This window comes from Crassostrea angulata, chromosome 4 (genome assembly GCF_025612915.1).
Source record: "Crassostrea angulata isolate pt1a10 chromosome 4, ASM2561291v2, whole genome shotgun sequence".
NCBI lineage: Eukaryota > Metazoa > Mollusca > Bivalvia > Ostreida > Ostreidae > Magallana > Magallana angulata.
The window spans coordinates 18,035,616-18,104,424 of NC_069114.1; the positions used below are offsets into that span (position 1 = coordinate 18,035,616).

Below are 68,809 nucleotides of genomic sequence, written 5' to 3' on the forward strand. Positions count from 1 at the left end.
TTTTAGGGGCCAGTCCCTTTTTCTTGATATTAAATGAAAGGTTATTTAATTCTAAACAAATTTTGTTCAACAAGTGTTTAGATATTCGTTACCGTTCTGGAGATATATGAGAAAAAAGGTTTTAGAGCCGATCCCATAACTCCTTATAGGGGCCGTTTAACGAAATTTTGACGGTTGCATTTTGTTGAGAACATTATTTTGAACAACTTTTCTTCGGTATTGCATTCCAAAATATTTTTCCTTTCTGAGATATGGGTGATCAAAATTTGGGACTTTTGGCCCCTAAAAACCCTTAATTACGTAACACATGATAAAATCATTACATTGCTTGAATACATTACTTTAAGATAAACACATTTGTTTCTATAACATTTCACAAAATATCTCGCAGTAAAGGGCTAGAGATTTAAGAATTTAGAGCCTTTTGGTCCCCTAATTTTAGGGGCCAGCCCCTTTTTCTTGAAATCAAATAAAAGGTCATTTAATTCTACACAAATTTTGTTCAAAAAGTGTTTAGAAATTCGTTACTGTTTTGGAGATTTATGAGAAAGAAGGTTTTAGGGGCCGGTCCCCTATTTCCTTTTAGGGGGCGTTAACGAAATTTTGAGGGTTGCATTTTGTTGAGAACATCATTTTGAACAACTTTTCTTCTGTATTGCATTACAAAATATTTTTCCTTTCTGAGATATGGGTGATCGAAATTTTGGACTTTTGGCCCCTAAAAACCCTTAATTACGTAACACATCATAAAATCATTACATTGCTTGAATACATAACTTTGAGATAAACATATTTGCTTCTATAATCTATTACAAAATAGCCCTCGGTAAAGAGTAATGGGTAAAAGACTTTAGAGCCCTTTAGGTCCCTTATATTAGGGGCCAGCCCCTTTTTCTTGGTATCAAATAAAAGGTTATTTGATTATAAAGACATTTTGTTCAAGAAGTGTTCAGAAATTCGTTACCATTCTTGAGATATCTGAGACAGAATGTTTTAGGGGCCGGTCCCTTATCTCCTTATTGGGGCCGCTGAACCAAATTTGTTAGGTTACATGTTGTTAAGTACATCATTTTGAGCATCTTTTCTTTTATACTGCATTTCAAAATATTTTTCCTTTTTGAGATATAGGTGATCAAAGTTTTGGACTTTTGACCCCTAAAAATCCCTAATTACGTAACATATGAGAAAATCGTTATACTGCTTGGCTTTATAACTGTAAGATAAACATATTTGCTTCTATAATTTATTACAAAATATCCCTCGGTAAAGAGTTATGGGTAAAAGACTTTAGAGCCTTCTAGGTCCTTAATTTGAGGGGCCAGCCCCTTTTTCTTGATATCAGCAGAAAGGTCTTGTAAATATAAACTTTTTTTATATTACATGTTTTAACAAAATATTTTCCAGAAAAGAGATAAAGAGAGAAAAGCACAAAAAATCACGACGCTTTTTAAAGGTCAATTTTCGAGCCATAGCGAGCTTTGGCGCCAGTAGTGCTAAACATACAAAACAACAATCATGCAAAACTTCAATCTTTCCTTTACCTACCGTAAAAATTTGAGCTTAATATCTCTGATAATTTAGGAGAACAAGAAAAGACAAAATACCCATATAAAAATTAGAAAAATCTCAATATCTCAAAAACGGATGTGACGTCATCAATACAAAAAATTTCCAATCAAGTTCAGACCATTATCTATCACATCCTAAAATTTGATTAAAATCGGCCGAGCCGTTTCTGAGAAATCGCGTGCACAAAAAAAGGCAGAAAAATAATAATAATAATAGGGAAAAAGAAACAGAGCAATAACAATAAGGTCTTCCGTTGGAAACGGAAGACCTTAAAAAGTGAAAAAGAAACAATAGAATAATAGTAGGGTCTTCCGCTGAAGACGGAAGACCCTAATTATTTACGAAGAAATTCAGATATGAATAAATCGAAAAAAATAAAGATATATGTCCTTGTAAAGTTCTCATACAATGGCATTCTGAGGTTCAAAGTTCCTTCCAGCCAAACTGCGCAAACCGGGGAAACCACGCTTTTTGTTCAGTATGGCATCCATAAACAAACACGAAATATGCATTATATGAAAATATTATCAGGAAACGAATCAAAAACAAAAACCCCTCAAAATTAGCGATTTAAAGATACCGTTTGCAAAAGACTGCAAGAGCAAAAAATGCAAAAGGTGTTTTGTTTTTTTTGTGGACATTTATATGAATACACCTCAAGGTGATATTTTAATTTGGCCGATGTTTTATTCATATCGCCCAAACCGAAGACGGGTAATCCTCGAGGAGTCAGTTTGTCGCCGAAGTCAGCGAGTGTCAAACATCCTTCGCCAGCAGTAGGATTGAGATTAGTAAAAAAAGAAGAAGCAATTATGGAAATAAAGCCAATAGTCTTCGATTTCTTGTAAAACAACATTTCTGAAAGACAGTTTCATTGTCATTCTTGTGTCATTTGTTTATGATGTCTGCATAATCAGAATGGAAAGGATGTTTTAGAAAGGACACAAATTGCAGCACTCATAAATTACTTTTATTTTAGCATCACTTCGGGGTGTCCATTTAAACGCTAATTATCTATTTACAAGTAACGCGAGAAGGAAAACGTTATATTTATTTCGGCTACAGCTTCGCATTCAGTTTCGCCTTGTTTCTTTAAAATTTCATAACGTTTCCAAATTACATATGTAATTGCTATTTTGGTCATGGGTTTACCAATACATGATAAACGCATGCGCAAACACGTGCACAATCTACACATCTACAAGAAGGTTGTTGCAAGTCACTGCACACATATTTGTGGAATGTGATGATATATAGATACATCAGATAGTAACCAAATTTAGAATTTTATTTTGATTTTTGTTGGTGTTGCCGTTTGATTTGTATCAGATCTTGTAAGATCAAGTTGCTTAGATCACACGCCAACAAAATAATGCCGGTGTTCATTGTTTTAATACATGTTTCGCATACTTATTGCAAAATAAGAATACATTGCTACAGCACTTTTTTCATACCCATTGCGTTTGATATTATGTCAATTCAAATAGCATATATGGTTTTACTACAATATAAAGATTAATGTTCCAATACCTATTCCATACAAAATATTTGTCAATGCAAAAAAAAATGATTTATTTTTAAATTCAAAAATACTCGTTTTTGTTTGGAAATGAAAGGCCAATCTCACAGCTGCTATTTTTGCATAGAAACTCTATATATCTGACAGAATGTAAAGTCAACAATTTCAGTTAAAGCTGGTGTTTTTAAAGACTAGTTTAGTATTGTGCATTTGACCAGTTTTATTAATTGGTGAAGAATTTTCTTAATAATAATAAATTATGTTTAAGTTAACAAAGACTATTTTACAAAAACTGTAATTGAAAACTTTATTTGATATCTATAGTCGATCTAATATATATTGTAAAACTGTGGCAAAAGTAGTATTTATTAACAGTTAACACAAAAATTCAAGAAACCTTACCTTGTGGTTTAAACCGATTCAACGTGTACATGTACATCGCAAAGTGCTGCATAGGTAACCTGATCAAACATTTGATGTAAACAGAGTCATTTTGATAATCAACAAAAAGCTTTTTTGTAGGACTGAAAGAAACAGATGATCTTGGTTGAGTTATGTAAAATCTACAATGCAACTTTGCCGATAGCCTTTTAAATATAACCGAACGGTTACTGAATATTAAATATTATGCGAACTTATATATCTGGTTATCGATAAATAGACCGAATCATTAAATTGACGAATGTATTCTCTTGTGGTTGAAAAGCTGCTGTCTTTTTAACACAGTCTAATCGCAATTGAAATCTCCTATGTTATGCACGTTATTGTGTTAACACCCAGCGTCAAGGCTCTTGTAATACAAACACCAAGCGCGGATCTAGAGGGGGTCGGGGGGATCCCCCGGAAAATTCAAATTTAAACTTAATTTAAAAATTCACATAGTAAAATGACCGAAAATAGCCCTTGGACCCCCCCCCCCCACCCCGGGCAAACAAAATTATTCCTCGGAACCTACCTCCTAACACCCCCTTCCACTGAATACTTGGGGGGGGGGGGGGGGGGGGGGGGCAGGTATACTTTACACTTTTCACTTCAATTTCATTATTTATTTCCTTATTTTGAATTCAAATTTTACCTGGTCACAGAAAAGTGAGTTCAGATGCAACAGTAATTTCACTAGCTGCAGGTCTGTAGCTCCCGGTCTGAAAATTTGGAAGATCCCACTCCCTGGGTCGTGTATCAGGTTTTTTCAGACCGGGAGCTACATGTACGTACCTGCTGCTATAATTTTACTTGAACCTGCATAGGCGTCGGAACCGGGGGGTAGCCCCCCCCCCCCCCCCCACTTTTTTTGCAAATGTAGACCTAACCATTAGGCACATAGCATTATAGAGGGTTTAGCCCCCCACTTTTTATCGCCGGAAGTATAGTTGTTCATAAATTAACCTTGTAAGATTGATAAGGTTGGAGTATTAGGCCTACCCCCCCCCCCCCCTGAACGGATTAGGAATATCCAGATTTGGGGGGAAAAAAATTTGGGTAGGGAAAAACAATTTTGAATAGGCATAATCACCCCCCCCCCCACCCCCCACGGATTAGGATTTTCATGATTTTGGTAAATATTTTTTCGAAATATTTCTGAGGATAAGTCTAGCCCCCCCCCCCCCCCCCCCCCCCACACTTTCAATTTGCTTCCGACGCCATGCAGTGACCTGGATAAAAACATGTTGATGAGGTTGATACAGAAGACATGCACAAATAGGTGAAATCTAATTTAAATTAGAATTCCATCCGCTCCTCGATTTTCGTTGATTTCACAACAACGTATTGAAAACTGGGGAATGTAAATGTATGAAACTTGTAATTTTAATAAGATTAACAAAAGTGAGAGGAAAAGTTGTATTAGACGTTCAATCATAAAAAATAGTAATTTCGCTTGAGCCTTAAAACATGTACATGTGTTTACTAAAGTCTGTTCCAAGTTTTGCTTCCATCAATTTTTGATGATTTTTAATAAAAATACACATACTGGTGAAAGAAATACAATTGAAATCGATGAATGGGAATATATCCAAGATATCTTCATTGAACAGTAATCCCTTTTCACTCATAAAATTTCACAGGAACGAAAATAATTTTCTTGCGGAGATTTGTAATGGAAAATGTTTACATCTTTTCTCCATTCGGAATACACTCGGAATACATCGCGCAATTTTTTAACATTATCATCCGAGCTTATTTAAAATAGCTGATGCAATGCAAAATCTCCGTAGACTTTCAATTTTTGGATGTGTATTGAAACCTGAAGCGGTAGAGGGGGCGTTTCAAAACAGATAATCTGGACATTTTTCATATTAGTGGATGAACGTAGTTTGAGCACAAAGGTATTTACTATTATTGAAATATCAAGCAAAAAGTGGTGGAGGCAAAAACTCGGGACAGAGTATAGTTACTGTATCAAACCGAGCAGAATAGATCGATCCTGTTGAGACTGGTATAGAGAACAGGAACATCCTATGCATGGAGAGAGAGAGAGAGAGAGAGAGAGAGAGAGAGAGAGAGTTCAATATAATTGACATTCAAAGAAACAACGACAAGTTCACTCACTATTGACTCTAGGACAACACATGCAATAGAAATCATTATCGCAGTAACTCTTTGTCTCATTTGTTTAGAATGGACTTTTAAAAAGCCAGACTTTCCAAACATGATCATAACGATTAGATGCACATACCATAGGGAAACATTTTGCATGTGTTTTGTAAAGCACCATAGATGAATGGAATATAAGACAATGACCTGCAATCACAACACACATGCATATTATTTTACCAAGTCACATGTATTGTTTACGTCACTTTTATAAAATTACACATATTTGAAAGAAAATTACAAGTGAAATCGGCGAAAGGGAAAATATCCAAGATATCATTTTTTACTTGAAAAAAAAATCACAGGAACGAAAACATATTTCTTTCGGAAACTTTTGATGAAAAATGTTAACATCCTCTCAATTTCAGAAGTCACTGTGAAAATCTCCCACGATTTTTCAACGTTATCATCCGGGTACTTTCGTGTCTGTTGCAATTCGAAATCCCCGTACATTGCTTTACTAGTATTTTCGGTGTATTGAAACCTGAAAAGTGTTAGGGGTGTGTTTCAATGGAAAACTCTTGGAAGTATTTATTTATACTTTTTAAATTAATGAACGTCGTTTAAACTCTGAGGTTTTTATTTTTATAAATATTGAGTAATTTTAAGGAAATTGTGAAACGAGAGTATTTTGGGACATAGTAACATAATCTATGGTATGAAAGAGGCCTAATTTTCCCTCTACTTGACATGCATCTAACGAATGTTGCTTCTTACAGCGGATTTAAAGTCAGTCAAATGGACACAACTCCTGCAAGAATAACAGGCACGGATTCCTTTTTTCAGATAGTCCATTTCCTGCGTTAAAAGCCACAAGGCATTATTGTTATAAAACCTTTTAAAACTGATTATATGCATGCCAACTAGATTAAAATCCATACATATGCTTCAGCGTTATTTAATTTAGAACAGCAGTCAGCAAAATTTGTCATGTGCATTTTAGGGGGCAAATAAAGTGAAACAGATTTGATCCCACTCTCTATTGCATGTACAATTATATGCCCCTTTGAACCCATAAAGAAGTGAACACCATTAAAAGTTAGTAACTAACCAACCCAGTTGATTCATTCTATTATCCTTTTAAGGTAAAATGGGCAGCATTTGCACTTCGAAATTTTTTTTATGATGGAATTATAATTATCTACTAAAATGACAAAAAACGATTATAATTTTTGTAAGTATGTTAGTCATATTTTTTTTTGAACGCAATGAATAGCCTCTGATTTGACCATCACATTTCAGTTAATGTTGCTCTATATGGATTATGTACTCGATATGTGAACAAGTATGGGGTGGGCGTAAAGTATCTATATGCTCAATGGTATAAATTATATATTATAGGTGGAAGTTAATGTATTGCTGGTATTTATTTTGTACTCTCTCTCTCTCTCTCTCTCTCTCTCTCTCTCTCTCTCTCTCTCTCTCTCTCTCTCTCTCTCTCTAATAAAAATGTATCTTGTCACGAGAGCATCAAACCAAAGGTGAGGATTATCATAAACCATTATTGTTTATTGTTTCCCAAAAAAAAGTTAAAGCTACTTTCATATAGGTTTCCCCTTACAATTAACACCTACTTTGTCCGGTATGGTCTATGGTTGATTGCAGATCAAGATTGTCTACATGTATGATGATCGCTCACTCCACGGTCGACCATCACTGTCCACGTGACCAAGATCATAGCCACCCATTGTTCTGAGCAGTTTTCGAGGACAGCAGAGGATATTGACCTATGCAAGGTTTAAATGAAAAGGTTCCCTCCTGGGAGATTTGCCTTTGTTTTAAATTCTTATCAAATCAAAAGGTACATGTATGTAGAAATTTAATTACATACGCACTATATGCTTGTCTTGTTATGCCGTTTGATGATTTTGCGTTTAACAGTCTGACCAAAAAGCAAACTGAAGGGGGGGGGGGGGGCTATTTTCATTATCGCGATTTGACAGCCATTTTGTCTTCCCTTCGTTTTCTAGTCTTGTTTATTTTATTTTCATTTTGAAATGGTCTTCTTAGAATTGGTAATTATGCTGGATTTTGTGAAACATATTTGAAAGTGATACATCTAAAGTTTACTTGCAACAACCCATGAGCTGATAAGAAAAAAAACTTTCTAACGGTGGAGGGGGCTTTTTTGTTTGCCGGAAACATCAATGACTTAATATCGGTAAATTAATATGAATGTAGGTTTGAATTTTTCCGGGGGGGGGGGGATCCCAATGACACTCTAATATAGATCCGTGACAGATTTCACGCTTTTTAAAAGGGGAATCCTCATCATGTTGAAAAACTGCCTCCCTTAAACAAAATTAATTTAATCTTAAAGTTTAGAGTAAGACAATATCTTGAAAACTGTTTTTTTCATTTTTTGTTTCAAAGAGGCATATTTTTAATAAATCTGACGTTTGGAAAAATCATTAACACCTTCTAAAAATGATTTGTTAAATTTCTTCAGTTTAATTCATGTCTAGATTAGCCTAGTTAAAACGCAGTTAGAATATATTTTTTTATACTTTCATGTTAAATACTGAAATCTGATTGGTTTAGACGCAGTTGGTAATCCGTTGAATTACCCTCAGCGTTAGCAACATACTTGGCAACGAGGTAACACAACGAATTGTTACATGCGCGTAAATTATGCGCGTACGGTTCGCCGTAGAATTCACTTCATTTCTATTTAAAAGCAGTAAAATTTTCTTTAAAATTGAGACATTCAGTATAATAAAATAAATAGTGCGTGTTTGGGAGGGTAACTGTTGAAATTGACACCCCTCGAAAACCATTGTCAACCTCCGCTTCGAGTCGGTTGACAATGGTTGTCTCGGGGTGTCAATATCAACAGTTACCCTCCCAAACAGGCACTATTTATATAATAACATGTTCTTGAATTTTCGACTGGGTTCGAATCCCGAAAAAGTTGAATTTTTAAAAACATATTTCTTTTTATCGCATGGAAAGGTAATATATATATATATATATATATATATATATATATATATATATATATATATATATATATATATATATATATATATATAAGATAATTTAAAAATGTCAGAATAAAATTATTTAAACTATTGTTTATGCAATATTTTGCATGCGTGCCTTTTTTCTCATCATTACTGTGTGAAGTCCCTGTTATAAATTTGATATTGTTTTGAACAATAGATTTTAATCAATGTACACAGTCTGCATCAATGTGGAAACCTTTCTATGAAATAACCGGGTATGTTGATATAAATGAGACATGTACCACTGTCGTGTATCCGCGCCGGTAGTGACATGTTTGGATAACGTGAAAATGGCGTATCCATTGCAAAAACAATGAGTGTTGTGTTCTTTTATCTATCGACAATGAGGTAAATATTAATTAAAACAATCGTAACAGTCGTTCATATTTTTCTTACGGTTTTGCAGTTGAAAAGAGCGAGTGTTATTTTTGTTCATCGTAAATAAAAACGACTTATTTTTAGGAATATCAATCGTTAACGTGCCATTTTAACGCTAAATCCAAGATCTATTTCGAGATAACGTAGATAATATAACACATTCTAAAAATCTGAAGCAGCCAAAATTAATTTGAAAGATTACTCTAACCAAATGAAATCACTTCAATATATTTTTAATACACTAATATGTATAGAAATAGCAATAACTTCATGCACCTGCTAAATAAAAAGTACGGTTTGGATTAAGGAATTATTCCGGTTTGGATGATAAAATATAAATTGTGCAAATGGTACGGTTTAAATAATTTTAAGATATAGCATTTTTTATATTTCAGACAAAAATGAAACAGCTTGCCTTTTATCGGTGTGCAACTGTGGGTCTGCTAAGTCATATTTACTCTGTTGTTAAAAATAGTTGGTCCAAAAATCCAAGTGATGACGAGACCTGAGTAAACGTCGCCATTTTAATTTTTTAATCATAATTTCCACCAGAAAATCAAAACGATAAACATGTATCTATGTATATTACTGATCAAGAAGTTTTGTTGATTTTTTTCAATGAACAAACTAAAATAATAAAATTGATTACACAATATACCGGTATTTTACATTCCGCTGATTTCATTTCCAATGTATATTGCTAATCTGTTCATAATTTTGTACATGCATGTTAGTTAAAATCCATAACCAATATTTAGTTCTTTTGTATTGCAATTACAAATCATGGGAGCTAATGCTTACGAAGAGGACATAAGCACCTAAGTACAGTGCATGCGTAGAAAGTGAACGAATAAATAATTTACAACATTATAATTTAGTTTATTGAATTCTTTCTTTGGTGACTCATGCGGGAAATTAAGGTGGCGATTCTGCAGAAAAATACAAAACTAGCGTTGGTATTAAACATGAAAGTATAATAATAAAAATTTCATCGTTAAAAATTTGCCAAAGCACGGTTTTAAGGCTGTTGCAATCTAAAAAGTTGTTTGGAGACGTTACAATTATTAATTGAAAAAATTAGACAAGTGTATATAAATAGTAATAAATACAGGTTTTTGGCATATGTGATACAGATGACATCACACAGCTTGCATCGGCCTCCGTGGCTGATACAGGTTATCAGCCCTAGGGCTCATACGAATCCTAGTATCACACCCCTTGCAGAACTCGTCTGCCTTTTTCGTACTGGCATTTGTACATGTTTACAGACTAACTATTAAAGTGCAGTTGAAAACTTCAAATGCTAGCAAATGTTTTGGAGCAGTTAACTTTTAAAGCCTGAGGAAATTCCAGTTCAGTAGCTATATGTTTATTAAAACAATTAAATCATATATTTTTATATAATATATGTACATGTACATACTACTTTCACATGATATTAAAATCAATTTGTTCAAGTTCATTTTAAAGAAAAAATTATTACTAAGTATGTGATAAATATGATAATATATACCCCTTTTCCATATCACAGCCTGCATCAGCCCTTCACCAATATCAACCCTCGGGCCTACGGCCCTCGGGCTGATATTGGAGTTGGTATAATTCTGTCTTTTGACTGATCTCTTTTGATTTTTTTCCCCCAGACATCGTTTACATCATATAAAGTTAGCCTCATGACTTGATCAAAACTGTCGTAAACACATGTTTATATTTGTGTCGTAAAGATTTTGGTAAGGCTGAATCTTTCTAAATTAATATCGATTGAATGATTATGCAACAGACTTAACATATATGTACATGTAAAACACTCTGTGTGCATTTTTTATAATTAAGCCAAGCTATTTTGAGCTTGTATCGTGTAAAATTGAAATTCAAATAACGGTATATAAAGTTTTGTTGACTTAGATATGCAAGTCTTTCAACGTGTATGTTTATTTCTTTAAACAATGTGAATTCAAAGGTCAAATGACACACGACGATCTCCATGATATTAAAAGCATGCTTTGCAGTGAGGGCATGTACATCGCACAGTACCGATGCAATATCCCCTTCGCGAAAATATAATTAAAAGAACAGTTTAAACTCTTATATATTAACCACATCCAAACCGTATCAGATGCGCATCCAAACCGTTCCTATTTGGAAAAACAAGGTCATCCAAACATGTTCCGTTGTTCACAATTAATCGACATAAACTGCTTGTTTACATAATTTTCACATAAACTTCGTAGAAATTTAAAGATTGAAAATGCTTTTAAATAGATTTGACGATCTCATTAATGTAAAAGTAAACAATGTAAGCGTTAAATAACACGAAAACTTATCAAGAAACGAACGGTGCCGCCATTTTCACGTTATCCAAACATGTCACTACCGGCGCGGATACACGACAGTGTGTACAAGTTGTTAAAGGCCAAAAAAAAACAACAATTATAAAAGTTTGAATCGGCGATGAAGCAATAACTTAATAAAATATGTACGGATAAATGTGTGCTACCTTTTCTTATCTAGACTTAGCTTTTAATATTTAGATGCTATAGACACATGGGATGGTTATAATTAAAACTCTGACGGTTTTGAAGATCCAGAATAAGATTTATTCAGGATATTTTAAACCCGCTGGAAAGAAGAAGTCAAACTGATGTGTTAACATTCAAATACAGAATACATGGTTATCTTTCTAACCGTATTTGGTGGTTGCCGTGTTCGATAGAAATGCGCGTAAAATGTTTGGGGAGGGGGGTGCCTACAAACGGAACATACCCGCATTGAATCTAGTCGTCTACATTGTACGTAATGTGTCTACATTTAATTAGATATGGCTCTGAAGCGATACGGATATCTAAAGGTCCTTTCCCCGAAAGGGAATAAACCCGCTTGTTTGCAACACCTTCTTTTATATAATTATTCAGATTGCCTTTCTTTATCTTTACATGTAGAAGAAATCCCTTATTTCCATCCCACCCTGCCATCTTCTACATTTGAGAATAAAAATGTAAACATTTCTTGAACTGGCTTGTTTCTGCATAAAACTGTTGTCTAAAGAACAGCTGTAGAACTGCACAGCTGCAGACATATTTTAAAGATTTAAAAATCTGAAAAAGTAGTAGAGGTGTTATTTAGTGTCCTCTCTAAAACCATTTGTTGAGAAAAAGGTTGAATTTTGCACATTAATGTAGAAACTTTAAAATAGGTACCCTGTTTTTATCAGTCAGCATGGGATCTATTTTTTTTAACAAGAAAATTCCAGGCCATACTTAGAACTCCCGTGTCTATGGAGGCACATTGACGTTATATTTTGTTTTAAAAAGGGTCAAATCAAATATACAAGTATAAATTAAATCAAATTCTTTTTTGGAAGTAGGGTAAGGGTCCAAAAAATTAATTACCTTGAATAAAAATATATTTTTCAATGAAAATATAACTTCAATGTACCTTCATAGACAAAGACAAAAATATCTCGTGCAAATTAATGGTTTTTGAGACTCATTTTATCCTCATTTGAGACAAAGTTACAACTTAAATGAGCAAGCTCTGGCCTTTTTCTCAACAAATGGTTGTAGATTGGACACTAATGACCTCCTTTTATGTTTTTTCAGATTTTTGAATCTTAGATTTATGTCTGTAGGTGCGCAGTTCTGTGATTTAAAAATGCATTGTTCTGCCCTTGTATGTGTAATTTGCATACAAAACAACACGTTGAACGTCATATTTATTGCTTTTGTATCTTTTGACAACAGTTTTAGTAAGTTTTGGACTGAAACAAGCTAGTTCAAGAAATGTTTGCGTTTATCAATGTAAAAGATGGCCGCACACCCCCCTTAAGGAATGCCTTGTAACGGAAAGACAATATCAACTGATCATTGCAACTCGAGTCTTCTACGGTAAGTTTTATAGCTTAAGTTTAGTTATAATCAGACTCGTAGCATCAGGTGGGGAGGTTGAGATGGTGCAGGGGGCAATCCCCTCCTCACTTTTTTAAAAACAATTTTTTCTCTTGATTAAATGCATATTTAACTCCCCTCTTTGCCACTTGCATTAGGATATTGATAATCAGAGAAGTTACATGTAGGTTGTGGGGTTTTTTTTTCATTTTTTTTTTTTGGTTTGCTTGTAAAGATTCGGAGGAGAGACCCCCCCCCCAATCACTTTCAAAACTGATGTTACGTGCCTGATAATTTTCCGAAAAAACATATTTATTGAAATTTAATGCAGAGCAGACATGTAGTAAATGTACTTTTATTTGCTCAGTTTAGGTATGTTTGAACTTTCAATAGTAAAAAACCATCAAAAATTGTCAAACTTAAAACAGTGTCAAATTATATAAATTTTGTGCTAAAAATAGATGTTTTGGTTTATTTCGTATGAAAGTGCAGGGGATTACTGTAGATTCATTTTCATTCATTCACACTTTATTTCCTCCTTAAGGAGATAATGATGATGCATACAATTTATTAATTTTTAGAAAACAACAAATAATAAGGGAAAGGGTGAATAGAAAAGAAAAGATGGCTAACATAAACACATATATACATAAAATATACATGATTGTAACTGCACTATTGTTCACATAAAGATTGTCAGAACTGGAAGTTATGAGCTCACACTACACTTGAACGGAGGGCTCTGAAAAATAAAAGCGAGATTTTAAAACCCGCGAGGGTTCCCACTCGCGATTTTACGCAGAAATTATTTCCTCGCGTTTAAATAGGAATCTACAGTGGGTATATCCTCGAAATATTTGTTTTGTCTTAGTAAAAAGTCATGTAAAATCTCAGAATGTTCAGGGAGATTAAATTATTTAATAAAGAGTTTAGTATTACATGTTCTTTAGAGGGAGATGGTCAGGGGGATTGAGAACCTTGGGAAACAAAATCATCTCACAGCCCGCCTCTACCCCCGGGGTGGAGGATTTTGGATCTGTGCATACATTACATTCAGTGTTTAAAATGAATTTAAAAAGTTATCTATTAGTAGGGCGAAATATTGTTCATGATCAATGATATTTATTACATATAATAATTTACATGTAATTTGATTCCATATAGCTTCCAAATCTATATTGGGTATATAAAATTAATACATTAACGGATCTAGATGGGGTTATTGACCCCCCCCCCCAACCACCACCGCAAATCAAATTATTCCCACTGACCCTGGACCACCCCACCCCCCCCCCCCCCCACCCCCCGAAAAAATCTGCACGTGCAATATAAATCGTAAAAGACTTCCTCCCCAGCCTCGAAAAAAATAATAAATTTCGATTATTTGCATATTGCATTCCTGATACAATTATCTAAACCATTTAAAAAGCGTCAATTCCAATGAAATCTAACGAAACGGCGATTAAACTTGAATGAATAAAAAATCCAATGTTTTAATCAAATCTATTTAACTTCATATTTACATCCTTTTACCTCTTTTGCAATATCTGTAGTATTTAATGTACATGTTTGTTGATCCAATTCGATTACTTGCTCATTGCTAAATTATAATAAATAATGAACTTACGTTTTGAGCTGTTTTATTCTCTGGAAAAAAACCTGTACATCTACAAAAAAGTCATGAAAATCTACATTTACCACCATTCCCTCTAGTTACTTATAACCATATACATGTATATATCTTTAGTTTTATCGGTATGGTTTGGATCCCTATATACCATACATTGTGCTAGAATGATGCTGTTTGTTCAAATCGTGGATGGTAAATACATGTATATCTCATTATTTCATTCACTTAGTTATTGCACAATGTCCGTGTCCTTTAAAAAAAAATCATTCTTTGAAATAAAAATTTGATTTCAAGAGAAATCAAGATTTCTTAAGTATCAAACAATTTTGTAAAGATTATTATCGGATATATTGTTTCACTTATGATTAAAGTTTGGAAAATGATTTTTTTTTTCACGACAGACGTTATCTAGTCTGTCATAAATTTGTTCTATGTGTGCTGTGCAATTAATTGAAAAAGAAATTCGCCATGAAACGATTAACATTTTCAAATATGGGGATTTTTATTAAATAGAAATGAAAATAAACTTAATTTGAATAAAATTGATGTTAAAAAAGTATCGGCAAATAAAGTTCTTACTATTAAAAAATATCGCCTTTACGTACAATGGTGGAATAAATGCATACTAATCAAGTTAAATAATATCTAATATTACATGTAGTCTGACTCAAAGTACATGTATACAAAAAACTTGATTTGATTAAAGATTAGGATATTCACTGTAGAAAGCTTTTTTTTAAAATAGTATTTACATCTAATGTCAGATCCACTTTTCCACTCTATTATATAATAACCCCAAAATACCTTCAAATCGTTTAACAAAGTATTATTATATAATATAATAGAAAATCCTCCTTTATATTCATGTAGTTTCATTTCTTTAAAATTTAAGGTCAGACGACTGGTTCCTCGAAAAATCATAATCATTTTTCAAATTTTCAACGGCCTGATAATATACAAAATAATTGTTTTAATTCATCATCATTTTTAAAATGGTGAACATTTTACACACACATATGCCAATATTTTTATATCAGCAATTCAAGTGTATTTTACATAAGATTGTACAGGAAATTGCATACACTGTATTTTGCACAAATGCCTTTGGACTATTTGTTTGCTGTTGTGGACACTACATTGCATTTCAGTCGCTGTTTTTAAAGTCGAAACACAAAGAACCGCAGTGTATTGATTGTTTTTGATTTGTCTTTTGATGAGCCTTTTCATTTGGTCTTGCCCCCTCCGATCAGATAAGTTATGCGCATACTTTAATTGTGCTATAATATATTCAGTGGCTTTATACCACAAGCCAAGAAGCCGTTTGGAATCGAAAGTAAAAGTTCGAGGAATGAGGCCATGTCATTCTTTTTTAATAAAATCGATCTTTTTGGAGACAGAAACACTTCGTTTATACGCGACTTCCGGGATGCATAACATTTCGATCTTTTTCTAAACACCTGTGCGGAAAAATAGACACATTGAATTTTTTAAACGGGTGTATTATTATGAAGAAAACATGTCAGAGTCCTAGCCCCGGTGGTAAACACGATGCGCTTTTTCTTCAGAAAAACGTCATCCGCGATGAACGAAAAATGAATCCCATTTGGTAGGTAAAACAGGTATACCATTTGGGCATTTAACCACCAAATGGGACTAGTACTCAAACCACCAAATGGGGGGTTGTGCCCAACCTGATAAATGGATAAATCACTCTTCCCCTACATTTAACGGGTTATTGATAGAAATTCAGAGGCCTGTGCTTTACAAAATGGTTTGAAGATATATTTAAATAGTAGCGCATTTCCTGTGCAATACCCAAAATGACCCTTGAATGTGCTAACGTTAGTCATTAGGGTGTTCAGTGTATTGGATGATTCATAAAATATATCAATATTGTACTACATGGTTATGATCGTCTAGCTCTCTCAGAAAATATGTCATTTTATTTTTACCAAGTTCATAATTTTATAAAAAGCAGTAAAGGATTTTATAATGTAACTTAACACCAATAATAAACACTGTGCTAAATGTTTTTACTGTATAGTTTAAGAAGTCTCTAAAACTCTGAAGACTGACTCAAGTCTATTTTCTTTGCCTGTCCACTTTTTGTATACAAAGCCAGGGACGACGAGTTTAACACCATTCACTGTCAGCGTTGACTTTTTCAATTTCCATATATAGTCTCAAAAATCGAATATGACTAGGTGTTTTAGCCATACACGCCGATACCTTTGTTATACATTGGCTATGCGCAGCAGGCATGTTGTAAAAAACCACAGAAAATATTACAACTGCACGATTCCATTACAAATATCGATTTGACAATGTATCTGAGAAAAAAGAAACATGTTTACACTTTTTTACAGCATTTAATTCCTACAAAATTTTGCAGATAAAATCTATAAATTCCTTTCCGTTATAACCAAGAAGGGATGTCATTATGATAGAACTGTTCATCTCATCTCAACAAAAAGAGTGCTTATTAATAGTTAAAATAACACTTTGTTATTTGATTAGCTCATACATGTACTATAATGCTTTAAATTGACCATAATAAGATTAATGTGATACTTGTTTGTTGCCTTAATCCACATACTAGGATTCACTTCAAGATAGACAGACTTAATAGATCCACGCAGATAAAATCATCAGTTCACTTATGTTATGATACTTGTGAAGTCCACTAGTACATATATATTTCTGTTTGGCAATTTAGACTATTTTTTTGCAAAGCAATCATTCCTGTTCCAAATTTTCTCCATGAGGTACTGATATATATGGACCAGACAGTTTTTTGCTGCGCGAGTCCAATTCCAATTTGCATCTTTCATAATATTGAACATTTCTTGTTGAATGCATGCTCAAAGGATATCAAAAAACTGTAATAATTTTGCAGTGGATCTTTTGTAATATCAAGATCTAGCTCAGATACATCAGCACAGGTTCTTCCCATCACAAACTCTACAATATTTTCATTGAGGTCACCTTTTATATATCTTATAGAATAGTCAACCTTCTGTTCATCGTTGCCTGTGTTGGACATGAGGTTCTCGATCCATCGGAGGTTGTGAATCAAAATATAGTCTGACATGGCTCTGTTCTTTTCTTCAACAATTCCAACAAGGTCCATCGCTTCTTTCTTTTTATTTTCTAAGTCTGATTTGTTCTTGCACAATTGTGATTTTTTTTCGTCCAGGCTGTCTTTTAATGAATTTTCTTTCTCTTCTTTGATTTCATTTACTTCTTTCACAATGGCATCATAATGATTTTGAAGCTTTAAAACCTCATTCTTATAAAATGCTTTGTTGTCCTCCATATGTTTAGCTGTTGCCTCTATTTTGTTGTCTAATTGCCCTATAATCTCCTTTGTGATTTTCAACAGATACTCTTTAAGCTCCCGTCTTCTTAGACTGGCTGATATGGCTATTGTATCCCACTTATGATCCATATGGTCCAATTTGACACACTTGGAACAAATAAGCTTTCCACAATCCTCGCATATCATGTCTATTGTTAAATCATGTTTTTTACACATTGGAATGTGCTCTTCATGAGATCTTGTTTGGTTTCCAGAAGAACTGGTCGCCATGTTCTTTTTAGAAATCAATAACTAATGACGTACCGCGCATTTTGTTGAAATGCATGTAAACAGATAGCTTGTTTTATTAAAGGGACAGACTTGTAAATACTTGAAAAAGCATGCTACAGGATTCAACGAAAATACATCATTTTTTGACAGTCATCTTTTGTCGCACAAAGTAAAATATGTTAAGCAGTACAAATGCGAATATAAATCTTATGAACACATATATTCTATTATTCTCTTTTGAGAAGTGGAAAGGCATAGCCTACATCCACTTCTCTTCGCAAGCCCTCATATTTTGATTCTGGAAAACGTGTAAATGTCGGAACCAAAGACGGTTTACGCTTCGACCCATATTACGACTCCAGTCTCCCTGAAGTTTCGTAACAGATCCACTATTTCTACATTTAAAACATTATTACATCCATATATCACAAAAAAATCATCACTAACCCGCTGTCAAATCATTTTCGCAACTTCTACATCCCGGGTTTAAATTTTGTGTCTCACACTATTTATCTAGGTCAGTGCAGATTAAATGTTTGTGTTTCGGATAAAATTGGAAACCTATTAAAGACAATAATGTCGAAAACGTTACTTGATCAACTTAATCTTACAATGTACAAACCAATACTGAGTCACAAAATTACAAAGTGGTATTTCTTCCCCTTTTAAGCATCTCTTATGTTGACAAATTTTGCTCTACAACTGTTTTTAAACATTAAAACCAACTTTAATTAATATAGCATACAAGAAAGATTAAAATAAAGGGTTTTATTGTTTTATGTGACACAATTACTTATTTAATCGTATGTGTTTTGTCAATTTGTCTTAGATGGTTAAACCATTCTTTATACCTCTTTAAATTAAAATAAGAACACCTTTAATCTAATGTCTTCAATCAGAACAATATTTTTCGTTTTTTCCGACTCTAAATTTTCTACTTTTTGAACCTCCTATAGCCAGCGATGACATAATTTAAACCCGGAATGCAGAAGTTGAGAAAATGATTTGCCAGCGGGTTAGTGTTGATTACGGGCCGCCAGGAGGCGGTCCGTTATTTGATATACATTTAGAAAGTGTTACTGCGTTTCTGCGGGATAGTTTTTTTTTGGGTTTTTTTTTAGAATTAATATTATATTTATTACTATTCGTATTAAAAGTAAATTTTCATGTATAAATTAAAAGTAAATGTTAAATGGCTTTTTTTTTTATATTTCTTCTCGCAAATGTATAGTAGATAATGCCTGTCTGCTTTTTATCGAGACTATAATCTATTCGGAACTTTTCGGAGTTTTTCATTGTTTTCAAGGCAATGTATCGGGATCGGTATTCACTATTTTTCACCAAGGCAATTTTTTCCCGCGCTTCCTGTGGTACTTTTGGAGGAAGACTGTGATCTTACGATTCACAACGCACGTGGTTGCGGTTTCCACAAGCAGGAAAAATGGTGAGAAGTTTGTTAGCAAATTGCCATCAAGGCTGTGTCGAATTCCAACCTTATAATGGTGTACAATGTACTGCGATAGCTTTAGTTGCTCTGCTCATGTTTGTTAAACATATGCCTGATTTATCAGAATTATCTCCCAGTGATTTGAATCAAACTGTTGCGAACGGTACACATTTTTATGGTCATATTTTGTCCTCTGGTCGTGAGTATGGATATTTATCTCACAGAGATTTACCAGCAACATTTTACTCGTGGAACGGGTTACCTGGTGAGATAGAGTATTTTTTTGACAGATATTATGGCGTTGTTAATGGCGTTGTTAATGTAGATGCTGGTGAAATGTCATTTGAACATGCTTTCTTAGAGGCTAATGGAATAACAAGTTTTCATTTGGTTACTTTTGGTGGAAATACTGTGGCAGTTTATAGTAATATATGTGACAACACTGTTTATGTTTTTGACTCGCATCAAAGAGATTCTTTAGGTTTTCCTAATGAAAATGGGAATGCTGTCATGCTTCAGTTTGAAAATTTTGAAGAATTTTTCCAATATGTAACAACGTTGTTTAGCAATATGAGGTATGAAATAACTCCGTTGCTTTTTCCTTGGTACAATTTTGATTGTAGTACAATTGCGACAAGTTCAAGAAGTTCTTTTCTCTCAAATGAAGATGAAGTGAATAACTTGTGTGAAGAGCAAAAAGAAAGGCAATATGGATATGCATGCAACAAAACAAATTCTGATTTTTCCAGTTTTAGTAGTACATGTAGTAGTAATAAAAATTTTCATACTTATTGTAAATCAAGCGAAAACATTTGTTCGATAAAGAAAAAAAAAGAGAAAGCAAGTTGCACATGAAGTTCATGTTCCTCAAAATTACTTTCATGAAAATGTCTCTTTTGAAAATACTGAAAGATCTGCGCACAATTTGATACTGAAAGGGAATGAGCTTTAAATTCCAAAATGCACTGAGGAAAACTGGGAATGAACTATGGATAACATCAAGAAGTATAATTGCATATGCAGCATCAGTGGAAACCAGTGAAGACATACAATTACCAAATTTACCTGAGAATGCACCACAACAAGGAGAGCGAAAACTGCTTAAGGATGCTTTGCAGTCACCAGACAAATCGGAAGTTACTGGGAAGATATTCAAGGTAATAAAAACAGTACCATATTGATTCCATTACTAACAAACATAACCAAATTGCACAATTGTTTTTTTTATTGAAAACAATCTGTATATTTTCACTATTTTGATACAAAAAATATTTGCATATAAGAATTCTCTACAATGCTTTAACAAAGCATGTATACCTAAAGAATTCAAAGTGTACTTATATATATTTTAAGAATTAATTCTGTACTTTTTTTATTTTAGGTTTCGTCATTGAAGTATCGTCAGGAAGGTAGTTTACCAGTGAAATCAATCATGATCAAAGACACCAGCAGTGTCGCCAAAGTTTGCTTATTCAACAAGAATGCTTTGAGTCCATTTAATGTTGGGGACACTGTTAAAGTCACAAATGTTTACCCAAAAGTGTTTCAAACAAGAAAACAGCTAACAACTTGCCCAACATCTTCCTGTGAGGTAATCTTAATAATAATGTCATAAATTAAACAGATATTTATATAATTACTTCTTTTTTTTAAAACCTGAATTTAATAAGTTCTGTTTTTATCCTTAAGTTTGTTGCTGACAACAAAGTAAACCTTAGTATTGAAGATTTTGGTTTTGCGAACCTTGATCCAGATTTTTCGGAAGAACTGGAAAATACAACGCCTGAAGAAATTGTTCTTACTGACTTCACTGATGTTGATGTTTACATCTGTTGTGACAACGCAGGTAAATTGATGAGAATTTTACAGGAAGTTTGAAAATAATAAATAAGGATTTTAATGAAATAAACTAACTCTTTGTGGAAAAAGGTGTACCACATAGCAAAACGAGATAAATTCTGGTAAAATAATTTTGTTTATTTATGGATTTTTTCAGCTTGTCGACAAAAAAAATATGTAGAAGGAGAGTGCCCAGTATGCCAAAGGACCAGCAGCTCCAGTAAAACATTCCGTGTAAATTTTCTGTTCAAGCGAGGAGAGAAAAAAGATCTGAAGACAACTGTATTTAAAAGCATGCTTAAAATTATTTTACAAGAAGAGTTGATAGCTGATGACAAAGAGGAGCTGATTCAAATGTTGATCATGAGGCTACCTACCAGATTTAAATCTTGCGTTAGTGCAAATAACATGTTTTACAATGTTGAAAAGTAAATAGAAAATCAACACTGAACACCAGAAACAAATTATGAATGTTTGGTTTTTTTTTTGCAACTGGATTTTTTAAATGATATAATTTTTTTTATGATTTAATTCATAGCTTGCAATGTTAGAATGCCACTCATTTATGAACAAGTTTTTTTATTGTCAGTTCTAGGAAGTAGTTTTTTGTGCTAGAAAGTGGCCATTATTTTTTATTTCAAAACAGTATGCTGTACACGATTTGCATGATTTTGGTCATTAAGTATCTTAAGGTATCATATCACCATTAAATACCAGTAACCAAAAATGCATGTAACTGTTTTTATATTGCAACTGCATTTTTTAGCTGATGATTTCATTCATAGCTTGCATTGTTAATATCTTTTTGCAACTTATTATAGATTAGGGTTGAGTTTTTTTACTGTTCTAGAAAATAGTCTTTTGTAAGAGAAAGTGGTTGTTCTTTTTATTTATTTCAAAACAGTACAAGTGTACACAAGATGCAAACTTTTGTTCATTGTTGGCAGCTATTGTGTTTGCTTCTTATAAGCTAGTTTGTTTATGTATTAATTAGTACCAGTTTTTATGATCTCAATTATATTATTAAAACACTTGATATTATTTTTTATTAAGTCGTTTATGTTCTGGACAAAGTTTTTGTTGTCACTTTCTTTCGTCCAGGTTGTTACATTTTTTGTAGCCTTTTCATGTACAATAAATTTTGTTTGTTGAAAATTTGTGTTTATTTTTAATTCTTTTGAGAACCACATGCAATTAAATAATCATGATTATCTTCATGAACTGAGTGTAGATAAGATGTATAATTCCAGTTAGGAAAAAAATCTCCATCTTATTTTTTACCTTAAAATTTGGCAGTTTCTATCAGATGAGCATGATCTTACTTGTACATTTAAAATATCCATTTCCATTTTATTGTGTGGCCCCTTCAAATCATATAAACTAATGCATTAAGTTTTAATTCAATACAATTAAAAAAAAATCAAATTGGATTGAAATACCAGGGATGTATGTCCCTGGAAATACATTATGTCCAAGAGAGCAATGATGAGCTGAACTTCATACTATGTCAATGGTCATACAATTACTGTTGCAAATACTGATTTCTTAATAGTAAAATCTAAACTTCAAAACGTGCTGCTGAAAATACCATAGAAATGAGTACAACCAACTCGTAATTTTCTTCTTGGTAATGTGTTTCTCAATTATGTTTTTGCGGCCCATTTGACGCTTGCGTCAATATGTTTTCTTGTTTGTATGTGATATATGGATGCATTATTGTTTAAAATGTAGAAATAATAGGATTGTTACAAAAATTGGGGGAAACTGGAATCGAAACATGGGTCGAAGCGTAAACCGTCTTTGGTTCAGACATTTACACGTTTTCCAGAATCAAAATATGAGGGATTGCGAAGAGAAGTGGATGTAGGCTATGCTTGTCCACTTCTCAAAAGAGAATAATATTTTATATTCATGCGTGTACGTGTATACATGTGTGTAAATGTGGTAACAATATTTTTAGGATCACTACTGTAGCATTCACATAATAATTATGTTTATTGGGTCATTACTTCTGTAGACATACAGTATATAATTATGTATGTGTTGGGAAAACACAATTTAGGTTAGAGGCCTACAGGCATTGACAATCAACTGAGTACAATTTTTGCGTTTAATACGCTGCAGAGGATATTGAAATAGATTTCCTAACATTAATCACAGCTGAGGACTTAGTGGACATCAGCAAGTGAACCATGACTGTATATTTTTAGGTAACTTGATTCACCTGGGTAACCTTACCCTATTGCTGCCATATTTTAGAAAACCCACCTTAACTTATTTTGAATTATGTATAAATATTATGAAAGATTGACCATTAAACGCAAAAAGTCTTCTTCTTTTATAAAAGGGAGGAGGAAGTTGGAAGAATCTCGGATTATTTATATTCTAGGTGTCAAAAAAAAAAGAAGGCAGCAATAGGGTAAGGTTACCCAGGTGAATCAAGTTACCTAAAAATATACAGTCATGGTTCACTTGCTGATGTCCACTAAGTCCTCAGCTGTGATTAATGTTAGGAAATCTATTTCAATATCCTCTGCAGTGTATTCTTGTAGAAATGAGCTGAACATATATGTGCATAAACAAAACAGTGAATAGTATACAATTATTGCTGTTTTGTGGTCAAAACGATGACTTGATCGAAAAAAAGCAGCAATTATTGTTTTATTATATGATTCAGCTATGAGCTGATACAGATATATCAAATATTTTGAGTGTTAACTTTTCAAGCGAAGATTTTGGCCGTTACTGAACAAATTGAGAACAAATTGAGAAACGTAATATTTCATTTGACGATCTATTTTTAGTCCAATGTAAAGAAAACCAATGTTATTATTGACCTCTCCTAGATCACGTGCAGGTGAATACATAGTTTGTTTTATTCTATATTGTTGGATATCAGCCAAAAAAATCAATCATATACTTAAATAAAAGATTGAGTATTAAAGGCATACATGTATCTTATTACCAAAATTCATAAATTTTAGCCGAGGTACAAAGTGAGGTAACAGTCAAAGGAATCTCAGATTAGGGCTAAAACTTCACAATGAAGATAACATTGTAAAATGCAAACATGAGACTTCCTGACATGTCAATCAAAGGGCTGTGGTACTCAGGTGACCGTCAAGGCATGAAGACCTCTTGTATTATTTCCTGATAAAGTGCTGATTCAAATTTATGTAAACACTAACACTAATTCAGGCCAATAGGTTCGGGGTCTTCTGAATCCACAGGGGTTAATATCGTAAATAAGACAATAGATAATATTTTGATAACAAGGGAGAACCTGAGGATTAAATCATCGTGCATCCCTGACTCATACCGAAAAACTTTGACAATGCCATGGGAGTTACTAATCCACAAATTGGCGTCAAAAAGAGACATAGACACTGGGCGGGTTATTTCATTCTCTGTCAACAGGTACTTCAGGAACTTCCCGTCAGAATTCAGGAGGTAGACCTGACTGCCAAAGTAGTCACTTACAATTATGTTATTGCGATAGTCGCATACGACATCATGCAGATAATAGTGCTTCGTTTTCTTTTGTCCACGATAGATACATTTTAGATTTCCAGTTGAAGAAAGAATCACTAGTTCACTTGTAGTCTCACTTGTCCTATTCACTACACAGATGTTAGTGTTACGGTTTTGTTTTACTCTTATGGGTGTTGTAAACAGCCTGGTCTGACCGTCCTCCTGGTACTCGTACTCACGGATGACGTCACCGGTCAGTGTCACGTGTCTGACCAGACGTCTGCTCTTTGAGTTCGGTTGATACAGCTCTGATTCAGTATCTCTCAATGTAATCATCAGTCCACCTTCCGTTGATTGACATATTCCTATTGGTGTTAATGAATCAGTACTGAATGCTGTGGAAACTGTGTTTGACGAAGACAGACATACTATGGAGTTAGTCTCTCTGTTTGTGACATCTTTCAACATTCGGAAACATTGCATCAAACGTGTCATATAAACATATATCAATTCCTCTTATAACAAACTGTTCGCTGTTCTCATTACTTTTAAAATGAATTTTTTTAATGTATTCTGAATCTGACTCTCTGACAAAACATGTATCCCATGTTACTGCTTCTAAGATATCGATTGGTTTATCTCCATATTGGAATGACTCTGCCTCAGAAAGATAGAATGATGTGTTATTTAAATCAGATGTATATCCCATCATTAGCTTCAATAATTCTTTACTGTCACCATAGTCTTCATATTTTAATAAATGTATTTCCTCCTCATTATTGTCCTTGTTTGACATCATACTGTTTAAGTCAGTAAGTTTTTCTAACAAACTATAATCTGTCATGGTATTATGATTTTCCTCCAAGAATTTCACGAGATCTGCAATATGTTTCCTCTTTATCTCTAAGTAAGATTTTCGCTCTTTTAATTCAGCATTTTTTTCTTCTAGATTGTCTTTTAATGTTTTTGTGTATTTCCTTTTGATTTCGGCAAGAGAAACCATCACTGCATCATGGTGTTTCTGAAGATTTGCCACCTCAAAATCACAACAATTCTGATCATTTTCAATTTGATTTGCGGCCTTTTGTATCTTTTCGTCCATCTTTCGCATACCTTCCTCTTTCATCGTAAACAAAGACTCTTTAAGCTCTCCTCTCCTTTCACTACCTGCTGTGGGTATGGTTTTCCGTTCGTGATCCTTGTGGTCTGTTTTGGCACATTCTGAACAAATAAACTCATCACAGTCCTCACATGTCAAGTCTATTATCAAATCGTGTTTCTCACATATTGGAATGTGTTCCTGAGGGGATCCAAGCGGGTATATGGAAGATATGGCCGCCATGTTTCTATCTATGTTGACGACTTGCCGCAGTCTATTTTTAAATTCTTACGTTCGTCTTTCAAGTAGATAATACAAACATTTAAACGGACAGGCTACAGGTTTGGGCAAAACATTTGCTTATTAAATTAGGATTCTTTTACATCTCAATTTTTTTGTATACACGTTTTATGAGAAAAAAATAATTATTTCTGTGGTACAAATACTCTAATTTTGATAATTTCCCATTTTGTTACCTTAATTGCATTAGCAGTTTTGTAAAATGGAAATACTGCATACAGGAAATACTTTTAAACACAACTGTAGTGTGTGCAAATAAAAGAGTGCTGAGCCCTTTAAAAACTTTTCAAAAATGTTTTGTGTTGAAGACAATACTATTTCTAATTTGAACATCAACCTGTAGCGCTTTAAATTATTAATGATAATTGTTTTAATCATATCTAAATTACAAAATCTGATCTGATCTACTGATTTTTGGTATATTGCTCTATGTAAAATCAAACACCATCCTGACGGTTCTCAGTACCAAAAGTTTACGCAATATGTGACGTCAGCGGGAACGAGACTCGAGTACAAAGTGAATGACAGAGGTAAGAAACATAGGCCTAAATGAAATTTTTATGTATTATCGGAAGATCTCTGCTTCCCGTTTTGATAAATAAAAACCATCATTCGAAATTTTTGCAAATTATTATAAAGAATTCGTTACAATTATTTATAACTGCATAATAAAGATGAAGTGTATTGTGATGATGAACAGAGCTGAGCAAACTTTGCTTATATCCTTAGCGTAATGTTATGGGCTTATGCAATAAAATATCTGATATCTTTTTCATTGAAGCATCACTGGCGTCGGAAGCAAATTGAAAGGGGGGGGGGGGGGGGCTAGACTAATCCTCAGAAATGTTGCGAAAAAAGTAATTCCAAAAATCATGGAAATCCTAATCCGGGAGGGGGGGGGGGGGGTATACCTATACTTCCAAAAGAAAAAAAACTTACCCATTTTTTTCCCCCCCAAAAACATGAAATTCCTAATCCGGGGGGGGGGGGGGGGGGGGCTAGTATATATGCTTCTGAATCCAACTTCTCAATATTTCAAGGTAAATTTAGGAACAGTAATCTTTCCTGCGAGAAAAAGTGGGGGGCTGAATGAACTAACAAGCCTTTTCGAGAAGTGGAAGAAGAAGAAATTTGAATTATGTTCTTATCTAAATAAAGAAGATTTTCCTAAGAAGATTATTGTCATTGTTTTCTGTTAATGTTAGTTCTATATAAAGCAAATTAATTAGGACTTCAGTTTTCTTTTCAAAATATAACAGATTATATTCTCAAATTTAGATAAAAAGAGATCAAGATTTCAAGATTATTGAATTTAAAAGCTGCATAGTATTTTGTATGAAAATTGCATGATATTTGCATGATATTCGCATGAAACAACAGTGAAACATAAGATATACATTTTCGCATGAATATCGTGCAAAATTTTTATTATTTGATATTCGCATGAAAATTATGTCAAAATTGCATGAAGTTTTCGCATGAAATTCATGCATGTTACTTTTCGTCTCTTTCTCATGCGAAGAATTCGCATGAACTTCATGCGAATTTCATATGAGATTCATGCGAGCCACTTTTGCCTGTGTAGCCTGAAAGAACTTTACACGCATACCCATGTTTGTAATTTGTTGATTTATGGTATGCATCTATGAGTTAATAGGGGAGGGTATTGTTCGAGCTAAAGAAATTCCTCATTACAGTCAAGATAATCAATTAAGCAATGAATATTTATCTTTTTCAAAGAGGTAGTGTTTTTTTTAACTGCGACTCTGTTCGCAAACAAATTGAGTAAATATACGTGTCTGTGCAGTAGGAAAATAATTTTGAAAACAACACTACATGCGCCAAATACTGAAAATTAAAAATAGTTTTTAAACTTGGCGTATTTAGTCGCCATGATGCACATGTGCATGCCATGGGTTGTCCCTTAGCAATAAGCAATAGAAGTAGCGAACACAAGAGAGCTTGATTGTGCACTGGGTATCTACGCAATATACACTGCTATTCAATATCTTCAATGGGCCAATATCCTATACAAATGTTGTCAATATCAAATTAAATGTCACAATACAAAATGTTAAATGGGCCAATATCCCTTTCAATAATTTTTATTTCACCAATATCCTATTCGATAATCATTATGATCAATTGGTCAAATGAAACTAAGTATCCCTTAAATGAAAGTTCAATGTACAAATTTTGAGTAAGAAGAATTACGATGCATCCAAATTCAAAAAAAATGTCAAATGTTTCAACAACACTGTTCCATTTGAGGTAGGGTTTGAAAATAACGCCACATGCTTGCAAGTGCATCCGCCACTATTAGTCCCACGTATTGGTGCTGGCGTAACACGCCACCACAAACAGTGAGTACTGTCGCTGCTGACCAAAGCTGAAATAGAATATGTCTCTACAACCATTTGTTGAGAATAAGTTTTTATGTTTTCTCATGCTGCACAACCTCACCGCAGCTCCGTTTTTGCTGTCTGATAAATGAACTCAACACTTGTGCATGATGAAATATGTCATTTATTAAAAATGACGAAAGTAAAGAAAAATATAAACAACATAGTAGGGGATCAGACCCAAAACTGTTCACACAAAATGTTAAATCACTTATCAATATGCTGATCCCCTTAAAATACAGAAAAACAATATTTTGTTCAAAATTATATACAATATATACAAAACCAGCAAAAAGATGGCACCTCAAAAATAAAATATGCCATATGCAAAATAACAATATTTTGTACATGTATGCAACTTTCGAATATTGGAGTGGAGAAACGGGGATGGTGGTGGGTGTATCAAAACATTACTCGTGCTAACACTCTCATAGATGAAGACAGAATGACCCTACTGTCACTGGTCAGATACTGACCGCATCAAACCACGTGACCGTATCGCTTAATTTGATTGGCTATTAAATTAAATTTGGGGAGAATTACACCATGGAATTTTTAGCAATTACATAATAGGTCACTGGGAGGTTTTTAGACTAGGAATTTGGGCTAAAAATAGACATGGACAGTGACCACTGCAGGGAAATTACATAATATGGCCAACGACCTCTACAAGGCCTGGGAAAGAAATGCAACTTATCTAATCAAACATAAACATGAAAAATACAATAAATAAGCAAATAAAATTATAGCATTCAACACATAAATACAATTATTAACATAATTGTTGTTTAATCTTGCACATTAATTTGTAACTTTGTCTCAAAATAGGGTATTTTTTTTATCAGTCAGCACGGGATCTTTTTTTAGAACAAGAAACATCAAGTTTATATCAGTAATCCTGTGTCTATGGAAACATATTAATGTCATATTATGTATTTTCATAGAAAAAAAATAATGTTAATTCAAAACAGCCCGTGTTGAATTTGATATGAATCTCAATACCTGTCCCATGTCTGTTTTTCGGGGTTTTTTCAGTTCTATAAGTAAAAATTTAAGTTAATTATTTTTAGAAGTGGGGTAGGGGTAAAAAAAAGTGATTGTCTTAAAAATAGTATGCATTATATTTTTTAAAAAAAAATTCTTCAATGTACCTCCATAGACACAGACAAATATATCTTGTGGGAATTGATAGTTTAGTTTTTTGAGCCCAATTTTAAGAATAGGATACCCTACTTTGAGGCAAAGTTACAACTTAAATAAGCAAGGTTAGATCTTTTTCTTCAACAGATAGTTATAGAGAGATCATCAATGAAACCCCTTCATACTTTTTCAGATTATTAAAGCTTCAAAATAATTCTGTTGCTTCGCAGAAATTTAAAAAAAAAGCATTGTTCTGTTTTTGTATGCATACTTTTCAAACAAAATGACATGCAGAACTTCACATTTATTGCTGTTGTATCTCTTGGCAACATTTTTGGCCAGTTTCGGGCAGAAACTAGACAGTTTAAGAAATGTTTACATTCTTATCCTCAAATGTACAAGATGGCCGCACATCCCCCTTAATCTAGAAAAATTCTTACAGTAGAGACTTATAATTAATCTGTCCTAAGTGACCTTTTAATTCTGTCGCAAGAGGGAATGAAAATCAGTTATATGAACAGAAAATTGCTGGCCTCACTCGCCGTCCTATTCAGAAGCTAAAGGTCATCTTTTTAACTTTATTTACGTGGTATAATTAATGGATTCATTTTCTTAAATTTTTAGTCTTAATATATTAAATGATCGGAAAAATCTACCTAAAATAAATCGGCAACGTCCGCATATGTATCCAACAGAATGAACGCTTGAAAACTGAAACGTTCAAGTATATACATAAACATGTACATTACAGTGTAAAACTATTGGAGTTTATTTTCAACAGGGTCAATTTTCAACGTATCGAGGTCATTAGTGTTTAGAAAAATCTTTTTTTAAGCCGTTGAAAAATAAACCAGGGTATAAATATCAGAACATTTGGTCTCAATGTTCAGCGATGAAAAATGACCCCTGGGTCAATATTCAACGTTGAAAAATGACACCTGTGTCAAATTTAAACCCGGGTCAATATTCTTCGTTACACCGCCCCTGTGTTTATGTGAAAAGCTGACGGGTTTCTTGGGACTCTTTTCGGAATCTGGGAGGTGTAAAACCCCATTTAAGTTGGTTAGGAACTCTGCTGGCGTAGTATATAACTTCAATTACAATCCTAATTTCTTTATTTGCATATCAATATTTTACATCCTCCAAAAAAGTGGTGGGGCCAACTCCATGATAATTTAATTTTTTATATGTAAACTTTAAAAAAAATTAGTCGCTGCATATGATATGTAAAGCTATAAATTGTTATTTAGTAAAAATAAATTCCCTATATTTTGGCTTTCAGACTTGAGTAGTTTTCATATCTATATACAAAGTTTGAAACACTGTTACAAACACTGTTTGAATCTACAAAATATTCAAACAGTATATAAAAATGGCCACGACTATCCAGCATTCTTAACATTACAAATATTTCTTTTCACCATTTACTACTTCAATGTGTAAATTTGCACAGCGTTTATTTTAAAAATTGATGATACAACCGTTCCATTTCTTAAATATAATACGAATTCAGTCTAACATTTCTTATACATGTATCATTAAAATCTGGGAATAGGCAATATAAAAAATTATAGAGAAAATTAGATGCCACGCTACTCCATCCCAAGAATGTTATTTATCATACAAAACAGAAATATGAAATTTGCAAACAAGGCATTATGAGATGATATACAACTCTAAAAAACTTGAGTACAGCGTACCAGATTCCTTCAATGGATGATGCATATAGAGTCTCATATATTAAACCAGAATTAAGATGTTAAATTTTCAATCAATAATTTCAAGAGCAAGATTCATTTCCTGGAACAAGCAAACTTGTTCAGTAGATGTTGTTTGGGAATATGGCACACCAGTTCAGCTGTATTTGCCCTAGATTTTTTTTTAAATGGTTGAAAATGTTTGGTGTGGATTTTTGCTTCGATCCAACACCTAACATCCCCAATTAATCGTTTAGAAAGGCTTCAGATCCACCTTAAAGTTTTACCTATGATTTTAAATCCTTGCAATTTAATTTATGGAAGAAAAAATCAAAGTATTTCAATTTTCAATTTCAATTAATTTCAAAATATTTATACAGACGTATAATCATGATATCATGATGTGATTTTAAAATGAATACAGTAAACTAGCCGTTTTAAATCCAATTCCAAAGAATAAACAAAACAATGAAAATAAATAAAAGTAAGGTGAAGAAAAAATAATATTTAACAAAATATCTAGATATTTCATAGTTTATATTCATTACAATTGTAGCTTACAAAGAGAACCAGACATCAGAACCTAGGGTGGAGATCAAGAATAACCGATACAAAGGATTCATCATGAAGATGTTGGTTCACGAAACTCGAAACACAACTGTTTGTATTGGAATTCTTCTAAGCATTAGGTGACGTCTGTATTGCTTGCATTTGAACTTGAAAAAATATAGACCCACTAGTCACGAGAAATTCTTGCGTCTTATCAATACGATCATATCATTGTCAAGTTAAATGCATAGGCAGTCTGATGATAATAGTTTGTTTTGGACTTACATATGCTTACGTTTGGAGCTATATGAATAAAAAGTTTTTAGTTTGTTGTTATCTTTTAAAGAGGGGTAAGTTAGGGGGAGTGCAAGAGTGAGTAAGGTGAGAGAGAGAGGGGTAAGTAAGTTAATGGGGGGGGGGGGGGGGAGAGAGAGTTGGGGAGAGAGGCGGGTGAGTGAGTGGAGAGAGAGGGTGAGTGGGAAGAGAGAGAGGTTAGGTAATGAGTGAGTGGGAGAGAGGGGGGGGGGGAGTTGAGGAGAGAGAGGCAGGTGAGTTGGAGAAAGTAAGAGAGATGTGAGTGAGTGGGGAGAGAGAGGCGGCTGAGTGAGTGAGTGGGGAGAGAGGGGGTGAGTAAATGGGGAGAGATGGGGTAAGTGATAGGGGAGAGAGGGTGAGTAAGGTTTGGAGAGAGAGGGGTGAGTGAATGGGGAGAGAGGGGGTAAGTGAATGGGAAAGAGAGGGTTGAGGAGAGAGGGAGTGTGAATGGAGAAAGAGGGTTGGAGAGTGTGAGTGAGTGTTGAGAGAGAGCTGCAATAGAGGAGAGAGGCGGGTGAGTGAATGAGTAAGAAGAGAAATCGTGGTGGGAAAGGGAGCGGAGAGAGGCGGATTATGGATGATTTAAGGATAAAATAATTTATTCCAGCTATTACATGTATTTTCAAGTCGGTACAGTAAGAACGACAACAAGGGCATGCATAATTTTACACAATGAACTGCCGATTTGGAGTTCAGAATTTAAAGCTAAACATGCTATAGATCCTGCAACTGTTTTGAAATCAATTCCTGAAAAACAAGCAGCCCGTATCGATGTCAAAAATAAAATTCGATAAATGCTTCCGGGCCGATGCCTCACCCGTCTTAAGTCCTATTTACGCCCCATGACAGATAGTCTGCCTTGAGTGTGCAAAACTTCTTGGTCTGTATCCTACAAACATGTATTCAGAATAATAATTAATCATAAGGATATCCTACTATCAGCCTATTTCCGATACATTCACGTCTAATTTTGTGGTCGGATGATCATTGGTTTTGAGATTATTCTTGTTTTAAAAAAATATTTTTAATTTATTTGATATTTGATAAAATCATGTCATTTGTTTCTTCAACGTGCAAAGTAAAGTTGCTTGTCTTTCTTTTTTTACGATTTATTGTGACCGTGATTGTTTGATTGTCTGCACAAATTGAGACAATGCCCAAATCAATATTAATCACTCTAAATATTGTAACATGCAGGCCAATTCAATTCAATTCAATTTATTTCACTCAAACCGTCAACATGACGGTACATGAGGTATATAGATATATAAATATTTACAAATGTAGGTATAGAGTCAGAGGTACATGTACAGTACAAATTAGAGGAAAAAAAATATGAGAAAAAAGTACAAATGTTCAAGGAGGACAGACTGATTCAAAAATTTCATTTATAAATAAACAGAGTTTTTTGAGTTTTTTAAGTTTAAAGGAAGACAATAATTCACAAAATTTAAAAGTTTTTGGTCTTTCACAAAATCTAGGTTCTAAGTATTTTTGTCTAATACATGAAAGAGCATTACAGCTTTTTAGATTCAGTATATGTTTCAAAAATTTCAAATGATTACGTTCTATAATTTCTTTGTTTTCAAAGCCCCATACTTCACATCCGTATAATAATACCGGCATTACTACTTTATCGGAAAGGTCCAACTGACAATCGACAGGTAAACTAAATTGCCTTATTTTCCTGATGACCCCATACATAGCCTTCCGTGCCTGTTCACATAGATGTACTGTGTTTTTGCTTTTCTGAAAGACCCTGAACGTGAAAAAACAATTCCAAGGTATTTAAACTCTTTCACATTTTCAATTATTTCATCTCTAAAGTAAAATTCCCTTTTTATCATTTGACCTTTAGAAAATACCAATATTTTTGTCTTATTTATATTAACCGTTAACTTCCATTGCTCACAGTATAAATGAAACTCGTTCAGAGCATTTTGTAAATCATCAGGCTTTTCAGCAAGAATTACAGTGTCGTCAGCATAAAAAAGAATACAAAGTTTAAAATACATAAACAGTTCATCCTCTATAGGTTTGGGAACACTCTGTAACCCAATTATATTTTTATCAATCAAGAATTTTTCTAAGTCATTAATATATAACGAAAATAAAAATGGCGACAAATTTTCACCTTGGCGTACTCCAACATTACAGCTGAAAAATTCGGAAGATAAGACATTCATGCTGATTTTTGACTTAACTTCCATGTACATCTTTTTGATATAATTAAAACATTTCCCATTTATTCCATTTTTGATTAACTTGCTCCAAAGACCATTTCTCCAGACAGTGTCGAATTCTGGTTTAAAATCAACAAAAGCACAAAAAGTTGTTGTTTTTTTCCAACGGAAATTACTCACATAGGCGATGGAACCGGATGGGGAGGCATAACCATTATCCTTTGTCTTATAATTTGCTTGTCAAGATTTCTGACAAGTCTAGCTTCAAAGCTTCCAACGCCACTGGTACAAGCATATTAGGTTAATTTCTATTGTCATTCATAGATACTAAACGGTAGTTGAATGAGTTTTATATAGTATAATCCTATTTGTTATTTTGCATAGCGAAAGGATATGCTGGGTTATTTTTTTCATAAATTATTCATTTTCAACTAGCCCGACTACAGCTATAAAACCTTATTTGTAACAACTGCACAAAAACACATTTGATAATGATTTCAATTAACATATACAAGTTTCAATAATAGTTTTTGTAGAAAAACAAATTATGCACAAGCAAAATACAACGATGAGATTTTAGGAAGTCTCTAATATCAAATTCGGATTTTTGTTATACTAGAGGTTTTTTTTAATCTTGATGCGTGTTAGGGTGCTATGAAGTCTGTATATTAAATTTATTTTATTTTGTTGTATGGATTTGAATTTCTTCAGTTTTTTCACAGCTTTGCTTTTGGTGAATTAGTTTCTGGCCTCCGCCCTCAATCTGTACGGTTCTGGATACGTGATCGTCCCCGTCAGCCCTTCAAAGGACAACACGTGGTCTGGGGATATTTTGCATAATTTGAATTTTTGAACCAAGTTGCCAAATATGATAAACATTTCGGTTTTGGCTAGCGTTTCCCCTGGACAAATTCTGGGACCTGGAGGACAAAAATTAAACAAAGGTAATGAACGAAACACAATCATACACCATGAACGCCTTACGAGCAATAGTTTTTAATACTGTAACAGTAGTTTCGAATTCAGAATTTTTAAAGTCATAAATTTAATATTTTCATTACCAATTGAGAAAGGCATCAACATGTCCCTGTTAACAACTTTTCCTGATTTCTCGTCTAGAAATCTCTCGGGTCTGGTTTTCATAGGCTCCGGAAAGCGTTCTGGATCTAGATGAACTGATGGCAAAAATGCGGTTACCATGGTATTTTTTGGTATCACGTAGCCACCTATTGGTACGTCTTCGGTCGAATAATGCATGAAGGAGCTCGCTTTAATAAAAAAAAAAATAATCAATAAAGGATTTAAACTTGATATACATTTACATATTTTTTTTTATTTATTGATTTTACTGTTTTGTGGAAATTGGCAGTTGTTTACAGAAAACTTTTGGAAATCGACAGTTTTCGAAAAAGTTTTTTGCGTTACATTAAGATTATTGCATGTTGATGATTCTGCGTCATGGATATTCGGTACATATTGTTTTTCACATTGTGCTTATATCAAAAGTAATCATGTGTAAAGCAACTTTTATTTAGGTGCGAAAAAATTTCGCTATAGCCTCGTCGTAGCGAGTTCTAGTATTTCTCGCTACGAACCACGGCGTATATAAAAGTTGCAAAAACATCATGTGTCTGGATAAGGATTTGCTGCGAAAGTTAATACACATTTATCTGGATTTATCGCGAAATTAATTCATTGCAAAGATAAGTTGGTTTACAGCATACCAAATGAATTCCTCACACTTGTCTTTTTCGGTTGAAACATTATACTTGTTCGATACATTTATAAAAGATATTTTGAAATTTTAAAGAAGCATACCTAGATAGAGTAAATCATTAGATAATCTTAAAACACCATTTTACTTTTCAACAGTTAGTAAAAACCGACTTTAAACCAAGCATATAATCTATAAAAGTCTTATAGATTACAGATGCATAGTTACTTTTAATCATTATTTCTAATGTCTTATCTCATACATGTATTTCCATTTTTGCGTGATCAGTATCGTGAAAAGAAATATTTTACAAACTGGATCCAGACTCTGACCAATTTGACTGTCAGTCAACCTTAACAATACTGTGGAATCATTTAAATTCAAGGTGGCTTCATTTTCGTGGGTAACCAAAACCCCACGAATTAACAATCTCCACAAACACAAATTCTAAAGACTGAGTTAGGTTTCTTTTTTAAACTCAAAACCCACGCATCCACGAAATTACATCCCCACAAATAAGCAAAAAAACCTACACTCCACGAAAATTGGCCCCCATGAATTTGAATGATTACTTATTATTCGTTATTCTTGATGAAAATTTATTTCATGTCAGTTTGCTGCGATTGTTATTATCTTAATATTCAAGTCATGACCATTTTAATAACACAACAATATTTTTTTAATGACTTTAGTACTTTGTATTCATAGAGTACCATTTCTTAAAAAGTATCTAAAAAAACGAAGAAAGTGCAATTACGAAGAACATTATACATATTTTGATTAAAACAATTCCCAAACATGGACATTCTTTAGTATTATTTATTTTCTACTATACTAGCATGCTTATCTACTGATAGTTTTTGTTTCATTAGCAAAGTAGCTTAAGTTTGTTCTTGAAATTATCACTGAATTATGCAAACAATAAAAAAAGCTTCTTACCAATGTTTGCACATCTTTGTAATTCTAACATAGTGGCTTCCAGGTATGGTAAATTATTTCTGTCCGAATATAGAATGCATCTGTTCAGCCCAACCACCTAGGATAAAAAAAATAACTGTTGTTTCATACATTCGTGGACAAAATACAAATAACAAAATCTGGACAATGCAAGAATTTTATAGAAACAAAATGCAAAATGTACATGAATACTTCTGGGAGTTAAACCGACGTGAAACTGATATATTTATTTTTTCAATTCAGTAGGGTTTTTTTCTGTACTTAGGACATGTAACGTTAATGCAACATAAGAAATCTTTATGATTGAATCTTTAAACCTTACACACTAATAATTATACATAATAATACATACATGTAATATGATTATAATTAATTATGAATATACATGAATGAGTTGTAAAATAGCTAACGAGCATTTTCTATTTAGTAGGTCCTCTTGCATAACTCAACTCATACTTATAACTCAACTCATACTCAAAACTCAATTCATAACTCATACTCATAACTAAACTCATTGTAATGACTCAACTCATAACTCAACTCGTAATTCATATATTCATAAATTATTGCTTAATCGCCTGCATGACGGCTTTGGGACATCAAAATATTAGAGAAATAACTTGCTTTCTTTATTTCCTGGTAACATTTTTCCTGGATTTCTGGGTTCTCTAAGATATACAGGATCATCCATGTTAGTGTAGTAGCTGTTGTATCGGTACCGGCGGCAAACATCTCCAAGACAACTTGATACATGTGTAAAACTGAAAAGTAACAATAATACCATGTACAGGTCAATCGCAAATAGCATTTGAGGATAACTGATATGATGATGCTCCGTTAGACACAATACAACTCAAGACATTGATTAAGTAATAAGAATGGTCATTTTTTTGAATAATATAATGAATAACAAAGTACAAAATACAGCATAAAGATGCCACAATGTAAACTACAAAAAACACAATACTGTTAATCAAGGGAACAATACTGCATATATAAAACATAGATAACACAGTATTTTGACTAGAATAAACAGAGAACATAAGACAATAAAACATGGCAATTACTATTTACAATAAAGTGTCAAAGATGGGGTATTAGCATAATTGTAAATCATTAGATCATTGAATAATACAAACTTTAAAACTTTGAACTATATGTCTAAACAAATATTGTTATTCAGGCATCTGTGTTTACGCAGAGACAGACTGAAAGTACTGTCTTGATAAAATCTGTCTCATCTTCTGTACGTGGCATTGTTAAACTCTCTCTCTCTCTCTCTCTCTCTCTCTCTCTCTCTCTCTCTCTCTCTCTCTCTCTCTCTCTCTCTCTCTCTCTCTCTCTCAAAGACTTCAAGGTATACTAAAGGTGGCTGGATGGTTAAAAAATTAGCTTATGTTAAAAAATATATGTATTTTTTTAATCATGAACTATCACATGGTTAAGAAAAATGTCTGACTCACATATTTTCGATTTTAAATTTGAATAATTCCTTAGATCTTTTTAAAGAACTCTTCTTTAAAAGGAGATCAATAAAGTTTAACAATGACCATCCATCCTTTTAATCAAGGGTTTGGTCCTTGCTTATTTTTCTTACACTTTTTCATTGTGTCTTCCTCCAGAGGTATCGTTGAAAGAAAGCGGTCAACCAGATCTCTTAAATTGTTTTTGTCGAAGGTCTGTTCGTGTTCTGCAATTCGTTTCTGAACATAATTCATAAGATTCTCTGAGGCTTTCTCTCTTTCACCTTCCGCAGTTCCCTTGAAGCAGAAAATTTAAATATTAAAACATTTACAAACTCTATTTTAAAAACCCCCCAAAAAACGCTATAAATCCTCTTTAAGAGGGCTGGATGGTCTAGGTTATTTTAGACTTTAATTATTTCCTTTAGATGAAGAGCTCTGTATAAAAATATGGAAAAATGACAAAATTAAAAAAAATCTGAAATATATGGATTTCTTTTACTTATAGTTTAAGGCCAAACATATATCTTTAATGTAATAAGATAAGTGTTCACGGATATATTTCACACAAATAAAGATTTATTGCGGGGAAACTATTGCTTTTTGTACTTACGATAAGGCGTTGCACAAATACAGGTAATACACGGTAAAATATACTTGGCACTTTGAACAGAGTTTCAATGGATTTTATTACCGCCAAAAACTCCTCGTCGTCATGTTCACACCTTAAAGAGATGAAGTTATTCAACTACATAATTACTTTTATAATCATTTCACAAATTAAAAAAAATTATTGAAAAATTATCTTTTTAGCAAGGCTTATCCAGACTATTCTTATGTATTTACGCATTTTAAACTTTATTTTATTGAGTACAGAGACAGCACGGCATTGATTGTTACATGTAAACAAAATTTAGTGTTATATAAGTATGTAGTTTTTAAAACTTAGTGTATTTAGGTATATTATTTATGTTCTTAGCTTTTTATGCCAATAACTTTTATATGTTAAGCGCTGTAGATTAATCTAATATAAATTATATATTATTAGCAATGTATTAGCTAAGTCATCCTTATGTTAAAAAGTAAAACCAGGGTCATTAAAGTATTCGAACTCGGGACCTGCGGGCTGGTAGACCCAAGCTATACCACTGCACCACAGAGATAAACATCAAATTTTGGCGATATAAAATGTTTCACAATGCGTTAAAATCGCCATGTTTTGAGCACTGTCATAAAGGTTGAAGTCACGCGTGGTGTCGGTCGGGGATCCTTAATAATCGAACATAACCGCTTGGACACGTGGGTTTTTGAGCTCTCCAGATACTCCGGCTTTCTCCCACATCAATGACCACCTTGCGCTATCATCCGTGCTAATGAAAGAATATTTAATTTAAAGAGACAGTACAGCTGAAAACATATGTGTGAATAACTTCAGATTTACCTCTTGTATCGTTAGGAAATAAGAAATAACGTTGATTTTATAGTTGAAATACATAAAGACCCCTTTTACATACTTAATTAACATAATTATGAGCTTCCGGAAATTTAAGGTCGTACAAACCGGAATAATCTTATATTGTTTATTTGTACCACGTGGACTTTGATTGACAGTAGTTGAAACGTGCTGAAAACTACAAAATCATCGTCCGACTACGGTCATCATGGTATACGAGGTTAAAGGGACTCTCTAAACGGAACACATCCTAACTTACTCGATGATTTATAAATGGTTTACTAATTTCGGTTCATTTTAAAATGAACAGACATAAAAATGTCAAATAACCCCTATAGGGACCTCATTTACAACAATGAAATTAGGTTGTAGCAACTCCTATGATAAACACGAGAATACATGCTTAAAAAATAATAACTCTGGTTATTTTAAAAACCTTGAACAATTATTACCTTGGAGAAGTAGAAAAGACATATTTTTATCGACAAATATGTTCAGGAGAATCTTCGCGAGCCCTGCATGTGTTTTGTTTACAGTAAATACGCATGCGTAATAGTATAGAAGGCTGAACCTCGTAACACGTTGCGATATAAATATGTGATAGGTTATACATAATTATGAATTTTAATGAAATAATTAGATTTATTTCATGGAGAACTTTGTAATTTTCTGAAAGTTTATACATTCATGAGTAGTAAAAAAATACCGAACCCGATCGGAAATTTTTTTCAAGTCGGTTTTTTGATATTAAGTTGCGCCATACTGTCTCTTTAAGTTGTAGAAGTTGTTTATCAATCGTTGTAAAATATTAAATTAAGTTCAGTTTCATTCGAACATTTAATTTTAAATTCTTGTTGAAAATTTCATGGCCCTTTATTTTAAAATCTGTAATCATGCATCTTTAGGGTAAGAGAAACGTTAACTGTATATATCATGACTCTTGCCCGTAAGTGGTCCTAGAATCAGGACCAAAATTGTCAAAGTATGGCCATTATTTAAAATATTTTCAATCTTTTTTTCCATAGAAACTGAATTCATAGTTATGAAGAGAAGAAAGCTCTCCACTAAAATTACATTTCCCCAAAGATAGCGGCAGGGCTAAAAAACGATCTAATAGTGTAAATGCACATGCTATTTTATAATCTTCTTTTCTTTAACTGATATTGATTAGAAACTGACTGCTTATTTAGAACGTTTATAAAGCTTTCTACGAAGATTGTACACCTTTTTTTGATCCCCAGTCAATGGGTTTTGACTCTAAAGTGGGACCAAAATGGTCATTTAGTGTTAATGTATAAGACATTTAATTTTTTTTTTTAAATTTTTGCTAATACTAAATGAAAATTGACTAAACATTAAGTGAGAATACCTCGCCTTTTACAAAAATGGTTATTTTAAATGTCTTCCGGGGTAGGGGTTTTGCGTGACTCTAGGGCGTGGTCAAAAAATAAGTCCGTCAATCAATTTCTGTCTAATTCATATTCCCTGGGGAAGATTTTCTGTCTGGTTCCTTGGGATTTGGGGGAGGGGGGCGTTGTTAAGATAATCATCTATTTTTGTTATATTATGATCGTTTTTTGGTGGTTAAATAATAGAAAAAGAAAAATTAGCATATCAATGAAATTTTAAGAAATGCTCTTTTTATATTGACCCGTATAGTGCAATGAACAAATAATGGTAAAATTATTTCTTATCCACATCCGGTTATGCCATCTTATTTACATGTATCACAAAATTTTTCACTTAAATCGTAAAATTCATAGTCCTTTTAAAATTTGAGGTAGGGAAGAGGGTGGTCTTAACCATATTTCAGATTTTTTTTCTACTTTAGAACGAGGCTTAATTAAATGCATTTAAATGAGATTTCTCGACAGGTACGTTTACTCAGGTGACCGTTGAGCAATGTAGGCCTAGGGCCTCTTGTTCGTTATGAACAATGTTGATGCCGCTAGCGGTGCCTTTTTTGTTATGCATTGACCAACATTGATTCCAGTTTAACCAAATGTAAAATATCTAAATTTAATTCGCTTTCACGATAATTTTAAGATGTTAAAACTTTTTTTTTTTTTGCAAAAGAATTGATTTGCCCTTTGTTCAGGCCCCGCCGTCACCAAATTTTTTTTCAAATCACTCAACTCAGTCCTCAACTCAGTTCATTAAAAGAGAACTGCATAAATTTGAGGTCAAAACTCAGACTTAGGCTGAGTATTGACTTGATGAAAGATGGTGACGGCGGGGCCTGTACCGATAAAACTTTTGCACTTTTTGATACCACCCCTTAAAATGGAGCCTTATTTGTTAAAGGAAGAAATTTGAGTTTAAGTAAATTTGCCAAAATTTATAAATGTTAAAAGTTAAAAACCGCATATTAAGTGATCGGAAAATGGATACTTAGGTTTTCAGTTCACGTGCTATAAAAAAACCCTGTAGAAATAGAAAGCTTACCTGTATCCGAACACAACACTATGAACCGTATTACTGACAGAGACGGATAAGAGGTCCTTTATGTTTTCTATAGGTTTCCCGTTAAACGCTGCAATATCGGCACATAGCAATTTTGCCTCTTCTGCAATAACCACTTCTAAACTCTTTTTGCCCATTCCGAAATCTCGCATTGTCTGTATGGTAAACCGGCGATTTTTTCTCCATACTTCTCCATTAGACAATATTATTCCCGGCTCTGTATGCAAAAGAGTCGACGAAATTAAAACTCAGACAAAAACCTTGGACATTTTTAAAAATAATTTATGTTAGCTTTGCAGTTCTTTAGAACCATTTTAATAAAGTCTTGGACTTTCAGTAGGACGTTACGGTAACAATCTAGCACCATTTAACAAGAGCTTAGACTTAAGGTAGTCGTGTGAAACAACAATGTGACGTAGGCATGTCTATTTCATTGCTATTCACTCAACCATTGCTCTTTGAAATCAACAAAATTTGTCTGTTTTGGGTTTTTTTTTTTAGCTAAGGCTATATAATCTACGTATATTTCACTTGAAAACCGCGTCATTTTTAACTTGTTTTGACGCAAGAAATAAATAGCCACGTCCTACAAATTATATGCAGATTTATTTCTTATGTCAGTACTGCGTTTCGTGATAAAGTTATGAAGGCGTTCATGTCATCAGATTCTTCGTATTAACTTATACAAAAATAAAATACGTTTGTAAAATTCACTATTTAAGCTGCTTTTTTTTCCCATACAAATCATTTATCTTAGAAAGTTATGGACTTTCTCCTATTTACACCAGCAGAATCAGTCTCCTTTCAAAGTTAGAAATATTCAAAGTAAATAAAAATAATTTCTCTTTGGGCAAACGAAAAAACAAACCAAAATGCATCACGGGAATGTTTAGAAAAGGAAACCGCATAGTTTCGTCCCCCGAATGATTGGGGTTATTCAACCCGCATGCTATGCATCGATTGTAAAGAAAGCAGACTTTGAAATATTAGCGAACAAAACGTACACATGTTTATTTGTAATTTGTCTGATCATTTCGACCCTTTATCAAAGCAATGTCAAAGTCGTAATACAACCATACCCGTCTCGTCGTCAGGGGTGAAATTTAACATGAGGCGAAATAACGAGGTACCTTTTAATGTCGTATGTTTCGTTAGCAAATTTTGTACGTATTTTTCTTCATTGAAAGTTGGCATAATTGAAGGGTAAAACTACTGCAATGTCTATTATTATACATATACTTAGCATAGCCATCGTTTAAAAGCGTGCATAAAATTTGATATAAAATCGGACCAAGCAGCTTTAAATTATGAATTCTAATATAATAACAATATCACTGCTTTTGGTCAATTTTTATACCATTTACGGTATGGTTTTTAAGTTCTATCTCCATCGAATAAGAACCATAGTAGTATTTTCTAAAGTAATTATTCGAAATTCAAAGCACTATAATTATAATTATAAAACACGAAGTTTACAAATAATTAAACGAAATAACAACGATTCAAGCACTCAAAAATATAATATTATAATTAGGCTTTACCTAAGTTTCCATACTTAGTCTGTGATTTAAATAATCCTTCTGGGCGGTTGCTCAGCACCGCCGCATGCTTCACAAAAGCGTCATGGATATTTTCGTAGCCACATATTGTAACCATCATTTGTTTCCCAATGTAAAGTCGGAATATATCTCCATATTGTTTTTGTAAACGTAGAGTTTCCCTGTATCGTCGGTTGCCAATGCGAGCCAGGACATATAAATTTCCAAAAAATGGCAGGGCGAATGGACCGGGTATATCTGATCTTGGAGTTGAAATCACACATAGGACGAATAGAAATACCACCGTAAACACAAGGAAAGTAGTGAGATCAATATTTGAGACGAAAAAAGCGCACATCTTCGACAATAACGGCAGCATTTTCCAACAATATCTTCAGTGATTCTGACACGTTGTAATTATTTCTGTCTGTTCAAGTGTCAGCTGATCTACCTAACGTTAGAGAAACGCGCAACCTGCTTATTGCTCAGACGACCTATATTTTTGTGACCCTAGAAGGTTTATCCTAATAAGGACAAATCATTTATCTTAGAAAGTTATGGACTTTCTCCTATTTACACCAGCAGAATCAGTCTCCTTTCAAAGTTAGAAATATTCAAAGTAAATAAAAATAATTTCTCTTTGGGCAAACGAAAAAACAAACCAAAATGCATCACGGGAATGTTTAGAAAAGGAAACCGCATAGTTTCGTCCCCCGAATGATTGGGGTTATTCAACCCGCATGCTATGCATCGATTGTAAAGAAAGCAGACTTTGAAATATTAGCGAACAAAACGTACACATGTTTATTTGTAATTTGTCTGATCATTTCGACCCTTTATCAAAGCAATGTCAAAGTCGTAATACAACCATACCCGTCTCGTCGTCAGGGGTGAAATTTAACATGAGGCGAAATAACGAGGTACCTTTTAATGTCGTATGTTTCGTTAGCAAATTTTGTACGTATTTTTCTTCATTGAAAGTTGGCATAATTGAAGGGTAAAACTACTGCAATGTCTATTATTATACATATACTTAGCATAGCCATCGTTTAAAAGCGTGCATAAAATTTGATATAAAATCGGACCAAGCAGCTTTAAATTATGAATTCTAATATAATAACAATATCACTGCTTTTGGTCAATTTTTATACCATTTACGGTATGGTTTTTAAGTTCTATCTCCATCGAATAAGAACCATAGTAGTATTTTCTAAAGTAATTATTCGAAATTCAAAGCACTATAATTATAATTATAAAACACGAAGTTTACAAATAATTAAACGAAATAACAACGATTCAAGCACTCAAAAATATAATATTATAATTAGGCTTTACCTAAGTTTCCATACTTAGTCTGTGATTTAAATAATCCTTCTGGGCGGTTGCTCAGCACCGCCGCATGCTTCACAAAAGCGTCATGGATATTTTCGTAGCCACATATTGTAACCATCATTTGTTTCCCAATGTAAAGTCGGAATATATCTCCATATTGTTTTTGTAAACGTAGAGTTTCCCTGTATCGTCGGTTGCCAATGCGAGCCAGGACATATAAATTTCCAAAAAATGGCAGGGCGAATGGACCGGGTATATCTGATCTTGGAGTTGAAATCACACATAGGACGAATAGAAATACCACCGTAAACACAAGGAAAGTAGTGAGATCAATATTTGAGACGAAAAAAGCGCACATCTTCGACAATAACGGCAGCATTTTCCAACAATATCTTCAGTGATTCTGACACGTTGTAATTATTTCTGTCTGTTCAAGTGTCAGCTGATCTACCTAACGTTAGAGAAACGCGCAACCTGCTTATTGCTCAGACGACCTATATTTTTGTGACCCTAGAAGGTTTATCCTAATAAGGACAAAAAAGGGGAGTTATATAACCCTTATCACGGTTCACTGTACATAAGTTTAAATATGAAACTATATAATAATTGTTATCTATTTTATGCGCATGCACATTTTCTCTGTGCCGTTCTAGATCGTGCACTCTAAACTTTTACATTTGACACACTAATGTAGCTGAGATTTGCATCAGTCTGATATTACACCCATTATAGAAGTATTATTAGTACTTATATAATTATTTAGTTGAACTTTCTAAAATACTGCGTTTGCTTACCGCGGGCTCAGCGTGCGCTCTAAGTGCGTGCACCGTTTGCTTGCCGTGTGTTCGTCACTCACAAAATAAGTTCAAATTAGAAATGAACAAAGAAAATTTTAAAGGATTTTTTTCAGCACGATATGTTATGCATATTATAGAGCGTTTACAGTTTTTTGTTGTAAAAAATCAGAGACTGTTTGGGTCTTTTTATTCAAAATATATCACTCTTAGTTTGAAAAAGAGTTAATTGCAATGTATAGAGATTGGAGAAAATATTCATTTTTTTAAACCAAAATCTTTGGAAATATTTTTAGAAAATAGCTGGTTACAAGATAGAAATTAGAGGTCTAATTACAGAATTGAAGAAATTTAAGATAAAGCTAGCTATTTTTTATAATATTGAAAATAACTTTGCATTATAAAACCTAAGCTACTATTACTTTTTGACATTTACAGTAAAACACAAAACTTCATGTGAAAATGATAAAACGAAATTCAAATGGTACAGTTTATCTACAGTAGTACAGTATTCCCAGAATCCCCTACTATGGAGTCGAGCATGCGTATTCCAGTGAAAAAGACTAACGGAGTTGCTAGCGCTCGAGAGCGCTAGCAAAAACATTCTTTTGCGTTAAACCGGGTTCGTAGGACATCTGTGATTTTAAAAAAAAACACATATAAAAAATTCTATTTGATACAGTAACCGTAAATTCATTAATTGATGCACGTTTAATTTTTTTCCACCAGATCATTTTAAAGTTTTTTTTTATTTCAACATTTTATAAATTGACAACAACAACGTCTCAGTCTTATCTTTTATATAGACCTACAGTGCAAACGAATTATGTATATAAATCTAAATCATTTCAGTACATTAACATATTCAAATTTTGGTTAAAAATTTTTGCAATATATATCGCAATTATACATTTTAAGGTATTCATTGTATAACGACCACATTTTGTACCAAATGAATGAATGGTCCGATTTTTTAAATCATGATATAATTTTGAAGGTGTTATGAAATAAAAATACTCCACCAAAGGAATTTTCAAAATTTTTATTATGGTCCAAGTAATTACACCTTAAATTTTGCATTGAAGTCTATGGGCAACGTATTTTTTAACTTAAAATTTGTAAAACTCTCTTTGTTAAAACATGCATAAACATTCTCTTTATTAAAATATGAAATAAAATTAATAATTTGCCGCAGATATCTTGACGAAAATAAAATTTTCTGGTTTTTATCAAGGTAAGATAACTCTTTAAAAATTTTCAGGGTGCAAAATGGCCGGCTTCTAATATGTTGTTAGTCATGTGAATTTAGTTTATTTCACTTGCATTGTAATCTAGCAATACATATTTAACTACTTTAAAATGATTCAAAATAGATCAATATCCCTTCATTATACATTGAATACCTTAAAAATATCGCAATACATGTATATCGCAAAACAAAATTTCCTCCCAATACCCAGCCCTAAGTCAATAGGTGAAACCCGTCGACGTGTATTCGTATTTAATATACAAATCACAAGCTACATTTCAGCAGTCTTCTTTTTAGTGATTATCTATGGAGATCAATGACCGAGGCACATTTTCAGTAGTAGTGTAAGCTTTTTTTATGACCGTCTGTAATATATTTTCATTCTAAACGGAGACACGCCGGGGAATAATGTATGCAAATAGATTTAAATGTTCAATGTAAGTTTATTTTTTTTAATCTTTTAACACACAACATGCAAATAAAAAGTGATGTAATTTTATACTTTTTTAATAACAGATCCTGAAGACCACGTGGTCGGCACGAAATCTAAACCATTATGTCGTAACATAGAACCCAGGAACCATAAAGAAAGCACATATGACAGTCATAATTTTATATTGAAACAATAAAACATGTGCACCAAATAAGCAAAAACATTCTTTAAAAAACAATAAAGTCAAGTACAAAACGTAAAATAACATGTCATAAATGGTTGGTTACAGCATGTATGACTTTAATGTACATGCAGAACCATGATTATAAACAAAGCAATGGTTCGAATGCAAGTTCTAACAACTTACTAGGTCCTTACCATACTTATCATTATTAATTACAAATGTATTATAATATCATAACATCATTAATATCAATGTGACAGCCATTAATAGCACAGGTACTTTAAACATTGTTTCCAACAGCACATAACAATTAACACAAAGGCACTCAATATACTGTAGAATTATTAGATTTCGTGGTGGCTCAATTTTCGTGGAATTCGTGGCTACCTCTCATCCACGAATATAAACCCCTATGAACTAATAAATTAGGGCTATGAAGTCATAATCCTTTTGTATGAATACGAAAATACACGAAATTACGTCCCCTCGAACCTGTAAAATTTAAGCAATCCACGAAAATTGGCCCCCACGAAGTTTAATGATTCCACAGTATATCGTGTTGTGGCGTAATGAATTACATGTATGTTAACGGATTTCAACTTTTAATCTATATGGGCATGCAAATGTTGTTATGCCTGTTAATCCTTCCAGATCAAATTCATCAGTCTCCGACACTTTACAGAAACGGAACTTTTGGACGAGGTTTGAGAAAACTAGAAACATTTCAGTCTTAGCTAAGGATTCCCCGGGACATATCCGTGGTCCTAAAAAGAGAAAAAAAATGACTGTTAAATAACGGTATGTTTGAATTTGGATTTTTGGGGGGGTAAAAACGATGTAAATAAATAGCCTCTCGAAATAATATCGTCGGAACCCAACGGTTAGTTTTGCATAGGCTTATTGGCCGTGGCAAAACTCACTAAACTTTTCTCGTTCTAATGAAAAAGTTCTGCTCGTTTTGTGGTGAAAATTACATGTACGCAAATGCTTCCAAATCAAATATATCAAGAAATACATATTTTCGTAACTTGATCGAGATCTTTGTACCTCCAAAATCTAAAGAGTTTGCTTTCTCGCTCAGTGGTGAATTGAGAATAATGAATATTCATGAAAACGAGAAAAATGTAATGTGTTGGTCCACGGTCAGTTAGGGTACTATGCTAGCCTGTCCGTGGATTTCCGGCAATATTTATTTATCAGCAAGTAAAGTGCTTACCTGTTGAGAAAGGAATGAGTTGGTCTTTCTTGCAAACTTTCCCTGTAACATCGTCAATAAATCTCTCCGGACGGAATTCGCGTGGCTGGCAGAAATTTTTGGCATCTAAATGCGACGTGGAGAGAAAACCCAACACGATGGAGTCTTTGGGAATTCGATGACCTGCTATGTCGACATCTTCCGTTGCCGTGTGCGGTACAGATGAAGAAGCTGTCAAAAAAATGGAATCAAAGTTCTTAAACCATATATTTTTTTGGCAGTGGCGAGGGCCAAATTGGGTTAATTTCATGTAGTTTTATTTACCTATATTTGCTATTCTGAGTACTTCTAAAAGTGTGGCCTCTACGTAAGGTAGACTTGGTTTATCTGAGTAACGAACCTCCCTATCAACGCCCACAACCTAAAATATAAACTTTGATATCAAAGCACCTTCCAAATAATTGACCATTCAACTTTTTGGCGAATGGTTCCATTATACTGACATAAAAAGATCATGTAGTTTCATTCTTAAAATGAGTGTATATTTTTGTTAAAAAAAATACCCGAGAGTTGTACGTTATGAGCTATTTTTGGTACAGTTTTTTGGGCATATTGATTGAGAAAAAAAAGTCTACGGTAAAATTATCAGGGTGTTAAAATCGGAATATTTTAGCTTTCATAGAAATAGAACATGAAGCATGTAAAGAAATTGTTCCTACCCAAACCAAAAGTTGATTTTACTGTGTAGAGGTTATATATAGAAGGTGTGAATTCTCGAATCAAATTGAATTAATTTTCCTGCACTTTGAAATTGTTGTTTGAGTAATTTCATGCTACACTTGTACTTTATTTTGAGCAATTTTACAAGCAGCTGGTGTGATTTATTTAAAAATGTAAATTTAGAATAAGAAATTTAACTTAAAGATAATCTTCTTCCCCAAGATACCAGTATTACAAGTTAAAATATCTGATATACACTTTATAAAATCAAACCAAGCTTTTCATATATGAATTACCTGTTTTATTTCTTCATAACATTTTTGTTGGATTTTAGGGTTGATGATCATATATAGGAAGGCCCAGTCTAGAGAAGTTCCGGTTGTTTCGGTCCCCGCCGCAAAAAGCTCCATAATAATTCGGAACAGTTGGTTTACTGAAACACAAGGATTACTTTTGTATAAGTAAATGTTAATTCGCTTTTTATATACTTTCAATACAATTTGCGTTAATTAAGGTAACGATGTATCCACGTGTTAAGATATTATAATAGCATTTCTAGCAAAGCATTACACATAAAAATGAAAGTTGGTATTGTCATTATTATATTATTATTAATTCCTCTTTTTTTATAAAAAAAAAAAAAAGGCGGGGTTGCAAGAAAGTCCCATGAACGGAATATTATTATTTTCTAGACTTATTACCATAATTTTTAGAAATATTGATTATTGATCAATTATATTATTTGAAGTAAATCATTCTTTCAGTGATTTAGCAACAAACCTTTTCCCTTGGATTCGCCATCTTGTTTTTCGGCTTGAATGTAGACGTCGATGAAGTCTCTCAAGTTGTTTTCATCAAATGTTTTCTCATGCTCTGCTATTTGAGATTTTGTGTATTCTAGCAATACTTGTTGTGCTTTCATTCTTTGGCTAACCCCGCTTCCCTTGAGGGTCGAAATAAAAAAAAAATAGTTATTTTATTGTAATTCATTCATTCCCATTATTTTGTCCTCAATTTTTTCTAAGTAAGACTTACTAGCATTAATTACTATTTTCATAGTTCTCCATTTTATGATATACATGTATATTGAATTTCATTATGACTTTAGTAAATAACCTATTTTTCTGATTCGATTTTTCTTACATTTCTTTCTACAATGTGCTTTGTATGTTTCATTTTTATCAAAGGGAAGGAGGCAAAATGGATAAGAAGAAAGTTATGAAATATCGTACATGTTACTCTGAATGTTATGCTTTATCTACACACCATTCCTATTTGACAAAATCCGGGCAGTGAAGCTATTATTGGCCCTGGTCCTTTGAATAACGTATCTAGTGCCTCTATCAGGCTTTGGAACTTCTCATCCGTGTGTGAATACCTAGTACACAAAAGTTACCGTTTTCATTAATCTGAGACAAATTAAATCGTGTGATTTACTTAATTTAAATCTTCTTTAACAAGTGACAATTCCATTTCTGAATCGTTGTATATTTAATTAATATTTTTACGTAGAAAATCATCCATTTCTGTATAATTGTTTTGAAATTACTTTGTGACTTTGTATGGAGATATGTACTTTCATTTTAATTGAAAATCAAAACTTTATTCAGAACCCCAAATACATGTAATTAAACTGTAAATAATTGTAAATTGATTGATTTTCATTTTAATTGCTTGACTTTACAAACATACCTAAACCCAAATACAACGTGATGTATGACGTTACTAATGGATGTCGTCATCATTCGTTTGACGTCGGTGATTGGCTGATTTTCTTTAGAGGCAAATATATTGGTCAGCGTCTTGGCTTCGTCCTGAATGACTTCTTCGATCGATTTCTTGCCGACACCCAAATCCCTCATACTGTGTAGGGCAAACCGACGGACCTTCTTCCAATGCTCTCCATTTGCCCAAACAAGACCTGTTGACATATTAAAACGACAGAAATATGAAAGCGATACAGACAAAAGTTAAAAGATATACAAAGTTGATAGATATTCAGTGGTTGTGAACATTTTTGTGTGAGGTGGATGGACGTAAATGTGTTGAGAAAAGGTGGGGGAGGGGGGGGGGGGGGTGTCAAAAAATCGATCAAACATGATATTTAAAAAAAAAAGATCTACATGCAACATTGAGAAGCTTGATGCAAAAAATATTAATTTAGATATTCGTGTCAAGAAATAATTCAAATAATAAAAAAATCCTAATTCAAGAGAAAAGTTGAGGAACTGTGATAAAACATAAATAACTCTATTCTGTCTGTCTTTCATAAAAATTAGATTGTTGATTAGATTCTGTATTTATCTAAACTATAAAGTTTTGCAATGACATTTGGATTGAATATGATAAGTAATTGTCCAAATCCAAGGCACTAAGACAGTCAAGATTATAGTTTTCTGCAGGACTGAAAATTCCTGTTAGGAGACCAGCAGGGTGGTATCAATAAACATAATCTATTTGTAGATACTCTAAATTAGTATAAATAAGCTTGTTGTGCTCTTTAACTTTTGTAGATAATAAGATTTTGCATTCTTCAAATGTAAAGAATTTAAAATTAAAATAAATCGATTCAATATGAAGGTCTTAACTACTTCCGTGTAATCTCTTAAGTACACAAGTCCGGTATCAAGTTTGACTGGACAATGTCACCAATTCTAGGGCAAAAGGGGAAGAATATAGGTCGAGTTGACGGATCGTCTATATTGTAATAAACAAATATTTCTTGTCCATTGAGCTGTGTTAAAATATGTTATTTGCTTCTCCTGTTATGACTTATGGTATGGTTTTTATTAATTTTTAAAATTTTCACTTTCCATGCGAAGCTCAATGCTTACTGACATTGTCTCTTAATCATGTTTGAAATATAAAGTATTCGTGTTTATATTTGTTGAGGGTTCGTTTGGTAGCGTTTTTGAAGGGAAGGGGTGTTCTTTTAATTTCTGGACAAATTAGAGCCATTATTAAAAATACAGCGGCTTTTGACTTATCTTTGTAAAACAGCAATTCAGTGCCAAAACAAAAACTCACGATTTTGTTAGATTTAACGTGAAGTACTGGGACAAATATTTCTACCGCTTGGGTTTGAACCCGGGACCTTTGGCATGCAAATCAAGAACTCCGGCTACCAGCCAGAATTAGGAGGAATGACATATACCTAACACTAGCAAATTAGCTATAATACTTGTCTAATGTTATTTTATACATTACCATATCAATATAATTAAAATTTTAATTTCTAATGACAAAGGTATAAGGTTTAATAACTACATTCAACTTACCATGCCCGTTGCGTTTTATCCTCCGTTCGATATCACGAAGCCAGCTAGGTCTGTTTGTAAACTGAGCCGCATGCTTCACAAATGCATCATGAATATTCTCATACCCGCAGATAAATACCACCAAATACGGTCCAATATACATACGGAATACGTCCCCATACTTCTTGTGCAGAGACATGAGCTTTATGTGTCTCTTTCTACCCATTCTGATGAACTGAATCAAATTTCCTACAAGAGGTAGAGCAAACGGTCCAGGAATGTCTGTTGATGGGGTCCAATTCAGAAAAAGAAGACTCAAAAACACGACAATAAAAACCAGAACTGTCGTCAAGTCGACGAAACTCATCGCCGACACTGAGGATAATTTCACCCATTGTGCAGCGTCCATCATAGATCCAAGGAACATAGCGCGCGCCTTCTTCGTTGGTCTGTTTCCGCGAGGAGTTTAACCTGTCGTCTGCTCGGTCCTCTCTTATATAGCCATCTCCCTGTTAGGGTTAACTCACGGAAGGCCAAGTGCAGAAAGTGGAACGGTGAATTAAAACCGCGTGGAAATTAAACCATAACACTGGTAGGGTTAGAAATTGACATCACACCTGAACAGGAATTATAGGTAAACACGACGACTCCAAGGGCAAAAACTGGGAGCACAATCCCCGAGGGTGATGCGAGGTGATCGATTGATTCGGCGAGCGGATGATATTTATATCATATTACGCTCATTAAAAGATTTAATAACATCTATTATTGCATTAAAATTGTTGACTATAGTTTATCGCCTGATGCATATAAAATAAACGAGAGACCTATATACTGACTCGACGGCGAGGGGTCGCAAACAGGGACGCCAAGTCGTTAACTGTGTAATCGCTACAGACGTATAGGGATTGTGTATAAGAAATGAGTCGGTCATCACAGCGCGTTATCTTATTAATTTTTCGATAAACACAAGCAATTTGACAAGATTAAGTGGTTTCACGGATATAGTACAATAAATAATTTCCTTCTTTCATTGTGTGATAAGCTAACGAAGGCTGATAAGCGTATGTAGTAGTGTGCAAGACTTTCTGCATCGGTGAATAGTAAAATAACAAGTTTAAATCCAATCCATATTCCTTTTTCCTTTAGAAAGGCGCCTTTTTAATAATTAGACGTTGAAATATCCTGTACGTACCACATACTTTTAATTCAATTAAGCAAAAGGGTAATTGATTTTGGTTTATTTGTAACAGTCTTTGGCATGATTCATTTACAATTATATACGATCTTAGAGTTTCAAATGCTGGTTAATTGGCAATGTAAGAGTTTGTGTTTATATGTTCCAGAATGAAACATGTTAATTGATACAGTTTAATGTCTTAAAGTCAGACGTGACCTATCTTCCATTTTTTTTTTTAAATTCTCCCCACTCTCCACAATGTGAAGATTTCCACTTTGTAATTCCATGATTATATTTTCATGTTACATGCTACGTTTTTTAATTTAGATATAAAGTTTTTAATTGAATATATATAATATGACTTTATTTATTAGCATCCAAGTGCATTTTGCATGCTATTTTAAGGAAAATTCTAAATGTTCTAGCTCCGATCGAAAAGAGTCTGGTAATGTACACTGACTTTTTCGGAATTGATAGGTTTAAATGTTAATATATAAGAAATAATATATCAAAGAAAATTACCGGTATATAAAAGTGAGGAATATCTTGTGTGTCCTTAATTCTTTCTCAGGGGAGAATTTTTTTTTTTACACATTAACATGCATTAATACGTGTGTGGCAACGCACTTCGAAAAGTTAAGCACTTTGAAGAAAAAAAATCAAAGTGCATTAATTTTGGGACCATTGAAAAAAAAAAAAAAATTCAAAGTGCGTTGATATCGTCGATATTTAAGCACTTTCAAAAAAAATCGTTCAGAGTTTTGTCGAAATATTTGATACTTTTATATAAAATAAATAACTGGATTAACCTCGTTTAGCTCAATGGGATATATTTAAAAGATAACTCAGTGCATTCTCAGCTATCTTAATGAACAGTTTCTCGATTAGATTTTTTTCTTTTCTCTTAATCTTACGTAGTTTGACAAATTACACATGAAAAAGAACTCGGAATATTTGAATTATCCAGATATGACATAAATTGTATCGGTTAGCAACTGTCTTTTCCTTTTTGTGTATGCAGCTAATTTATTTATTATCTGGTACATTGGGTTACAATGTATGTCAGAAACGAAAATGATTATTTTATATATTGATAATGGAGATTAATGTATAAACCGGCTTCAATTGCAAACACGTGCTTATAAACAAATATGATGTGAAAAAAAAGGATACGCTAGTTATGTTTATCAAGAAACAATATGACCTATGATGCCATTCATTGATACTGCATTATGTTCAGGTTAATACACATACATTGCACGTGTTAAACTAATTGATGTGTCATTCAAGTTTCTGCTGATATCCATAAAGCACGGCTAGATCATGCCTCGAGCATTTTAGATCGTATCATTTGGAAGGATTATACATGTATGTAATAATCGAAGAAATGTGTTCTCGAGCTTTAAACAATGTAAATCTAAGGTGTGGTTTTGAGAGAGAGAGAGAGAGAGAGAGAGAGAGAGAGAGAGGGGGGGGGTTCTGTCCAAATTAACAAAATATCACGTACAACAGTTGTAAAAATCTATTCAACATACTATATTTTTAAGCAGAATCTTGAACAATCTATCTCTACATAAAGACAAAGACAAACAAACCCCCAAAAAACAACAAACAAAAGCAATTTTCGTTTTAATGCAAAAGTATTTTCTATCCCAGACAGGAAACAATTAATGTGCGAGTATTCCGTTCTTAAATAGTTTATTCTCACACAAGTTGAGCTTCAGTCTCAGTTTGTTGTCAGTACCAGATTTTAGTCAGAATTCCTGTCAGAATCAGTTTTAATCAGTTTGCTTACAATACAATGTCAATTTGTCAGTGTCAGTTTGTCATCAGTGTCAATTTGTTGTCAGTCTCAGTTTGTTGTCAGTTTCAGTTTGCTGTAAGGGTCAGTTTGTTGTTAGTATGAATTTGTCATCAGTGTAATTTTGTTGTTAGTGTCAATTTTCTGTCAGTAATTATTTGGTGCTAATGTCAGTTTGTTACCAGTGTCAGTTTTATCGGTGTCAGTTTGTTGTCAGTCATGCCGACTCTCCACCTTAAGTCTGTATGGAGAAGCACAGGTGGTAATGCCAGTTATACCACTGAAGTCCAACACATCATCAACCGACACTTTAGAGAATCGGAATTTTTGAATGAGATTGCTAAACACCAAAAACATTTCAGTCTTTGCCAAAGATTCCCCTGGACATGCTCTTGGTCCTGAAATAATAGTAAGATGATTTAAATAAAATAAGATAAAACTATTGAAAATGTCATAATAATAATTATTATGGATACATAATTTTTCATCATGATCAAACTTTTCTTTACAAATGCACGCATTATTATAATTTTTCCTGGATTTCATGTTTAAAAGTTGTTTTTCAAATATCATTCCATTACATCTTGCTTTATTTTCAATTACCTAATGAAAATGGTATGAATTGGTCATGTTGTGCAATCGTTCCTGTGACGTCATCAATAAATCGTTCCGGCCGAAACTGTCGTGGTTCGGGGAAGTATTTCGGATCTAAGTGTGACGTCGTTAGGAACCCCATTACTATTGTGTTCTTTGGAATACCGTATCCGGCTATTTGTACATCTTCATTTGTCATGTGTGGTAATGACATGCTTGCTGAAATATGGAAAATAAATAATAAGCAAACATCATTAATTTTTATCCAATATGTTATGCAGGAAAGAAAATCAATGCAATGATTGTTATACAATATATAACAGAAATATAAAAAATGAGACTTGCCAATATTTGAAATTCTTTGCACTTCCAACAGTGTAGCCTCTACGTATGGTAACGCTTTCCTGTCAGATAAGCGGACTTCTCGCCCTAGCCCAACAACCTGTTGAAAGACAGAACATTGTTATGACGTCATTCTATTGCAATTGCCAAGAACCTGATAAAAAACAGAAAATTGTTATGACGTCACTCATTCATTAATTCCTAACAACCTTGCAAAAGACAGATCATTGACAGGACTTCTTTCTATTGCATTTGACGCTCAAATAGATAGTATAAAAATGGCACATGACGTTGTTTATTGAAACAATAAGCCAGTGGTAATTATCCTTATTTTAGGCTAAAAAGAATACAACGTACATGTATGAGTAAGAGTACATGTATATGACATATAGCACAGTATCTTTAATGAATGTATCTTTAATGAATATAATGTCCATTTACTACTTGTGTAAGATAAGGTCACTGTTTTATCCTCCGTCTGTAATAATTAGATTCCAGTATATCAAACCTAGAAGTATAATTTACTCCTCTGTATAAAAAAATGTTCTTTTATCGTTTTTATCTTATCTTGTTCATGAACAAAGAGATACGTATTTTTACATTTTTTAAAGTTAAAACTGTAAAAACCCAGCTTTCATCAAATTTTTGCGATGTTCGTCTAATAGATTTAAATCGCCTTTTTATTCTGTGGAAAATACATGCAACAAAAGCTTTCACTTTTTTCTCTTTTTTTTAATCAAATATTTTAAAGACTTAAATAGATTACAAATTATGTTACATATGATCATGCTTTACATTCTTACATCAGATTGCAAATTAAACTAACAACCCAAAAGTACGCTATCAGCGTAATGAAGATAGTATCGCATAGCACCCTAACTCCGTCACTACCCTAACTCCGTCACTTTCGGGAAACTCCTCGCCGTTTGAAATCAAGTGCGATTATGACGTCATTTTTTGCATGTCAAAAATCTTCAATCAAATGTCAACAATTTACAACGTTAAATTTAAGAATGTGTTCAAACATTACAAAATTACACCCTGTTCATTTTATGCAACAATAATTGCGTGAAATCAGCTAACACCTTTTTACGGGTGCACTAAAATAACGATATTTCTGAAATGCGGGCCTATTTGATTATTTACTGTGGTCAGTCATTTTAAGAGAGGTCAAGATGAAACATTTCACATGTAATTTATTTTTTATTACGGTTATTGATACATTTTTTTCAGTCCGCAATAGCGTTGATGCACTACACTGATGATAACGTCAAATCGCTCATACCGTAATTTTTGCCTTATACAGGGTTACAGATATATACGGTAATTATAGAATTTGCTACATTTATTAAAAATGTAATAAATAAATAACATAATCATTAATATATTCATTATTGATATGATATATTTGAAACATATAAGGACAGAAATCAAACGACATCCATACATTCTGAAAAGGTCGTTGTGATTGTTGTTACAAGGACCAATTTTTTTTTATTCTGGCGATCATTTCACTTTGATGAAATGATATACAATTTAAATTGTTTACACCGATTTTACTTATTATAACTTGGTCTAGATACAAGTCGAGTTTAAACTAAATTGTTGATGTGTCTTCATTCCCTGGCGTATCATAGATCATGTGGGTGACGGAGTTAGGTTCATAAGTTATGATAGCACATGTGATAAACGTCGTTTTCAGAGGGCTTATTTGAATAATATTAGGAATATTTTTGTTAACAATTTTATGAATTATAACGTTTCATGCTATATTTAGTGATTGCAAATGATAAAAACCGCAAAAAATAATTTGCAGAGAAACGCGGACTGTTTTCCGCTTATAGTGACGGAGTTTGGGTACTTGGGGATAGACTGAGTGTGGATAGTCCTGATGTGACATTGATTTCTTTAATTTTTTTAATTTAAACACTTCTCGAAATTGATATTAAACCGACAAGCACGGTTGTCAAATACTGATTTTAACTTTTTTGAGAATTTTTTCAGGTAACCATATGTAGTTTTATATTATTTCATTGAAAGACGTCGTGGTATAATTGTAAAATACTTATTAGGATCATTATACCTTTACAATCTGGTTAAAACATTTCTGTTGAATTTCCGGCTTCTCTATCATATAAAGTAGCGCCCAGTCTAGAGAGGTTGCGGTGGTCTCTGTTCCCGCGCTGAATAAATCAAGTATCACTCGGAACAAATGATGAACTGTCTCTATGAGGAAAAATAATAATCAAAATTCATTTAAAATATATATACAATGTACTCAAAATTTCCTTTTAACTCTTAGTGCACATACCCCCCCCCCCCCCCCCCCCCCCCACACACACACACAAAATGTCCCATATTCAGTACATTGCAAAATACAATTATATATTTGCATGTGTTTTTATGATATATGGGTAAAATTCAATAAATGAAAGAATATCTTAATCAAGCTTTAGAATTTTAATCACATGTGGTTTTGTTCAAAAATCATTTACTATAGAAATCATAACTAGCAGACTTGGTTTTTTTTTATCTATTCACCGAAATAAACGTCTCATGAAATCAATTCAATGTTTTGTTTACAAATCTAATTTAAAAAAAAAACAACCTTAAAATAACGTTAGTTTTACATTGAAACTTTTACACTTTATATCAACTAATTTTCGATCGCACATGCATATCCTTTTGCTTTAATAATAATACTAGAACAGCAAATAAGAAGACCACCATTATTTACGTTTTCCATTATCCTTGGCTTCTGCACGTTGAGCCTGAATGTATAGGTCTATAAAGTCCCGGATGTTGTTTCCATCGTAAGTCTTCTCATGGTCCGCTATTTGCTCCGTGACATATTCCGTTAGGAGTTCGATGGCTTCCCTGCTCCGCTTTATGCTCGACTTCTATTAAATAAAGCAAAAATAAAGTATCTTGCTATACAGTGTAAATACCGAGATTTACAAGAAGTATGTTTTGAAACATATGCATCAACTTAAGTCCAGCTACAGATTTTGATATTACGTCACATTTTAATAATATTTTCAAGTTCATAACATTTTAGCGGGTTATAGTTAAATATTTTGAGAAAAAACACCATAATTTTCATTTTTATCCTAGCATTATTTTTTTTTACTTCGACAAATATGTATAATTATCTTGCATCTGCAAATCATAGTTGAATTTTTTTTTATCTTCTTCCAAAAGGAAGAAATCACATACAAAATTGTTCTTTCTGATCAAAAGATTCATTATTGTGGTACTAAAACGCAAAACTGAAGAAGAAGTCAACCTATTTTTGATAAAAAAAAAACAACAAAAATACCCAGCATCAAGCCGGTGCTGGTTCTTACCAATCGGCCAATCTGACACCATTTTGGAAGAGAGGCGACAAGAGGCCCTGGTCCTTTGAATACTTCATCAAACAATTTGATCACGCGCAAAAATGTTTCGTCGTCGTGTGGATATCTGCAAATGAATGAAAACTTATTTTCAGGATTCTGCGTCAAGCATGCTGAAATATATTTAATTTGAACAGTTCAATTTAGATAAAATTGCAACAATCATAACTTTCATTTTATTATACATGTATGATAACTTCACGTTACCGAAAACCAAAAGTTACATGATGAATGACGTTGCTTATCGATGACGTCATCATGCGCTTTACGTCGTTGATTGGCTGGCCTTCCCTTGCTGCGAACTCCTCGACGAGGAGCTTTGCCTCCTCAAGTATGATTTCCTCGAGCGACTTTTTACCGACGCCGAAATCTCGCATCGACTGCAGAGCAAAACGGCGCAGCCTTCTCCATTCATCCCCATCACCCCACACAATCCCTACAATCCATTATAGGTAATGACGTACATGACTGTACATAACAGTTCAATGAGTTCATACGCAGTAATCGTATTGTGTTGCTTAGTGTATATATACTGTATACATGTATGGTTTTCAGGTCATGAGAATTTCATTATGAGACCACGCAAACCATCAATGCGATGCATTGTGTCTATGTTAGATAATGAAGAATAATGAAAATATTGGAAAATTTGCGCTTACCAGACTAGTTCTATTCAACCTGCAATACGTTGCTTATATATCATGTTAGTGTCATCTCAGTTCAACAAGAAAGATGAATGAAAATATGCTGAAAAAATAACTTGAATGCACTGCATGTGAATCTAGCATCGCTTAGCAGTAAGATAAAGTAATACCGAGTAATTACTAGAGCGAATTTCCAGCACTCTCCCCCCACCCCACCCCTAATTAATATAAATATATGATTACCATATCCATATTTTTCAGCTCGTGATTTGACATCGGGAAGCCAGTTCGGACGATGACTGAAATTCGATCCGTGTTTTACAAATGCCTGGTGAATATTATCATACCCACTGATAATAATTAGTTTATACGGTCCAACAAACACGCGAAACACATCTCCATATTTCTCCTTTAATTTCAGCAGTTCTATGTGTGAACGTTGCCTCATACCGAAGAACATTGGGAGGTTTCCGATGAAAGGGAGAGCAAAAGGTCCGGGGATCTGATCTGTTGGGGTAGAAATCCAGTGCGACACAAATAAAAACACCGCTATGAACACGAGTGCAGTAGTCAGGTCTATGAAGCTCAAAAAGAAGGCCATTTTCCACACACGCCGTCAATTTCTCAAAATTACCGTTATCTTTTCATGATTGAAACTGTCGTCTGCTACCTCACTATAGCTGTGTCCATTGCCATAACTTCCATGTGGTAGCACAAGACGCTTTTCTCAGCGAGGTCAGAAAGTAGGCCTTCTTGAACATCTTTAAATAGCCTGCTTTCTATTATGACGCGTCTAATTCGGTTCCGGTAACATACAATTGTTATATTTCCTCTTTTGTCACTTTTTTATATTCTCAGGTAAGTAAAGACAGATTATAATACGTTCTCCCCACCCCCTCCCCCTCCCATCATGTTAAATTTAAAAATAGATCTATGTATTTTTGATTAAACAATTTACGGAAGACCATTTAAACAAAAAATTGCAATTATAATATTTGTTAAAATTACAAATGTACATGTACCATTCAATGGGCCAGTCCTTGCTTTAAAATATCAAGTTCTTTTACTGTTTTCTACACATAATCTTAATTTTAAGGTAAATCTCACTCGTTACATATTCACGTTATTGCGAACATTATCATTAGCCTATAAACAAATAGTCAATAACTGTAATATTAGCTCGTCCGAAAAATATTGACCGGTCAATATTTTTTTGATATTGACCGGTTAGGAATAATATCTAGAGAACATTCCCTCTAGCCTATTTCAAATAATCGCCTCTGATTTGTTGATTCGTAAACGCTGACGTGAATAACTCTTCGCGACTCCAAAACAAGGTGACGTCATAATAGACAGTCAGTCAAGGCATGTAAACAACGGACGCGCAATGCGACGGTTTGCTATCATAACAGATATAAGGATTACTGTGAAGTAAAATCAGGTAGAACATCTGTATTTTAATTCTTACGGTCGGCGGAATATCACCAGTGACCGTTTGATGCTGAGGATATATTTTGGAAATGAACTTTGCACAAAATGGAATTCGTGAATTCTTAGTTGAGCTGAGAAAATTACGGCGATCTGTTTTCATTTACTTTCTTAAATTTTTGTTTGTTTCTTCATATAACAAAACAAATGTTGACTGTGTTTTCGGGCAACATTGATCTGCTTTGCGTCAGGCAATATTTCGTCCCTCGGGGGCTAATATAATCAATGTTGCCCTCAACCCCAGTAAATATTTGTATAACTAATTTATTGACACACTGTTAAACTATAAACTGTTAAACAACATACTTATAAGTAAAGACTATTTCAGTAGAATGATTCTAGTGTATGTTTGTATTGTAAGCACCCTAATGATTCAATTTAACATTCACTTTATGATTGTAAGAGTGTGAAAAAAATATGGAAATTGTTAGCATTATCTTACATTTTGTTGTTTCATGGAAACATGTAATTGTTGGACTATCTAAAGAAATCAATAACAAAATTATAAATTATATGATGTTATATCGTATGTAGCAATACAAGAAGTGGTGTAGAATAAAAGAATAAATAATGATAAAACCAGAAGACATAATTTTGCAAGTGAAAATGTCCACAAAAAAGTTTTACTTAGCCCTGAAAAAATCAAAATTCAGTAATTATAACATAGCTACATGTATGTTAAGGCTTTTATTTAAGAAGCTGTACACATGGTACATGTAATGCTATTTTTCAAGTCTGATAAATAATGTATCACAATCTTGATAGTTTTTGTTGAATATACATAATATACAAAACATCGATCAAATCATATTTGTTTAAACGAGATACTAGATTTTTTCGGTTACATACGTGTACTTATATTATATACAGTTGTTGACTTGGGTCAAGGGCAACAGTTGAAGGAGGCCTTGGGCAACAGTTTGCGAGCCGGTCCAACAGATTAACTGTTGCCCGAGACATAGTCAACAGCTGTTTTGTTATACCCTTTCTAACCAATAACACGTTTTCGCGGAATGTGACGTAACCGGTCAACAGTCTTTTTAACAGTCGATTTTAACAGTTCCAATCTAACAGTTCCAGTCCAACAGTCAAAATACTGGACTTTTTAGACGGTGGCATATATGCCACCGTATAATATCGTCGCTCGAGTAGCTCATTTGTATGCATGATGGCACCCCTAGCGGCAGAAATGTGCGGAGGTGATAATCAAGTTTACGCAGAAGTTGATATATCAGAATGGTAGAGATATAATACTATACAACTTTTATAACCTGAAAGTAAACAAAATTTCTAAGTTATTTGATAAATGGTAAAGGTTTGCACAAAAAGACTTGAAAGTAAATGCTTATGAATATTCATGAAGTTAACGATGCTAAGCGAGTCGGGTTAGGTATTCAACCAGAGCTGTATTACATCCTTATAAATATTGCGCGTAGAAAAGTAGTTCAAAGTATATCGTAGTGTTTTTGTTGAATTTACATGTCTATATTTGTTTTCATATATCTCAAACAGTAATTGCTATAAATATTGATAAGCAGGTATAAAATATCTTTGCATCTTACATTTCCTAATAAATGAAAATAATGCGTAAGAATATATCCTGACATTCGACATTTTCACAAAGAAGAAGACAGCCCAGAGGTCAGAAAACGACAACATAAACAAAGCCACGTGGAGAAAGAGAAGCGAATCAGAGGTGAATAATTTGTTTTCTTTTGAATATATATATAGGTATCTATTGTTTATTATCCTCGTCTGATAGTCATGTAGAGTAGGATTCAGACTACTGATGTTTTTTTTTACTATCAATCGGCAATATTGGATTTTTTTCTCTGAATAGATTTCTTGTCTATTTTGATAAAGCCTAGTATATGTAAAGAGATCGACGTGTGGACAGACCAGCTATTATAAAAGATTCGATTTGTTTATTCATGATTTTATATTTTCGTTTTTGTTGATAGTCATTAGTTGATCATCATCTAGGGCGTACAAGCTTACCCACGCTATCTGTCGACCATATTGGTATCGGGTTCGTTCGCCATAGTATAATCTGTAATTTGTTTTGGAAACTTCATTAACTTTTCATTTGATATTACGTGTATATCATTAATTTCAAATAAATAAATCATTAAAATTTATTGAAAAAAATTATTGGTGCTTAAATGTTTTGTAATTGATTATTAAAATTAAGACTATCTTGATTCTTGAGAAGAAAATCAGAACTTTTTGAACAATTGTTCAATATATATATATGTTGGTAAACTTGAGATTTTGAGAACAATATGAGAACTTATTGAGAAAATTGACATCAACTTATCAATTTGAAAACAAAATGAGAAACTTTCATTGAGACAAACTTGAGAATTTGAGAACAAAATGAGAAACTTCATAGAGAAAAATGAGATCATTTTGAGACTTCCTTTGAGCACAAACTGGCACTAACTTCAGAATATAAGTATAGAATGAGAAACTTGCTGACATTATCATAATTTGAGAACAATATGAGCAACTTACTTCAAGCAAAATGTGAATTGGAACGAATATGAATGAAGATTTATGAGCATATAAAGAACTGAATACATATATTGATTGAAATTAGAACTTCAGAAGGTTATCATTTGAACAAAAACAAGATTTTTTTGTGTACAGACAGTACATATACAATAGCATTTGGATTTGATAAAGTTGTGTGAGAGTTAGATTGAGAATCCAAGTAGAAGAGACACTACTTTATGTATTTCATGCATAACACATCTCTAGTACGACAATTTGACAATCAAAATTAATTAATACATGTATGCACTTTCATTGTATTGAACGTAAAATACTAACTGAAAGAAGCTGTTTTAATTGATACTCGTAGACTTCAAAAGTTTAGTTGATTTAGAATTTCAAAGTAGAAATACATATATTATGAGCTACAATGAGTGTCCAAAAAAATATGTTTAATTAATTATAGTTTCAAGCCAGAGTATTTAGATAACTTGATATTTCAGTTCTTAAAATATGGCCGAACAACAAAATTTAAGTGTGGAAAGACAACAACTAACTGTACAAGCAGATCATTCTCAAAGTGCGGAAATCTTCCCAATCAGTTCAAGGGGAAAACAATGTGTGACAAACAGTTTTATGTTTCTATTATTTTGTCATTTTTACGAAAACGCACCTTTCACAAAACATGATCTACATTCAGTTTTGGAGACTGGAGATGTTTTGTATCATTTAATCATTAAATCAAACTCATTTTTATTAGCTTCTGAACTACCAAATCACATTGAATTTAGAAATAAATATATTTCATCATTTGTCAGACAGACTTATTTTGGCAACATGGCACAAACTGTGGGAGAAGAGGTTGGTTTTTCATTAGAAAACAGTTTGAATATGTCATTTGCAAAATATGATGCTTGTATTCTGATTTTTCATTCAGCAGCAATAGCTTTGAAACAAAGAGGTGACAGATTTTTTGTGTTTGATGCTCATAATAGAGGAAATGATGGGCTTTGCGACCCTGATGGAAAGTGTACTTTGACAATACACAACTGTTTTCAAGCTCTTTGCAATTTTCTACGACATCTGTGTATGTCTTTGTCTTGCATTAGTTTGGATAATGTGCAGTATGAAATCAGTGCCTTCTGTTTTAAGACTCTTTCCAACAAACCAAGAAAACCTGTAACATGCATTTGCAGTGAAATTGACTTGTCATTAGGAGAAAATAGAACACAGTCGAGGAAACGATGTTGGTCAGAACATAATGAGAATAGAAATCCTAAATGTCAAGATCAATCATTAAGAAAAAAAGGGAAAACTGAAAAAATGGATAATGACGTTTGGAATAAGAGAGGAACCCAAAATGTTGTTATTGAAAACTATGTTGATAGTTTAAATTTACCAGAAGTTGAGGAAATAAGTAGCAATTCAGATTGCCAAATTGAAAATGATGTTTCAAGTTGTTCTAATGTATGGTAGATGTTAGAAGTTTTATTACATCACTTAAATGTACATGGATTAAAAGGTTAACTTGCTCACATAAACCATGGATGGATATTTTCTATGCTCTCAATGGAGATGATATTTTACAGAAATTGTATGATTTTGGAGATAGTTTTGTGTTTGATTGTTTGTTAAAAGAAAATAACGCCTTTTGGAAAGATGTTTTGATTGCTTAGTCATGTTATATGAAATCTTTTACTTACTCTCCGCACTTTAAAAACAAATTTCATTATATTCCAGTGTGGTATAACTCTAAAATAAAAGTTAACAACAAACCAGTTTTTTTTTAAATCCTGGTATGAAAAGGGAATAAAGGTTGTGCAAGATTTTTTTGATGATGATTGTAATCTTTTAGACTTTGGAGTTCTTAAAAACACATACAATCTATCTGATAGTTGTGTGATGCAATACAATAGCATTGTTACAGCTATTTCAAAATATTTGAAATCATTGTTAATAGATAGGTCTTCTTTCAAAAGACTTCCTAATCCATATGTACCTTTATTTTTTGAACCTCTCATATCTTCTGAAAAATGCTCAAAAATCTTTTATAATTTCTTGAATAAAAATGAGGCTATTCCAACCTCAATCAGCAAGTGGGAGGCAGAGCTTAGGCCATATGGAGTAGACACAATATCAGTGCAAGATGTTTTTAAAATTTGTTATAAAACCACTAGTGATTCTTCTGCCCAGTGGTTACAATTTCGAATCTTACATAGAATTGTTCCTGTTGGAAAATACCTTAAGAAAATTAACATTAAAACTTCTGATTGTTGTGGTTTTTGTATGGAAAATGTTGAAACAATAATACATGTTTTCATTGCTTGTGATAAAGTACAAACACTCTGGAGTGATTTAAGTCTTCATATATACAGAAAAACTCTGAAAGAGTTGGTTTCAATGTTTCGAATGTTATTCTCGGTGATCTACCATTGTCAAACAATAACAGGGTTATAAACTTCATAATTCTATATGTTAAACAATGTATTTTTATATCCTTAATGCAAAACAAAATGCCAAATTTTCTTGGATTACTCAGTCATTTAAGAATAAAATACCATGTAGAAAAATATGCTGCTATCCAAAATCAAAAGCTGCGCAATTTTGAAAAATTGTGGCTTACATGGAAAAACATTTTAGATTAGTTTATGATATTATTATTATTACTATTCGTATTATTATTTGTTATTTATTTTTTTGTTTTTTATTTATTTTTTTTTTTTTTTTATTTTTTTTTTTTGGAAGCAAAGTAACCATTTACCACTAGTATTGAAAAATGTATGTAATTATACTTGTGTGTGAGTGAGTATGCATGTGTATAAAATTTATAAAAACTGAATTTAATAATGTCAACATTATAGTATTAGTATGTATGGAACAAAAACAATAAATTATAAAAAAAAAAAAAAAAAAAGTTGTTCTAATGTGACCCCTTTAAGGGAAGGACTTGAACAAACTGAGGAAATTGCAGTAATGAATTTTAAACAATTAGTAAAGGAAGGTCCATTATTTGTTTGCTCTTGCTGTACACAAACTTGGTTTAGGGATGGTGTTTCTAAGGCTCAGTTTCTGTATACATTAGATATAGCACACAAATGTTTGCAAGGTATCAAAAGTGCAAAAGATACAGAATGGATTTGTCATACTTGTAAGAAGTACTTAAAACTTGGTAAAATACCAGCTTTAGCAGTTGTGAATGGATTAGAATTTCCCCCGAAACCTCCCGAATTAAATATTACTGAAATGGAAGAGCGTCTCATTAGTCCAAGAATTCCATTTATGCAGTTGATGGAAAAACCAAGAGGAGGACAAAAGAGTTTACGTGGGAATGTTGTTAATGTTCCTTCAGATGTCAACACTACTGTCAAATCTTTACCACGGACGTTAGCTGAAACTGAAACAATTCAAGTGAAATTAAAAAGAAAGTTGAGTTATAAGCACCATGTTTTGTATGAGGCTATACGACCAAACAAATGTATGAATGCACTCAAGTGGCTTTTAGAAAACAGTGA

At 33.1% G+C, this 68,809-nt stretch overlaps 6 protein-coding genes across 7 annotated transcripts in view; all 6 read right to left on the reverse strand.

Annotated features, from left to right (window-relative positions):
* LOC128181784 (ankyrin repeat domain-containing protein 34B-like) overlaps positions 1-3,696 on the reverse strand; it is a 10,624-nt gene extending 6,928 nt beyond the window's left edge. Inside the window, exon 1 of the mRNA XM_052850308.1 lies at positions 3,491-3,696. The gene's annotated coding sequence lies outside the window, so the exon portion shown is untranslated. The remainder of the gene's footprint in view (positions 1-3,490) is intronic.
* Positions 3,697-13,882: 10,186 nt separating this feature from the next.
* LOC128182127 (tripartite motif-containing protein 75-like) lies at positions 13,883-18,166 on the reverse strand. The gene is made up of 2 exons (XM_052850739.1): positions 17,563-18,166; positions 13,883-13,983 (listed from the first exon to the last, which is right to left on the reverse strand). The coding sequence occupies exons 1-2, from the start codon at positions 18,164-18,166 to the stop codon at positions 13,883-13,885; spliced, it is 705 nt and encodes a 234-aa protein (XP_052706699.1).
* A 6,475-nt stretch (positions 18,167-24,641) lies between these two features.
* LOC128182128 (uncharacterized) lies at positions 24,642-26,359 on the reverse strand. The gene is made up of 2 exons (XM_052850740.1): positions 25,691-26,359; positions 24,642-25,263 (listed from the first exon to the last, which is right to left on the reverse strand). Exons 1-2 carry the CDS (start codon positions 26,263-26,265, stop codon positions 24,642-24,644), a joined length of 1,197 nt encoding a protein of 398 aa, XP_052706700.1. The 5' UTR covers positions 26,266-26,359.
* Positions 26,360-33,627: 7,268 nt separating this feature from the next.
* On the reverse strand, positions 33,628-44,694 carry LOC128181026 (cytochrome P450 2B19-like). Its single transcript, XM_052849277.1, has 8 exons — positions 44,200-44,694; positions 42,641-42,875; positions 39,356-39,467; positions 38,877-39,039; positions 37,904-38,040; positions 37,262-37,358; positions 35,670-35,876; positions 33,628-35,528 (listed from the first exon to the last, which is right to left on the reverse strand). The coding sequence occupies exons 1-8, from the start codon at positions 44,573-44,575 to the stop codon at positions 35,347-35,349; spliced, it is 1,509 nt and encodes a 502-aa protein (XP_052705237.1). The 5' UTR covers positions 44,576-44,694; the 3' UTR covers positions 33,628-35,346.
* A 3,475-nt stretch (positions 44,695-48,169) lies between these two features.
* LOC128181025 (cytochrome P450 2B15-like) lies at positions 48,170-54,158 on the reverse strand. Of its 2 annotated transcripts, XM_052849276.1 has the most exons (9): positions 53,382-54,158; positions 51,796-52,024; positions 51,370-51,481; positions 50,884-51,046; positions 50,400-50,536; positions 49,708-49,804; positions 49,405-49,614; positions 48,739-48,952; positions 48,170-48,519 (listed from the first exon to the last, which is right to left on the reverse strand). In XM_052849276.1, the coding sequence occupies exons 1-8, from the start codon at positions 53,785-53,787 to the stop codon at positions 48,774-48,776; spliced, it is 1,533 nt and encodes a 510-aa protein (XP_052705236.1). In that variant the 5' UTR covers positions 53,788-54,158; the 3' UTR covers positions 48,170-48,519; positions 48,739-48,773. The 2 variants fall into 2 exon arrangements, with proteins under 2 accessions (XP_052705236.1, XP_052705235.1); XM_052849275.1 differs by having other exon boundaries at positions 48,170-48,952.
* Positions 54,159-56,144: 1,986 nt separating this feature from the next.
* LOC128181027 (cytochrome P450 2H2-like) lies at positions 56,145-62,201 on the reverse strand. Its single transcript, XM_052849278.1, has 8 exons — positions 61,560-62,201; positions 60,880-61,108; positions 60,625-60,739; positions 60,015-60,177; positions 59,361-59,503; positions 57,281-57,377; positions 56,945-57,154; positions 56,145-56,739 (listed from the first exon to the last, which is right to left on the reverse strand). Exons 1-8 carry the CDS (start codon positions 61,915-61,917, stop codon positions 56,555-56,557), a joined length of 1,500 nt encoding a protein of 499 aa, XP_052705238.1. The 5' UTR covers positions 61,918-62,201; the 3' UTR covers positions 56,145-56,554.
* Between the last annotated feature and the right edge of the window lie 6,608 nt (positions 62,202-68,809).

Coding starts and splice junctions, on each gene's coding strand:
- LOC128182127 (XM_052850739.1), bottom strand. CDS start 18,166: ATGGCGACCAGTTCTTCTGGAAACCAAACAAGATCTCATGAAGAGCAC. Junction 13,984..17,562: donor TTCTATAAGATATATAAAAG/GTGACCTCAATG, acceptor ATGTATGCACAG/ATCCAAAATCCTCCACCCCG.
- LOC128182128 (XM_052850740.1), bottom strand. CDS start 26,265: ATGGCGGCCATATCTTCCATATACCCGCTTGGATCCCCTCAGGAACAC. Junction 25,264..25,690: donor AAGGACAATAATGAGGAGGA/AATACATTTATT, acceptor AACGGAAGGTGG/ACTGATGATTACATTGAGAG.
- LOC128181026 (XM_052849277.1), bottom strand. CDS start 44,575: ATGCTGCCGTTATTGTCGAAGATGTGCGCTTTTTTCGTCTCAAATATT. Junction 42,876..44,199: donor GACTAAGTATGGAAACTTAG/GTAAAGCCTAAT, acceptor TTTTGCATACAG/AGCCGGGAATAATATTGTCT. Junction 35,529..35,669: donor GTTGATGCCTTTCTCAATTG/GTAATGAAAATA, acceptor TTTGTCCTCCAG/GTCCCAGAATTTGTCCAGGG.
- LOC128181025 (XM_052849276.1), bottom strand. CDS start 53,787: ATGTTCCTTGGATCTATGATGGACGCTGCACAATGGGTGAAATTATCC. Junction 51,482..51,795: donor CACGTTGTATTTGGGTTTAG/GTATGTTTGTAA, acceptor TTTGTGTACTAG/GTATTCACACACGGATGAGA. Junction 49,805..50,399: donor GTTATGAAGAAATAAAACAG/GTAATTCATATA, acceptor TTTATATTTTAG/GTTGTGGGCGTTGATAGGGA.
- LOC128181027 (XM_052849278.1), bottom strand. CDS start 61,917: ATGGCCTTCTTTTTGAGCTTCATAGACCTGACTACTGCACTCGTGTTC. Junction 59,504..60,014: donor AGCCAAGGATAATGGAAAAC/GTAAATAATGGT, acceptor TTTTCCTCATAG/AGACAGTTCATCATTTGTTC. Junction 57,378..59,360: donor GTTTTAACCAGATTGTAAAG/GTATAATGATCC, acceptor GTCTTTCAACAG/GTTGTTGGGCTAGGGCGAGA.